The sequence below is a fragment of the Heterocephalus glaber genome, unplaced genomic scaffold (genome assembly GCF_053883595.1).
Source record: "Heterocephalus glaber isolate CG9 unplaced genomic scaffold, H.glaber_assembly_v1.0 deba00001593, whole genome shotgun sequence".
In the NCBI taxonomy this organism is placed as follows: domain Eukaryota; kingdom Metazoa; phylum Chordata; class Mammalia; order Rodentia; family Bathyergidae; genus Heterocephalus; species Heterocephalus glaber.
In genome coordinates, this window is record NW_028258368.1 from 10,103,079 (window position 1) to 10,166,491 (window position 63,413).

A 63,413-nucleotide genomic window follows, 5' to 3' on the forward strand; every position below is an offset into this window, starting at 1 on the left:
TTGGATTGTTTTCTCAAGGTCTATGAAGTATGCTGCTGGGATCTCAATTGGAATTGCATTAAATCTATATAGCAGTTTTGGAAGTATGGCCATTTTCACTATATTAATCCTTCCTACCCAGGAACAGGGGATGTCTGTCCATTTTCTGATATCATCTTCAATCTGTTTTCAGAGTGCCATAGTTTTCAGAGAAGAGGTCTTTGATTTCTTTTGTTAGGATGATTCCTAGGTATTTCAGTGCTTTGGATGCTATTGTAAAAGGAATCATTTGCACTATTTCTCTCTCAGTGAGTCTGTCATTGGTGTAGAGGAAAGCTATTGATTTTTGTGTGTTGACCTTGTAACCAGCTACTTGACTGAATTTGGTTATTAAGTCTAGAAGACTTTTGGTGGAGTTCTTGGGGTCTTCTATATAGAGTATCATGTCATCTGCAAATAATGACAATTTGACTTCTTCATTTCCTATCTTTATTCCTTTTATTTCTTTCTCTTGTCTAATTGTCGTGGCTAATGTTTCCAGAACTATATTGAACAAGAGTGGTGATAGTGGACATCCTTGTCTTGTTCCTGATTTTAGTGTGAAGGATTTCAGTTTTTGACCATTTAGTATGATACTGGCTGTTGGTTTTTCATAGATGGCTTCTATCAGTTTGAGGTAGAGACCATCTATTCCAAGTTTTTGTAGGGTTTTTATCATAAATGCATGTTGGATTTTGTCAAATGCTTTTTCTGTGTCTATGGAGATAATCATATGGTTTTTGTCCTTGGCTCTATTGATATAGTGTATTACATTGATTGATTTTCGTATATTGAACCATCCCTTCATCCCTGGGATGAATGCCACTTGATCAGGGTGTATGATCTTCTTGATGATCTTCTGCATTCTGTTTGCCAGTATCTTATTAAGGATTTTTGCATCTATGTTCATTAGTGAGATTGGCCTATAGTTCTCTTTTTCAGTTGGGTCTTTCTCTGCTTTGGGGATCAAGGTGATGCTTGCTTCCAGGAATGAATTTGGGAGTATTGTTTCCCTTTCAATTTCACTGAAGAGTTTAAACAGCAGCGGCAGCAGTTCCTCTCTAAATGTCTTGTAGAATTCAGCAGTGAAGCCATCAGGGCCCGGGCTTTTCTTAGGTGATAAGTTTTTAATTACGTTTTCAATTTCATTGGTTGATATTGGGTTGTTCAGAATTTTTAGGCCTTCTTCATTCAACTTTGGTAATTCATATGTATTTAGGAATCTGTCCTTTTCTTCTGTGTTGTCCATCTTATTGGCGTATAGGTTCTGGAAGTAGGTATTGATGATCATCTGGATTTCTGCTGGGTCTGTTGTCATTTCACCCTTTTCATTCCTAATTGCATGGATTTGGGCCTTTTCTTTCCTTTTTCTGACAAGCTTGACTAAAGGTTTATCAATTTTGTTGATTCTTTCAAAGAACCAACTCTTGGCTTCATTGATTTTTTGTATTGTTGTCTTAGTCTCCATTGCATTGATTTCTCCTCTGATCTTTATAATTTCCTCCCTTGTATGAGCTTTGGGGTTGTCCTGCTCTTCTTTTTCTAGAAGCTTGAGGTTCAGCATCAGGTTGTTTAATTGGGCTCGTTCTGTTTTCCTAATATGCGTATTCACTGCTATGAATTTGCCTCGTAAGACTGCTTTCATTGTGTCCCACAGATTCCGATATGTTGTATTGTCATTGTCATTTAACTGAAGGAACTGTCTGATTTCTTCTTTAATTTCCTCTGTGACCCATTGGTTATTCAGAAGTGTGTTGTTCAATTTCCACGTGTTTATGAAATTTTTTGAGTTTCTTTTGCTATGGATCTCCAATTTCATCACACTATGGTCTGATAATATACAGGGGATAACTTCAATTCCTTTGCACTTACTTAAACATGTTCTATCTGTGAGTATGTGGTCTATTTTGGAGAATGACCCATGTGCAGCTGAGAAGAATGTGTATTCTGATTTTGTGGGGTGGAAGACTCTGTAAACATCTGTTAAGTTCATTTGTTCAAGAGTTCAATTGAGTTCTAGTATTTCATTACTTATTTTTTGTCTAGTTGATCTATCTATTTGTGACAGTGGGGTGTTGAGGTCCCCCACTACAATTGTATTAGTGGATATATGGCTTTTCATGTCTGTTAGTATTTGTTTTATATAGTTGGGTGCACTAGTGTTTGGTGCATAGATATTTATGATTGTCATCTCTTCCTCTTGGATTCTTCCCTTTACAAGGATGTAGTGTCCTTCTTCATCTCTCTTAATTAGTGTTGGTTTGAAATCTACTGCAAAGAGGATAGCTACTCCTGCTTTTTTTTCGGGTTCCTGTCGCATGCAGTATTGTTTTCCACCCTTTAATTTTCAGGCTATGAGTTTCCTTTTGAATGAAGTGTGTTTCTTGTATGCAGCATATTGTTGGATGTTGCTTCTTGACCCATTCTACCAGTCTATTTCTTTTGATTGGTGAATTGAGACCATTAACGTTGATGGTTATAACTGAAACGTATTGACTTGTCATTGCCATGACTTTTTTTTTGTTGGGTTCTCCCCCTTTCCATTTAATTTCTTGTCATGCCAGATGGGTTCATTCTGCTTTGCTTCCTGGGGTTGTGATCCTCAATGTCTGTTCCTAGGCTATTGTGTAAAATTCTTTGGAGTGCTGGTTTGGTATTCACAAAGTTCCTAAGGTGCTCTTTGTCATGAAAGTATCTTATTTCTCCATCCATTTTGAAAGATAGTTTTGCAGGGTACATCAATCTGGGTTGGGGGCTGTTTTCTTTTAGGGCTTGGAATATGTCCCTCCAAGCTCTTCTTGCCTTGATGGTTTGTGTTGAGAAGTCTGCTGTGATTCTGATGGGCTTTCCTTTCTATGTGATTTGTTTCTTTTCTCTGACTGCTTGGAGAACTTTGTTCTTCTGTTGTGTTTCGGGAATCTTAACAATTATATGCCTATGTGTAGATTTTTTTTGATCAAGGCTACTTGGAGTCCTATATGCCTCACTTATCTGTATGTCAAGCTCTTTTCCCCTGCTTGGGAAGTTTTCTGCCATTATTTCTGTGAAGAGATTTTTTATGTCATCTCCACTCTCTCCTGTTTCTTCATTGAGCCCAATCAGTCTTATGTTATTCTTCTTTGCATCGTCTAGCAGCTGCTGGATTGATTTCTCATGTTCCCTTATAATTTTGAAGCAATTTTTCTTTTCCTGGTCACTAATTGCAATCTTATCTTCTCTATCTGAAATTCTGTCCTCACATTGGCTCATTCTGCTGTGTAGACTTTCAATGGAGTTTTTCATGCCCTGGAAATCTATTTGCATCTGTTTTATGGACTCCATTTGTTTCTTATGTTGGGATTTCATCATGTTCCTCAGCTCCTCTCTAGATTTATTAATCATGCCTTGCACTACGGGCACAATTTCTCCTGTTATCTGAGAAATTATTTCTGATTTCATTTTTTCCAGATCCCCTTTTGTTGCCAGTTCAGTGGGTCCAGGTGGTTGAGTATCAGAGGGTTCCATCTCATTTCCCTTTGGGGTTGCTGTAGGTGATCTGTAAGTCAGTTTTGAGACTTATTTATGTTTTCTCATTTCGACTGGGGCGGGAGGCTGTTAGCGCCTGCATGGATTACCTCCTCTGAGCTGGGTGAGGTGGGACAGGGGCCGGGAGCAGCGGTAGGGATGGTGACCCAAAAGCCCTTTCCTGTGGGCTGGGAGCAGCCAGAGGGATGGTGGCCGGGAAACCCCTTCCTCTGGACCAGGAGCAGTGGGATGGTGGCTCAGAAGCCCCTCCCTCTGGGCCGGGAACAGCAGGACTCAGTACCTTGGTCTCGTGGTCTGGTGTCCTCTGAGTCTTTGTAGTGTGGATCCAGGCGGCTGCCTGTCTGCAGTGGGGTGATTTTGTGTCTTGCGCGTGACTCAGGACCTGGGTAGTTCGTGCACAGACCTTCCTGTCTGCAGCGGTCTGATTTGGCATGTTCTGTGTGACTCAGGACCTGGGTAGTTCATGCACAGACCTGCCTGTCTGCAGCGGGCTGATTCGGCGTCTTCCACATGACTCAGGACCTTGGTCTAAATGATGACTCTTGGGGGTGGATCTTCCAATGCTGAACCAACACTGCCATCCCTATAACAAAACCACTTTCTACATCCTGCCACATCTGACTTCTAATATTTTGTTTTGTTAAACAAATTTCTATCTATGTTCATACTTTTTTCTTCCATTATCTTTATCCAGTTTTAGGATTAGCACAATGTTGAGCTCCTAAAATGAGGGGAGAAGTGTTCCTTCTTTGTTCTGCTTTGTTTGATATAATTTATCAGTTAAAATGTTTATGAGCCTGCTGTTGTCATATAGGTAGGTTTTCAAGCTACGAATATACTTTAATAGCTGCTATTCCAATTTTATATTTCCTCCACAGTTAGTGTCATTAATTTGTCTTCCAAGGTACTTCTTAGAAGTTGTCAAATTTATTTCAAAACAGATTTTTGTAATATGCTTTCTATATCCTTTTAAATTCTGTAAAATCTGTGGTAATGTCTTCCTTGATCTTAATATTGTAATTTAAAAAAATGTATAACTGATATTGTGTAACAGGAAGAAAAGGTCTAAAAGAACAGGGGAATTGGGAGGGGTAGGGGAAGGGAAAAAAGGGAAAGAAAAAATATGAGAAGAGGAATAAAATGGAAACAAGGTCTTTGCAAATAGGGAAGGGTGGAGGGGGTGAAGGGAGGGCAAGAGAAGGGGAAAAAAAAATAAGAACCAAGAGACTCATGTAATGGTACAAGATCCCAATGATGAATGTAACTGTATTTTATACTTAAAATGTACCAATAAAGTTAATGGGAAAAATCAATCAATCAATAAATGCGAAAATAGAATATCAGATGTAGAAGACAGATTTGCAGTTAGCGATTATCAAATGAAAGACCTTAAGGGCCAGGGATTTAGCTCAGTGGCACTGTGCCTGCCTTGTAACCACAAGTTCCTGAGTTTGATCCCCAGTACTGGGGGGAAAAAAAGACCCTAAAATTAGCAAGGGACCATGAAAAATCAATCCAATCCAACAGATGCTAGATGATGCAAAGAAGAATAATATAAGATTAATCAGAATCAATAAAAAATCAGAAGGTAGCACAAAGGACATAAAAAATATCCTGTTCACAGAAGTAACAGGAGAAATCCTCCTAAGCATGGAAAAAGAAATTTGACATACATGCCCTGCCAGGGTCCTGAGTCACAGAGAACACGCTGAATCAGCCCACTGCAGACAGGCAGGTCTGTGCACACCCTACCAAGGTCCTGAGTCATGCAGAAGACGCCAAATCACCCTGCTGCAGACAGGCAGGACTGCCCATGCCCTACCGAGGTCCTGAGTCACACAGAACATGCCAAATCAGACCGCTGCAGACAGGAAGGTCTGTGCACGAACTACCCAGGTCCTGAGTCACGCGCAAGACACAAAATCACCCCACTGCAGACAGGCAGCCGCCTGGATCCACACTACAAAGACTCAGAGGACACCAGACCACGAGACCAAGGTACTGAGTCCTGCTGTTCCCGGCCCAGAGGGAGGGGCTTCTGAGCCACCATCCCACTGCTCCTGGTCCAGAGGAAGGGGTTTCCCGGCCACCATCCCTCTGGCTGCTCCCAGCCCACAGGAAAGGGCTTTTGGGTCACCATCCCTACCGCTGCTCCCGGCCCCTGTCCCACCTCACCCAGCTCAGAGGAGGTAATCCATGCAGGCGCTAACAGCCTCCCGCCCCAGTCGAAATGAGAAAACATAAATAAGTCTCAAAACTGACTTACAGATCACCTACAGCAACCCCAAAGGGAAATGAGATGGAACCCTCTGATACTCAACCACCTGGACCCACTGAACTGGCAACAAAAGGGGATCTGGAAAAAATGAAATCAGAAATAATTTCTCAGATAACAGGAGAAATTGTGCCCGTAGTGCAAGGCATGATTAATAAATCTAGAGAGGAGCTGAGGAACATGATGAAATCCCAACATAAGAAACAAATGGAGTCCATAAAACAGATGCAAATAGATTTCCAGGGCATGAAAAACTCCATTGAAAGTCTACACAGCAGAATGAGCCAATGTGAGGACAGAATTTCAGATAGAGAAGATAAGATTGCAATTAGTGACCAGGAAAAGAAAAATTGCTTCAAAATTATAAGGGAACATGAGAAATCAATCCAGCAGCTGCTAGACGATGCAAAGAAGAATAACATAAGACTGATTGGGCTCAATGAAGAAACAGGAGAGAGTGGAGATGACATAAAAAATCTCTTCACAGAAATAATGGCAGAAAACTTCCCAAGCAGGGGAAAAGAGCTTGACATACAGATAAGTGAGGCATATAGGACTCCAAGTAGCCTTGATCAAAAAAAATCTACACATAGGCATATAATTGTTAAGATTCCCGAAACACAACAGAAGAACAAAGTTCTCCAAGCAGTCAGAGAAAAGAAACAAATCACATAGAAAGGAAAGCCCATCAGAATCACAGCAGACTTCTCAACACAAACCATCAAGGCAAGAAGAGCTTGGAGGGACATATTCCAAGCCCTAAAAGAAAACAGCCCCCAACCCAGATTGATGTACCCTGCAAAACTATCTTTCAAAATGGATGGAGAAATAAGATACTTTCATGACAAAGAGCACCTTAGGAACTTTGTGAATACCAAACCAGCACTCCAAAGAATTTTACACAATAGCCTAGGAACAGACATTGAGGATCACAACCCCAGGAAGCAAAGCAGAATGAACCCATCTGGCATGACAAGAAATTAAATGGAAAGGGGGAGAACCCAACAAAAAAAAAGTCATGGCAATGACAAGTCAATACGTTTCAGTTATAACCATCAACGTTAATGGTCTCAATTCACCAATCAAAAGAAATAGACTGGTAGAATGGGTCAAGAAGCAACATCCAACAATATGCTGCATACAAGAAACACACTTCATTCAAAAGGAAACTCATAGCCTGAAAATTAAAGGGTGGAAAACAATACTGCATGCGACAGGAACCCGAAAAAAAAGCAGGAGTAGCTATCCTCTTTGCAGTAGATTTCAAACCAACACTAATTAAGAGAGATGAAGAAGGACACTACATCCTTGTAAAGGGAAGAATCCAAGAGGAAGAGATGACAATCATAAATATCTATGCACCAAACACTAGTGCACCCAACTATATAAAACAAATACTAACAGACATGAAAAGCCATATATCCACTAATACAATTGTAGTGGGGGACCTCAACACCCCACTGTCACAAATAGATAGATCAACTAGACAAAAAATAAGTAATGAAATACTAGAACTCAATTGAACTCTTGAACAAATGAACTTAACAGATGTTTACAGAGTCTTCCACCCCACAAAATCAGAATACACATTCTTCTCAGCTGCACATGGGTCATTCTCCAAAATAGACCACATACTCACAGATAGAACATGTTTAAGTAAGTGCAAAGGAATTGAAGTTATCCCCTGTATATTATCAGACCATAGTGTGATGAAATTGGAGATCCATAGCAAAAGAAACTCAAAAAATTTCATAAACACGTGGAAATTGAACAACACACTTCTGAATAACCAATGGGTCACAGAGGAAATTAAAGAAGAAATCAGACAGTTCCTTCAGTTAAATGACAATGACAATACAACATATCGGAATCTGTGGGACACAATGAAAGCAGTCTTACGAGGCAAATTCATAGCAGTGAATACGCATATTAGGAAAACAGAACGAGCCCAATTAAACAACCTGATGCTGAACCTCAAGCTTCTAGAAAAAGAAGAGCAGGACAACCCCAAAGCTCATACAAGGGAGGAAATTATAAAGATCAGAGGAGAAATCAATGCAATGGAGACTAAGACAACAATACAAAAAATCAATGAAGCCAAGAGTTGGTTCTTTGAAAGAATCAACAAAATTGATAAACCTTTAGTCAAGCTTGTCAGAAAAAGGAAAGAAAAGGCCCAAATCCATGCAATTAGGAATGAAAAGGGTGAAATGACAACAGACCCAGCAGAAATCCAGATGATCATCAATACCTACTTCCAGAACCTATACGCCAATAAGATGGACAACACAGAAGAAAAGGACAGATTCCTAAATACATATGAATTACCAAAGTTGAATGAAGAAGGCCTAAAAATTCTGAACAACCCAATATCAACCAATGAAATTGAAAACGTAATTAAAAACTTATCACCTAAGAAAAGCCCGGGCCCTGATGGCTTCACTGCTGAATTCTACAAGACATTTAGAGAGGAACTGCTGCCGCTGCTGTTTAAACTCTTCAGTGAAATTGAAAGGGAAACAATACTCCCAAATTCATTCCTGGAAGCAAGCATCACCTTGATCCCCAAAGCAGAGAAAGACCCAACTGAAAAAGAGAACTATAGGCCAATCTCACTAATGAACATAGATGCAAAAATCCTTAATAAGATACTGGCAAACAGAATGCAGAAGATCATCAAGAAGATCATACACCCTGATCAAGTGGCATTCATCCCAGGGATGAAGGGATGGTTCAATATACGAAAATCAATCAATGTAATACACTATATCAATAGAGCCAAGGACAAAAACCATATGATTATCTCCATAGACACAGAAAAAGCATTTGACAAAATCCAACATGCATTTATGATAAAAACCCTACAAAAACTTGGAATAGATGGTCTCTACCTCAAACTGATAGAAGCCATCTATGAAAAACCAACAGCCAGTATCATACTAAATGGTCAAAAACTGAAATCCTTCACACTAAAATCAGGAACAAGACAAGGATGTCCACTATCACCACTCTTGTTCAATATAGTTCTGGAAACATTAGCCACGACAATTAGACAAGAGAAAGAAATAAAAGGAATAAAGATAGGAAATGAAGAAGTCAAATTGTCATTATTTGCAGATGACATGATACTCTATATAGAAGACCCCAAGAACTCCACCAAAAGTCTTCTAGACTTAAACACCAAATTTAGTAAAGTAGCTGGATTCAAGGTCAACACAGAAAAGTCAATACCTTTTCTGTACACGAACAACAGACTCACTGAGAAATAGGGCAAACAAATCGTTTCACAATAGCATCCAAAAAACTGCAATACCTGGGAATCAACCTAACAAAAGAAATCAAAGACACCTTCTCTGAAAACTATACCACTCTGAAAGGAGAGACTGAAGATGATACCAGAAACTGGAAAGACATCCCTTGTTCCTGGGTAGGAAGGATCAACATAGTGAAAATGGTCATACTTCCAAAACTGCTATATAGATTCAATGCAATCCCAATTGAAATCCCAGCAGTATACTTCACAGACCTTGAGAAAACAATCCAAAAATTCATTTGGAACAAGAAGAGACCCAGAATAGCAAGAGGAATTCTAGGTAACAGAGACATGGCAGGGGGTATTACAACCCCCAAATTGAATCTATACTACAAAGCTACTGTGATAAGAACAGCATGACACTGGCAAAGAAACAGACCTGAGGACCAGTGGAACAGATTAGAAGATGCAGAAACAACTCCAGACACACTCAGCCACCTCATCTTCGACAAAGGAGCCAACCACCCTCACTGGAGGAAAGATAGCCTCTTTAATAAATGGTGCTGGAAACACTGGGTTTCAACTTGCCAAAGATTAAAAGTAGACCTATATCTCTCACCATGCACCAAACTAAAATTGAAATGGATTAAAAATCTAAATATTAAAACAGAAAAACTGAACCGGCTGGAACAGAGGTTAGGAAGACATTGGGGTAGGAAAAGATTTTATGAACAAAACCTCAGTTGCCCATGAACTAGCACAATCAACAAGTGGGTTCTCTTCTTTCTAAAAAGCTTCTGCACAGCAAGAGAACCCACCAACAGAGTGAAGAAACAACCCAATGTGGGAAAAATTTTTCACCTGCTGTTCCTCAGACAATGGTCTACTATCTAGAATCTATAAAAAAACTTTTTAAAAATCAGACCTCCCAAATTTAGAGACCAAATCTAAAAATGGGCATCTGAAATGAACAGACATTTCTCAAAGAAGTAGGATTAGCAAATAAACACATGAAAAAATGTTCAACATCACTGGTCATTCAAGAAATGAAATGAAAACAACGCTGAGATTACACCTCATCCTAGAAAGAATGGCTGCTATCATGAAATCAACCAATAACAAATGCTGGCGGGGCTGTGGGGAAAGAGGAACCCTGCTCCACTGCTGGTGAGAGTGTAGACTGGTGTAACCACTGTGGAAATCAGCATGAAGATACCTCAAAGAACTAGGACTGGAAGTCCCATTTGACCCAGCTATTCCCATGCTGGGTATCTTCCCCCCAAAATTAAAAGAACCATACCATAGTGATATATCTGTACCCATGTTCATACCAGCAGTTTGTAATAGCTAAAATATGGAAAAAGCCCAAATGCCTATCAACTGGAGACTGGGTAAAGAAAATGTGTTTTTTAAAAAAAATAAAATGGAGTACTAATCAGCCATACAAAATGAAAAATTAGAGACATTTGTAGCTAAATGGATGCACATTGAGGTAATACTCTTAAGTGAAATAAATAGAACACACATGTGTAAATACTGAATAGTTTCTCAAGTGTGAGAAACTTAAAGTGTAAATAAGGACTAAAAGGTATAATAGACAAATGTGAAATAGGAAGAAAATCTCCAAAGGGGAAGGGGAAGTGGGAGGAGTAGGGGAAAGTAAAGAAGGGAATGGAATTAATAAGAGAAAATGAAAAAATGGAAACAAAGTCTTTGTAAATAGGAAGGAATGGAGGGGTTGAAGGGAGGGCAGGGGAAGGGGGAAAAATAAGAACCAAGAGAGATTATGTAAAGGTACAAATTTCCAATGATGAATGTCATCATATTGTATACCTAAAATGTACCAATAAAATATGAAAATTTTTAAAAATAATGATGATCAATGGAACACAATAGACGATGCAAAAACAATTCCAAATACACCTACCTATCTTGTCTTTGACAGAGGGGTCAAACATCTTCACTGTAAGAAAGACAGGCTCTTTAATAAATGGTGCTGGGAAAACTGGCTTTCTACATGTCAAAGATTAAACCTAGACCCATATTTCTCATCCTTCACTAGACTAAAATCAAAATGGATCAAAGATGTAAATATTAAACAATAATCTGCTGAAAAATAGCAGAGGTAGAACTCTTCAAGATATAGATGTAGGCAAAGAGTTTATGAATAAAACCCTGGTCACACAGAAAATATTACAAACAATCAACAACTGGGATCACATATTAAAATGATGCTTTTGTATAGCAAAAGAAACCATCAACAGTGTGAACAGAACCCAAAGCATGGGGAAAGAAAATGTTTACCAGTTATTCCTCAAAGGATTGATATCTAGAATATATAAAGAACTCAAAAAAAATCAGATCCCCCAAATTTAAAGACTCAATTCCAAAATGGGCATCTGAAATGAACAGACATTTCTCAGACAAAGAAGTAAAAGCAGCAAATAAATACATGAAAAAATGTTCAGCATCACTGGTCATTTGAGAGATGCAGATGAAAACAACACTGAGATTCCACCTCATCCCAGAAAGAATGGCTGCTATCAAGAAATCAACCAGTAACAAATGCTGGCAAGGCTGTGAGAAAAAAAGGAACCCTTCTCCACTGTTGGTGGGAGTGTAGATTGGTACAATCAATAGGGAAATCAGTACAGAGATTCCTCAAAAAACCAAAACTAGAGGTTCCATTTGACCCAGCTATTTCCCTTCTAGGTATCTTCCTGGAAGAGTTCAAAGCATCGTATCACAGTGACATATGCACACCCATGTTTACAGCAGTACAAGCTGTAATTGTTAAATCCTGGAAACAGCACAGATGCCCATCAATGGATGAATGCATAAAGAAAATGTGGTTTTTGGACAATAGAATACTAACTACTCTGCCATAAAGGATAAACGAGACATTTTGAGATAAATGGATGCACCTTGAGAACATAATTTTAAGTGAAATCGATTGTTTCTCATGTGAGAAACTCAAAGGATAAATGAGGACCAAAATGGATGATATTCAAAAGTAGGAAGAATATGTTCAAATGGGAAGGGGAACAAGGAATAGGGGAGCAGGAAGAGAAAGAAGGGACTAAGTGAAAAGAAAAAAAGGAAGGAAAACAATAGAAACAAAGTTTTGTGAAGGGAAAACGGAAGGATTGAAGGGAGGGGAGGGGAATGGGAAAAAATCTGTAAAGGTTCAAATTCCCTATAATGAATGTAATCATTATGTATGTCAGATGCGTAGTAATAAAATTTTTTTTTAAATCTATAAATCTCACAATTAGGTCTGCTTTAGTCTTTAGTCTTCTGTCTCCCCAGATATGCTTGTCCTACAATAGGTGAACTGGCAGTGTGGACTGTCAGGAAAGTAAGAGACTGAGCACTGGCACAGAACCAAAGGGCGCCCTTCCCAATGCCCGATGCAGGAGTGGAGTCCATCTGGGCTGGGTGCATGCTTCTCCAGCAGAGTGAAGCTTCTCTTCCCTATCCTAACCAAAAGGGGGTCCACTGACCTCAAGGGCACTGTTTCTCTCAAGTGCCACTGTCCACCCAAGCCAGGGAGAGGGCACGTCTTTCTGTGGGAAGGTCTCCACATAGCCTTTGGTGGATGAGCTTCTACTGAGCCAGACCCAGCCCTGCCACCCACATCTGCAGACCTGAAGCTGAGGGCACCTCTAGGTTTAAGGTAGGGATAGCTGTCTCAAAACTGTATGACACTGTCTGTGAACGTCAGCTGTAGAACCTACACTCCCCTGCCCTCTGCTAGTGCTTACAAAGTCTTTTCACAACCCATATTTTTTGTTTCTATAAAGGGACAAATGCTGTTATAGGTATACAGCAAATGCTGTTATAGGTATACAGCATTTATAAGCTCTCATGGAGCTTACAAATAACAAAGAAATAAATGAGGACCATTCAGAGTGACGAGAGATGAAAACAAAAGGGTAAACATGACAATGTGTGTAATGGAGGGGTAGCTCCCTTAGTCTAGAACCTTCTCTGAAAATGACAGCCAGACTAATAAGCCTTATGCAATTCTGGGGAAGGACACTACACACAAGGAGGGGCAAACACAGCATCTGGAGACAGATTGAGATCTGGAGGCCTGCAGCACAGCCTGTCCTACTCAGCTCCAGCAGAATGACCAAGAGAGGTAGTGGAGGGTCAGCCACAGTGAGGTAGGAACCCAGAGCCACATGGCACAATAGCTGCTGCTGTCATATACTGTAATACCTCAAGGGTATGGGAGAAAATAAGCAAGAAAAGGATATATGCTTTTTATTCACATGTAGTTCTAATGCAATAAAATGAAAGGCTTAGTCTTTTTTAAAACTCCAATATAAAATACAGGTTACAATGAAAAGTATTTCATGAGTTAATATTCTTTTTTAAGAAAAAGAAAACTAACCACACACAAAACTTGTCACTTCATATCTTAAGGTTTAAAAGGTTAATATCTAAGTAAGGACTACAATGGAAACAAAACTTCTTCACAATTGAATTTTAAGTTATTCTCAATTATTCAGTAAGATGTATGTAATGCTGATGACAAAGTTGCAAATTTGGTATTTTTCTCCCCACTGATCCAAAAAGATCAGTCTCTGGTTAACAGAAAATGACAAATTTCAGTTGCTGCCGTTTCAAAGTTTTCCACAAATTTAAAAAGCCACATCCTGCTATGCCCTCACTCAACTTCACTGAAATGCAGTTTCTATCAAATGTTAAAAACAAAGAACACAGTTGATCCAGACTCTAAAGGGACAGAATTAGAATACTTTAAAAGTGGGAACAGTGTAGAAGCACAGATCACATTTTCACACAGTGCTCTTTACTGCTGGCTTGAGATGGGAAAAGCCAATGGTGACAGATCTGGGCCACACAGTGAGGGCACAAGTACCTGGGGGCTTCCAGGCTGCCTGGCCCATTTTCTGCCCTACTTCCTCTTGGGGCTTATAGCTCAGTTTCACTTAGCCAGATTCTAATGTCAGATAGCCTTAATTCTTACTCAATTTTCATTTCCTCTACATTTTAGGGCCCAAAAATATTTCTGTAATTCTTAGGTCACATATGAAATAGAAAACTGGCATTATGCAAACCAGTTTGTTCATTTATTGAGACCCACGAATTACATCTAATTTTGCTTTTTTTATTAATGGTAACTTTAACAAAAAACTCAATTGAAATTAAAAAGTATAAAAATTAACATAAGCATAACTTTACAAATATTTATATGAATATACATGTATCATTTTCAATTGGTTCTCCTATTAAAGACAGCATTACAAATGTCAGCGACCTACATCACAGTAGCACAATGAATGAGACTGCTGAAAATTCTAATATGGTCTGTTTTTAAAGGGTTACAATGAAGTTATGTACAGTATATAAAGCTTGTTAGATTGAATTTGTACGGTCTTAGGCCATTACTACCATTTCATTCCAATTTGGATTTAAATATAATCACAGATCTGAAATAAAAGCATTACTTAATGGTTTCAGATGCATTTTGGTACTTAATATTTCAAGGCATCTTTACAAATAATAAATTATGTGAAGAGAGCTTGTGACTAAAGCTGCTTACAACAGAATAGGAGTGACCATAAATATTAAGTGTTATTGGCAATTCTATGAACTACAAGTCTTAATTAGGTTTAGATCTCTTTAAATCAAGCAAAAGCAGCACACACAGAGTACTTTAATATAAACTTAATGGTTTAACAAACCTCCCAAATGGAAGGAAATACAAAATAAAATTGACACAACAGATTTAACTTATATCACAAACTTACAAGGTTATTTTGCTATGTGCAGAACTACCCTGTACCAAAATACACTAAGTGAGCTTCTGCTTCTTGGACACCATGTCATGAAATGCTTTTCTCCACCAGTTCCTTCCACCATGCTGCTTCTGCCTGGAGCCAGCTGAATCATGCAAGGTCTGAGACTAATGAAAGTAGCTAGCTGTGGTGCACAATATGGGTGCACCTGTACACTGGCAAGCCTGTCAACTAAGGACAAAGATCCACTCAGACCTGTCGCGAGGCTGGGAGGAGGTCTTCACAGAACAAGGCCAATACCTCTCAATCCTGTCAATGAAAGGTACATACTTCACGTGAACTTGGCTGGCTTGGTTTTCCTATTTTTACAAGGAGCAGCCTTTGGATTTGACTAGGGATTATTAATGGAGGAAAAACAGCTATTTTGCCTTTCTCGGATTTTACAGAGAAATGCTGTTCATTGAAGACGTGGTTGGCATAGCTGCATTTTATTCATGGCTTATTATAAATGCACAGTAACCCAAATAGCATTGAAATCTGTGACCCTAACGCTGGAGGTCAGATGATCATATGTCCACTCTGTGATCAAGTATGTGGTTACTGGAGACTAAATACCACCTGTTTGGCTTCAAAGTTTCCCATTTACCTGATAATGAGTCAAGAGTGTCCTTTCAAATATTCAGTCTACATTCAGAGAGAACAGATGATCAAGAAATCTTACAATTTGGCAACACACCCAGGTTTTCACATTGGTTTTGGAGTTTTGGAAAAAGTAATTATCCAGAATGGGGTAAGAGTAGAATCTGGAAGACACTGAGAAGCAGCAGCAACACCAGCTGAGATCCGAGTTTGAAGCCATTTGTAAACACAGGAAAATGAATGCAGTGACCGAGGAGATGGAACCTTACATGCTTTTATGTAGTCATATTCCATGGTACTTCTTAGCAGGATCCACAGTGACATTATGGACGGTTCTTGTCACCAGTATGGCAGCTATAATCATGTACCACTTGTCAGTCTTTGCTACATTTGCAAAGGAAATGTCATGGAAAGTGAAGCACCTTTACAGGAGGTCAAAATGATCTTTACTCCCCAGTTAGCTACACAGGATCATGCTTGAACTTTACTGTCATCTTGATCCTGAATTTCTTTTATGAAAAGACAGCTGCGTGGATTATAGCTACATGGAATTTTCTCAAACTTAACAGAAATATGAGAGCAGTCTTACTTTGAAAACATTCTTGTTTAAGTTTGTAAAATTTTAATTCTCTTGTTTCTATGTAGCCTTCTTTAAAGGGAAGTTTATGGGCTAATCTGGAAAATATGTTTCCAGAGAAGTGAAGAGAGGGATCCTAGAGGCTAATAGAACCGACAATCCAGTTGACCATCATGATGGGGAAGTAGATTTTCACAAACATTAAGGAAGCTATTTATCCCTTGGTTTTTAATTGGTGAAGATGTCAAAAGTCTCAGACCAATGCTCAGTCACTGAGAGCACAATCACAACCTTGTAAGTTTTGGACAACCTGGGTTATTCTATGACTACTTAGAAATAGTTTGGATTTGTCATACTATTTGTGGCTCTTTTCCTTTGCTCCTCTTTTTGCTCTCTTAAATAATGTAAAGATCCAGGTAGATGCCTGTCAACTTGCTACTCAGTGCAGGAGACCTGCAGCTGCTAAAGCTCATAGCACAGGTGTTTGGCAAGACAGTCTTTCTGGAATGGTTGACCATTCTGTTGTAACTAATGCTTTTACTATTACATTTACATCAGACATCATTCCCTGTTTATTACTATGCCTACTCAACAAATACCACACAGCTTTTGAATGGATGTGTCAATAACAGCTTATCAATATTCCTAACAGTAGATTTTCCAAACCACACTATACCTTTGGATCATCACTTGCAGGTACAAAGATTACAGAAATCCTCCTGGAGATGAGAATAAATACATTTATAATATGCAATTCTGGGAAGTCCTTGCCCTCAAGATGGCATTCATCATAATTATGGAACACACTGTGTTTCTTGTCATATTTTTGTTGGCCTGGATGATACCTGATGTTCCAAAAGATGTTATGGACAGACTCAGATGAGAAAAGTTAATGACTATGAGGATTCTCCATGATTTTGAACTCAATAAATTAAAAGAGAACTTGGGACTTAATCCTAATGAATTTGCCAAGCAAGCTGTGATTAAAGAAAACAAAATACAGCTGGCTAGATCAACACTGTAATCAGCATAATGACCAAGCAGTTGGTTGCTGTCTCACTGTTTCCTCTAATGTGAAGGACAGGAACCAGAAGCCATGTGTTAATTTACTTTTTTTTTTTTTGGTACCAGGGATCAAACTTGGGTCCTTGCACTTGTGAGGCAGGCAGCAGAACCACTGAGCTAAATCCCCGGCCCTAGCTTTTTTTAAAAAAAACTCAAAGTTTTATATATTTTTAAGAAGCCAATTTTGTGGTGTTGGAAGAATACCACTTGTCTGCGTCATCCTCTATGTCCTACCCAGGTACTGTTTCCTGGGATCTTATAATGACTGCTGAAAGCCCACGTGGAATCAGAATATGGGAAGTCATAGCATGCTACAGTTTAGAAGGAAACACTGGACTTGGACTGTCCCCTCCCTTTCCAGGGCATCTGGACATTTTTATGCTCTTTTATTGCGTTACTTTTATCTCCTTCCCATCAAGAAAAATGTCACAAAAAGGAAGCAAAGAGGCCTTCTGAGTCATATAAATCCTGACATTTTAAAATATTCAAATGAAAAACAAAAATCACAATGCAAGAAAACGTACATATTAAAGAATATGGAGTGAATATCATAAAAAAAATACACTAAGTAGGTAGGCTTTGCTGTCAGATGGCTGAAGCTATGGTTCTCAAAGATCATGTATATCAGCAGCAGCACACATGCAGGGATGTGCAAATCTACATCTTCACTGACACCTTTCATGCTTTTTAAACACTGTTTTAGAACCAAATCCAGGGCCTCTACCACTGAGCTAAATTCCCAACCAAACCTTTCATGACCTTAACACTGATGTTTTCATGGATTTCCTCCCTGTACTAAACTTGAGTTAGATAATCAATTTACACAGAGAAATGTATAGCTAAACCAAATTAAGAATATTAAATCTTCCACACATTGACTCACATAGGACACATTTTGTTTAGTAAACAGAAAGTTATTTTTTTAAAAATCTGCAGTCTTTTTGCAATGCAAGGCACCGATAGGGTGCAGCAAAGATTGATTGTCCAAAAAAAAAACAAACCCAAAGTGGAGTTGAGGAGTCCTTTGTTAATTAGAATACTTTCTCTTCAGGTCTATGCGACATCTTCCAGATAATCCGCAACATCACTGAGCTGGGAAACAGTGAGGTCTTGTGTGAGGTCATCAAGCTTTATGGTTCAAAAGAAAGAAAAGAATTAGTGTCAGAATGCAAGTAGAGTCTGAAGTAATTTTTAAAATTTATTGCTACTTGTATAATTTAAATATTTTATTTATATAGTTCTTTATATTAGTTCTTATTTAAAATTAATAAGACAGGTGGAAAAACTGAAGTGCTGAGAAGTGATTTGCTCAAAAGCCTAAAGCTAGTAAATCAGTGCAGCCTTCTGAGTTCAATGCCTTATCTGATTATACTCTCAAATATTACATGTGAAAACTGAAAATAAAGCAAACAACTTCCTAGACATTTCAATTTAATCTAAGAGACTGAAATCTGTGGGAAACTATAAATAAGTTCCCTTATTTGAGCACAATTCCAACATGTGATTCTGTTCACAGAAAGTATCTCTCTGTGGATCAACTCTCTAAAACCCTAATTTACTGACATTAAATTTTATTGAATTAATTAAAATGTGCAATATTTCATTTGAAAGCTATTTATTATGTTTTATACGATGCTATAAAATATCAGATTCATAATATGAAACTGAAAGCGTGGCAAGATATTCTTCCACATCAGAGGGATGTGTCCACTGAAGCTAGTATGGTTGGTCTCATGTAGGCTGCTGTGAAACAGATGGGCAGATAAAACAGCCCATGAAGTTGCAGGCTCAGCCTTGGGCCCACCAGTGTTACAGACATGAGTGATTGCTATTTCTGTTTACACTACACAAAACTAGAAAGTTAACTTGTATTAGCCAAAATATTTCACTCCTGTAAACTTCTTAAGCTGATGATAGAGAAAGCAAATAGATAAGTAAGCATAATGGGGCCAAAAAACATTGCTACTAAAGGGGAAAACCAAGTGTTAAGACATAGGCTCCCAAATACAGAAAATATACAGGAAGGTCCCACTGATGGATGAGGAAAAACAAAGCCCAACCTTTTCTGCCTCTCCTAGATCCATCCTTGAGTAAACTGGACACTTCATCCTGTCTGGACCATGAGACATAGGAACACCCACTTGCATCATCTATGGCTGTTTTCTCATTAAAATGGCAAAGTTGACTTTTCCATAACAAAAAAATTCAATAGCAAAAAAAGCCTATTTAAAAATGGGCTACAAACTTAAATACACACTCTCAAAAGAAAACATGCAAATGACCAAGAGGGATATGAAAAATGCTCAATATTAATAATCATCACGGAAATGCAAATCAAAACCATAATGAGGTATCACCTCACTCCAGTAACATGGGGTATTATCCAAAAGACATAAAATAATAAGTGCTGGCCAACATGTGGGGAAAGGGAGCCCTTGTACACTGGTGATGGGAATATAAATTAGTAGAGCCATTATGGAAAGCACTATGGAGGTTCTCCACCCAAATTAACAACAGAATAAGCATATGATACAACAATCTCCCTCCTGGGTACATATCCAAAAGAAATGAAAATCAGAATGTCAAAGAGACATCTGCACTCCCTCCTTCATTGCAGCAATATTCACAACAGCCAAGAAACAGAAACAACCTAGATGATACTAGATGATAAATGGGTAAATGTGAAATATATAAAAATGCAATACTATTCAGCCATTAAAAAGAAAAAGAATGAAATCCTGTCATGTGTAACAAGACAGAAAGAACCTGAGATCACTATGTTAAGCAAAATGAACCAGGCACAGAAAGACAAGTATCTTATGACTTCACTCATACGTAGAACTGAAAAAAGTTGCTCTAAGTTGAGAGTAGAATAGTGGTTATCAGAGGCTGGAAGAGCAGTGGGAAAGGGAGATTTGAAAAGAGGCTGGTCAAAAGATACTAAGTTACAGTTAGATGCCAGAAAGAAGTTCTGTTGGGCCACTACTGCATAGAAGGGTAAGTACAAAGAAGGATAACATTCTGTGTGTTTCAAAAGCTACAAGAAAGGAGTCTGAATGTTTCTACCATAAAGAAATGATAAGTTTAACCTGATTTAAATATTATGCAATGTATACACGTATCAAAACATCACATGGCACCACATAATGTTTTAAGTATCAGCTAAAAATAAATTTAAATTAAAAAGAAAAAGGACTACTGTTAACAACCAAAAACTTCCAAAGGAAAAGAGCCTAATTTAAAATCGTTATGAAGAAGGGAAAATGCATAAACAAAGGTTAACTAGAAACAAATGGCTCTTTAATATAAAGGCTTTCATATTTCATTAATTTTAGAATTAGAACTACAAGTAGTCATTTTGGTTCAAAACTATAAAAATAGAATTTTCATGTCACAAAATAAAAATATATAAAGACATGTTTTGAGCCGTAAAAAGGAAATAGTAGATCTCTGTGATAGAAGCTTAACACAAATAAGCAGCGAAGAGCTCTTCCAAAATCTCCGAAAAGCTTCAAAAAAGTGTCATTGAGAATGTGCTTGCTGTGGATTCACTAGAACCTGAGCACACATTCCTGCTGTGCCTTGGGAGAGCAGGCCCTTTCCCTTAGCATCCATCTGTGCCTTTGGGCCTCCTTCTGGCTCCTGTGCACATTCCCCTCCTCAGGGCCTTTGCTCCTGTTCATTCTCTGTCATTCTGGGCTTAAAGCCAGCTTCCAAGAACCCTGTTCTTCCCACCATGTTGCATCTCTTCACACAGTGCCTCCAGGGGAGCCCTGACATGAGAGGTACACTCCCTTTGTCGTCAGCCCTGTGTTCACCATGTTGCTCCCGCAACACACATCCAGATCAGTCATCTTTCAAAATCCAGCTCTAATGTTCCATCTCTGAGTTTTCACAGCCCATGAAGATAGACATTTTACAGTATTTATCACTTCCTATCTTGAGGTTTTATACATTATGTATGCAACTTTTCTCCGATCCTATGTGAACTTAAGGAAAGCAGTCTATTACTTGATTTATGGCTACAAGTAAGATTTATAGCTACCATTTACTGAATGCCTATTCTGCTAAGTACTGAGCTGTATGCATTACACACTAATCTAATGCTCACAATGACCACTCACTTGCAAAAGATATGAAACAGTTAAGACCCAAAAAGTTAAATAACTTGTCCAAATTTGCAAGTGAAACAGCAGCTCCAGGATTCAAATCTAGATCTACAGGACTTGCAACCTTGGCTACTCCACAGTCCTAACTTTCTCATAGCCCATGTTCCTAGCATCATGCTTTCTAAATAGTGCTAGTATGTGCATAACAGATACAGGTTTGGAGCACCCTAGCTAAAGGCTCCACTACAGCAAAGAATATAAATATCTTTTATTCCTCAGGTGCCCACTATTCCACAGAATCTTTTAAAAATGCCACCTTGGGGGCCAGGGATTTAGCTCAGTGGTTCTGCTGCCTGCCTCACAAGTGCAAGGTCCCAAGTTCAATCCCCCGTACCAAAAAAAAAAACCCAATAAAAATGCCACCTAATGAAGTACAACTGTCAGATGTCTACTCCACGTAAAGGCTGCTAATATATGGCACAATTATATGAAGTTACACTTACAGATGAGAATTCCTAGAGAGTACAAATGTGCCAGACCCAGTGTTTACAATCTCCTCTTCTACCCACTCCAACTCACAAACCATGGCTCAACAGTTATTTATTCCAATGTCCTCTACCTCACATTCTTATCCCCATTTTGAAATATGGAGAGTACCAAAAGGTTAACAGCTGACCTCTACGTTAACTCCCTCAACAAAATCCCTGAATACTCTAGTTTCTCTGGTATAACTTTAAAGCAACATTTTTAGGCCTCTTATGGATGACACAGGGTGAAAAGGTAAAAGAATGACAGATTACTTAAGTCTATGTATCAGTAAAGATACTTTACATACTATTACTTAGCCTTCAAAATAATCTTATTAGATAGGTATTAGTATTTCCATCTAATGAATAAAGAAGCTGGATGAAAGGTTAAAACTTGCCTAAGAAAATATAATACTTAAAATAATAAGAAAGCAAACCCAGACTGCTGACTCCTATTGTGTTGCTTCACTGGAAAATGTGATCTCTCTAAAGGTTCTCTCCCAATGTGACAATCACAATACCTGTTTAAGTCCAACCCTGACATATGGACCCTGACGTGAAAGGCAGGCCACATGAGCTGTGGATGGCTGCTTATGTGGACAGAGTCATGATACTGGGATGTCACGGGTCATCATCGAAGTGTGCTTTCTTCTCTGTGGTATGAAAAGGTCAAAGGTGGACCTCAAATATGGACTCTTGATTTTAAACCCTAACTAACTCCCAGTGTGCTGACTGCCTGCTATAGCTCCAGCTGGGCCCTTTCCTGCTTGTTCAAGTGTCACTGCAATCCTTGAGATGGCCACATGTTCTATGCAACTTCTGCCTACAACACCTGGGCAGGCAAACTGGACTCCAGTCCAGATTGAGGTCTTCCTAAGACAGCAGCAAGACCAGTGTCTCTGTAATATTATGTCAGAGGAACTCAGGTACCGACATAAGTGACAACTAAAACAATTTTACATATTCAGTAAAGACTTTCTTCACAGATTGGGACCAACCAGGTCCCAATCTGTCATGAGTTTTTACCTGTTTTTCTACTACTTAGTATAAATTTCAAAAGCCTCACAGGAAATCAACAAATGGGCCTTTTATGAGAAATGTGTAACACCATACTTTGTCGCTGTTATTGATGTCATCTACTCCCACTGAAAGATCTTCTTCAATCTCTTCACCAATACTTAGCTCACTTTTTTCTGAGTGATGGGTGGCACTAATTACAAGGGGAAAAAAGAAATGAGACCTCTGAAAACAGTAACTACTGTTCTTTAAATTTTCAGGTCTTTTGAGTAAAATACATTAAATATCATCAACTTCATATCATCTCACTTGATCCTTAAAATAACTTAGCAAGGGCAGCAGCAATAATTGAGTCAATCTAGCAGATCAGAAACTAGGGTTCAATGGTAACTTTGAATAGAACAGCAATAAACAGACCAAAATTTCTAAAATTTCCACGTCATACTATCTTTCCAAACAACTATATAACAAATCAACCCCCTTCCAAAAGAAAATACAAATTTCCAATTGGAAATAAAATTCTCAGACATGTAATTTAAAATTTCTAATCATACCCACAACAAATATTATTTCCACACTAGTAGGCAACTCATAGATTATTTTCATGTATACAAGAAAGTTACCTAAAACAAAACATTAAGAAATATCATCTGCATCAGAAAAATAATTGCAGGGGGTAATATTTTTTTAATGCAGACAATCCCACCTCAAAAATGAATTAAAAACCGCACTCATGATATGGCAACTGACTTACTCTAAAGGACTTCTGAATCAACTCCTCAATATTTATACAACAGACTATATCCTCTTTGTGAGTGTCAAATGAAGAACAAGCTCTAAAACATATAATTTTGGATTATCTTTTATTCACCTTAATCAACACAACAGAATCAAATACACTAAAGTAATCCTTAACGTAATTTTGTTACACTTGTCTATATACAATAATTATTTACAAATATACGTTTATATGTTTTCCCAGCAATTGTCTTACCTATTAAAGTCATCAACATAGTCTTCTTCTCCAGTCCCTGGTAAGTTTAAGAAAATACATGTTAAGATTTACATAAAATATTTCATGATTTATCTATAAATACACATGTCCTGCCAAAACATTACTTTCTTGCACTGTATCATTAAAAGAAAAGCACCAAAGACCAAAAATATTTTTACCATAGAATATGAAGGCAAATGACCAAAGCTGTTATAAGTGATTATACCACATCCTAAAATGTGGTTAATACCTTGTCTTTATTCCAGGTTCTTAGGAGCATTTCTTCACAGGGCACACTCACCATTACTCTGTCCTTTGCCCTAATGGAGTGCAGCAGCACCAATTCATTATCAACTCCTTGTTACTTTATTCTGAGCTATCACAACCCATTTCCACACCCAGGGACTCTGGCCCTCTAACTTGCAAAACATGTCTTTCTCCCCTAGTAGAGTTTGAACTCCCCAAAACAGGTCTGTTCTGATTGCTGCTAGCACCATCCCTGCCACAGTGACCCTGGACACATGTAAACTGCCCAAACACCTGCTGAGTGAAGAGCAGTAGTGAACAATAGTGCTCAGTATAGGATCATGGAGTCACTTCACTTAACATTTGATTCTCAATGATAATCACTTTAAAAACTAGAAATTTACTTACCTAATCCAAGTGATCTGATTTTATCACTGACCAATTTCAGATCTTTCAAAACTGTACTTCCCGTTTTATCTGTGAACAGAAAAAAATATCAGCATTAAAGTAACTTTTAGAACACTCTCTAAGCCACTTTACGAATGTACAATATTATGACCTAAAACTAAGAAAAACTGAAAACTGTCATCATCAGATGCTTAAATTATACACTAGATCCTTTTTTTAAACCACAAACAATATTATTCTTCCCCCCCCCATTAAGTTTATTGGTACATTTTAGGTATAAAATAGTTACATTCATCATTGGGATCTTGCACCATTACATGACTCTCTTGGTTCTTTTTTTTTTTCCCCTTCCCTTGTCCTCCCTTCACCCCCTACACCCTTCCCTATTTGCAAAGACCTTGTTTCCATTTTTTTTCCTCTTCTCATATTTTTCCTTTCCCTTTTTTCCCTTCCCCTCCTCCTGCCAATTCCCCTGCTCTTTTAGACCTTTTCTTCCTGTTACACAATATCAGTTATACATTTTGTAAATTACAGTATTAAGATCTAGGAGACATTACCACAGATTTTACAGAATTTAAAAGGATATAGAAAGCATATTACAGAAATCTTTTTTGAAATAAATTTGACAACTTCTAAGAAGTACCTTGGAAGACAAATTAATGACACTAACTGTGGAGGAAATATAAAACTTGAATAGCACCTATTAAAGAAAGTATATTCCTAGCTTGAAAACCTACCTATATGACAACAGCAGGCTCATAAACATTTTAACTGATAAATTATATCAAACAATTAAAGCAGAACAAAGAAGGAACACTTCTCTTCTCATTTTAGGAACTCAACATTGTGCTAATCCTAAAACTGGATAAAGATAATAGAAGAAAAAAGTATGAACATAGATAGAAATTTGTTTAACAAAACAAACTATTGGAAGTCAGATCTAGCAGAATGTAGAAAGTGGTTTTGTTATAGGGATGGCAGTGTTGGTTCAGCATTGGAAGATCCACCCCCAAAAGTCATCATTTTAACAGAGGAAAGGAAAAAGCCATACGATCCTGTCACTAGTTGGAGAAAAAGTATTGGACTAAATTCTACAGCTGTTCATGGTAAAAGCTATCAGGAGACTAGAAGTAGAACAGAAACTTCTTAACAGATTAAAGACATGTACTCCATACTTCCAGCGACAACACCTTGTATAAATGGAGAAGATACAATGTTTTCTCCTTAAGGTGGGGAACAAGGGCAGATATGTTTACTCTTTATCTGTCCATTAAACTTTGAAACCTAGTCCCCATCAAAATAGTCTGGCAATAAAATGACACAACTAGGATAGGATTGGCACAGCAGAAGCAAAATCTTTATATGCAGATGAAATGATCATCTACAGAGAAAATACTAAAAAATCTCTAGGAGCCCCTAGAACTTGTACTTGAATTTAGCAGGATTAGAAAACACAAGGTATATATAAAAAATTCAGGTCTGTGTATACTTGCTATAAATGAAGAACTGGATATTGAAATTTAAAAGTTATGTAGGAGTACAAAGGGCTTAGAAAACTTAAAAACAAAAACAAAAACACTGTTGGAAAACATTTAGTACCTAATTTTAAGACTTCTTCTAAAGCTACAGTAATCAAGGCAGTGTTGGTGTAAGGAAAGACATATAGATCATTGGAATAAAATAGAGAATCTAGAAGTTGAACCACACGTATATGGTCCACTGAGTTTTGAAAGATCATTTAACATTAGCATTTTATAGAATATAAACTCAATTCAAGAGCTGAGGAAGAGACAGTGTTTTCAGCAAACGGCACTTAAACACCTGGTATCTGTATATAAAAAATTAACCTCAACCCTTTTTTTCCATACATGAAAATAACTTGAAGGGATCTATGAACCTAAATAAGAAAGCCTAAAAGTATAAAACTTTCAGAAGAAATTATAAGGGAAAATATTTATGAATTCAGGGTAGGCAAGAACTATCTAGGATACAAAAAACATGTTGTATAAAAGAAAAAAATTGATAATTGAGATTCCATCAAAATTTAGAACTTTAAATGACATCGTTAAAATGAAAAGTAGTCCTTAAACAGACCATATTTACAATGCATATAACCCATGACCAGAATATATAAAGAATTCTTACAGCTCATTAATAGACAATCCAATTAAAATGTAGACATAAAATGATAAATAGCCAGTATAGTATAAGCAATGTTGTGCAGCTGTAGAATCAGAAAAATACTAATCAGTACAATAATAAGATTGAATTATACACTCATTAGGGAGATGAAGTTAAAAGTTTTAAAAGCCTTGTCATGACTTTTTCTTTTTGTTGGATTCTCCGCCTTTGCATTTAATTTGTCACACCCAATGGATTCATTCTGCTGGGTTTCCTGGGGTTGTGATCCTCATTGTCTTTTCCTAGGGTATTGTCTAAAATTGTTTGGAGTGCCGGTTTGGTATTCATGAAGTTCCTGAGGTGTTCTTTATCATGAAAGTATCTTATTTCTCCATCAATTTTGAAAGAGAGTTTTGCAGGGTACATCAATCTGGGTTGGAGGCTGTTTTCCTTTAGGGTTTGAAATACATCACTCCAAGCTCTTCTTGCCTTGAGGGTTTGCATTGAGAAGTCTGCTGTGATTCTGATGGGCTTTTCTTTGTATGTGATTTGTTTCTTTTCTCTCACTGCTTGTAGAATTTTGTTCTTCTGTTGGATTTCTGGAATCCTAACTATTATATGCCTATGTGTAGATTTTTTTTTATCAAGGCTAGCTGGAGTCCTATATGCCTCATTTATCTGTATGTCAAGTTCTTTTCCCCTCCTTGGGAAGTTTTCTGCCATCACTTCTGTGAACAGATTTTTTATGTCCTCTGCACTCTCTCCTCCTTCTTCATTGACTCCAATCAGTCTTATGTTATTCTTCTTTGCATCCTCTAGCAGCTGCTGGATTGATTTCTCGTGTTCCCTTACAATTTTAAAGCAATTTTTCTTTTCCTCCTCACTAACTGCAATCTTATCTTTATATGTGAAATTCTATCCTCACATTGGTTCATTCTGCTGTGCAGACTTTCGATGGAGTTTTTAATCTCTTGGAAATCTGTTTGTATCTGTTTTATGGATTCCATTTGTTTCCTATGTTGGGATTCCATCATGTTCCTCAGATCCTCTATTTTTTTATCTGTGTCCTCTCTAGATTTATTAATCATGTCTTGCACCATAAGCAAAATCTTTGCTGTTATCTAAGTAATTATTTCTGATTTCATTTTTCCCAGATCCTCTTTTGTTGCCAGTTCAGAGTCCAGGTGGTTGAGTATCAGATTATTCCATCTCATTTTCCTTTCGGGTTGCTGTAGGTGATCTGGAAGTCTGTTTTTGAGGCTTGTTTATGTGTTTTCTCATTTCCACGGGGGGGGGGGGGGGAGTTGCTTCTGGAGACCATGTGGTTCACCTTTTGTGCCCCAGGAGCTTGGGATGGCAGCGGGGGAGCCTCCTTCCGGGTTCTGAGACCGGCTCAGCTTCTCTGCCCTAGGAGCTTGGGATGGCGGTGGGGGAGCTTCCTTCCGGGTGCTGGGACCGGCTCACCTTCTCTGCCCTAGAAGCCTGGAATGGCAGCGGGGGAGTTTCCTTCCGGGTGATGGGACCGGCTCACCTTCTCTGCCCTAGGAGCCACTATTCTTTATTAAAACACAACCATCAAATTAAATTTTTGCCCAACTATAGGACCTTCTATAAGTAGCCCCAAAAGGCATGAATTCACAGAATACAGTTAATTGTTTTTCACAAATTTTATTTTTCTTTTAAACTTCTATACTTTGTTTCAACTTAATCACTAATTTCATTTATCGAACTGATCTCTTCCCTGGTTTTACTTCTTTAGTCCTCAGTTCTCAATGCCCTCTGTAACTCATCATTCTCTAATTAGTAATTTGGCCACAATATCCTGGATTCCTTCCTTGAGGGTGGCAATAACCATGGAAAGAAAGGATGTGTGCCATCTGAAGGAACACACAGCTGGCTTATGAAATCTGTAGGATGGGAACATACAATCTTTTGTGTGTTCTAGAAAGTCCCACAATTGTGCCTCTCAATACATACAACAGGAAAATGTTAGAAAGTACCACAAAATTAGACAAAACCTATATTGCAAATTCCTAGAGAAGCTAATTAAAAAAAGTTTCAAAAGAGGTACTCTTATACTCCAGGCGTTCTGCTATCTAAATGTCATGCTTACTATGATATGGAATACAGAATCTTTTATGTATCTATATGTTTAGGGCTATGCCCTTTAATTCTTGGAACTGTCACCATGTGTGAGATGAGGAATGAGAAGGCAAACGGTACAGCTGCTTAGCTACTGCATCTTGCTATCAACTTCTATCTCTGCTACATGCACAAAGATACAACAGATGCAAGTCCCTAAAGGTAAAATGTTTTATTTAATATTACAATAATTTTTTTAAATTTTATTTTATTGGTACATTTTAGGTATGTAATATAATGACATTCATCACTGGAAATTTGCACCTTTACATAATCTCTCTTGGTTCTTATTTTTTTCCCCTTCCCTGCCCTACCCTTCAACCCCTCTGTCCTTCCTTATTTACAAAGACTTTGTTTCCACTTTTTCATTTTCTCATATTAATTCCATTCCCTTCTTTCCTTTCCCCTACCCCTCCCAATTATCCTTCCCCTTTGCCTCTTCTCTTCCTATTTCACATTATCCCATTATACCTTTTAGTCCTTATTTACACTTTCAGTTTCTCATACTTGAGAAACTATTTGGTAATTGCACATGTGTGTCCTATTTATTTCACTTAAGAGTATCGCCTCAATGTGCATCCACTTAGCTATAAATGTCTCTAATTTCTCATTTTTTACGGCTGAGTAATACTACATTATATTTAAAAAACCACATTTTCTTTATCCAATCTCCAGCTGATGGGTATCTGGACTGCATTTAAGTTTTAGCTATTACAAATTGAGCTGCTATGAACATGGGTGCACATATATCACTATGGTATGATTCTTTTAATTCTTTGGGGAAGATCCCCAGCAGGGGAATAGCTGGGTCAAACGGGACTTCCAGTCCTACTTCTTTGAGATATCTTCATGCTGATTTCCACAGTGGTTGCACCAGTCTACACTCCCACAGGCAGTGGAGCAGGGTTCCTCTTTGCCTACAGCCCTACCAGCATTTCTTATTGGTTGATTTCATGACAGCAGCCATTCTTTCTGGTCTGAGGTGGAATCTCAACGTTTCACTTGCAGCTCTCAAACGACCAGTGATGTTGAACATTTTTTCATGTGTTTATTTGCTATTTCTATTTCCTTGTTTGAGAAATGTCTGTTCATTTCAGATGCTCATTTTTTGATCAGATCTTTTCATTTGGGAGGTCTGATTTTTTTTAAGTTCTTTATAGATTCTAGATAGTAGATCTTTGTCTGAGGAACAGCAGGTGAAAATTTTTTCCCACACTGTGGGTTGTCTCTTCACACTGCTAGTGGTTTCTCTTGCTGTGCAGAAGCTTTTTAGTAAGACGAGATCCCACTTGTTGACTGATTGTGATAGTTTATGGGCAGCTGAGCTTCTGTTCATAAAATCTTTTCCTACACCAATGTCTTCAAAAGTTCTACCTAACCTCTGTTCTAGGCAGTTCAGCACTTCTGTTTTAATATTTAGATCTTTAATCCATTTCAATTTTAGTTTAGTGCATGGTGAGAGACATAGGTCTACTTTTAATCTTTGGCAAGTTGAAACCCAATTTCTCCAGCACCATTTATTAAAGAGGCTATCTTTCCTCCAGTGAGGGTGGTTGGCTCCTTTGTCGAAGATGAGGTGGCTGAGTGTGTCTGGAGTTGTTTCGGCATCTTCTAATCTGTTCCATTGGTCCTCAGGTCTGTTTCTTTGCCAGTACCATGCTGTACCTTTGTAGTATTGTTTCAAGTTGGGGGTTGTAATACCCGTTGCCATGTCTCTGTTGCCTAGAACTGCTTTTGCTATTCTGGGTCTCTTCTTGTTCCAAATGAATTTTTGGATTGTTTTCTTAGGGTCCATGAAGTATGCTCCTGGGATTTCAATTGGGATTGCATTAAATCTATATAGAAGTTTTGGCAGTATGGCCATTTTCAGTATGTTGATTCTTCTTACCCAGGAACAAATGATGTCTTTCCATTTTCTGATATCATCTTCAATCTCTCCTTTCAGAGTGCTATAGTTTACAGAGAAGAAGTCTTTGATTTCTTTTGTTGGGTTGATTCCTAGGTATTTCAGTTTTTTGGATGCTATTGTGAAAGGAACTGTCTGCCCTATTTCTCTCTCAGTGGGTCTGCTGTTCGTGTAGAGGAAAGCTATTGATTTTTGTGTGTTGACCCTGTATCCACCTACTTTACTGGATTTGGTTATTAAGTCTAGAAGACTTTTGGTGGAGTTCTTGGGGTCTTCTATATAGAGTATCATGTCATCTGCAAATAATGACCATTTGACATCTTCATTTCCTATCCTTATTCCTTTTCTTTCTCTTGTCTAATTTTTGTGGCTGTTTCCAAAACTATATTGAACAGGAGTGGTGATAAGTGGACATCCTTGTTTTGTTCCTGATTTTAGTGTGAAGGATTTCAGTTTTTGAATATTTCGTATGATACTGGCTGTTGGTTTTTCATAGATGGCTTTTATCAGATTGAGGTAGAGTCCAACTATTCCAATTTTTGGTAGGGTTTTTATCGTACTATGTGTTGGATTTTGTGAAATGCTTTCTCTGCATCTATTGAGAGGGCCATATGGTTTTTGTCCTTGGCTCTATTGATACAGTGTATTACATTGATTTCCATATGTTGAACCATCCCTGCATCCCTGGGATGAATCCCACTTGGTCAGGGTGTATAATCTTCTTGATGATCTTCTGCATTCTATTTGCCAGTATCTTATTAAGGATTTTTGCATCTATGTTCATTAGTGAGATTGGCCTATAGTTCTCTTTTACAGTTGGGTCTTTGCTTTGGGGATCAAGGTGATGCTTGATTCTAGGAATGAATTCAGGAGTATTGCTTCCCTTTCATTTTCACTGAAGGGTTTAAACAGTAATGGCAGCAGTTCCTCTCTAAATGTCTTGTAGAATTCAGCACTGAAACCATCAGGACCTGGGGTTTTCTTAGTTGGTAAGGTTTTAATTACATTTTTAATTTCATTGATTGATGTTGGGTTGTTTAGAATTTTTAGGTATTCTTTGTTCAACTTTGGTAATTCACACACGTCTAGGAACCTGGCCATTTCTGTGTTTTCCATTTTATTGGTGTATAGGTTCTCGAAGTAGGTGTTGATGATTCTCTGCATTGCAATTTCATCCTTTTCATTCTTAATTGTATGGATTTGCCTTTTCTTTCCTTTTTCTGATAAGGTTGGCTAACGGTTTGTCAATTTTGTTGATTCTTTCAAAAAACCAACTGTTGGCTTCATTGACTTTTTTGTATCATTCTCTTAGTCTCTATTGCATTGATTTCTGCTCTGATCTTTATAATTTCCTCCCTTGTATGAGCTTTGGGGTTGTCCTGCTCTTCTTTTTCTAGAAGCTTGAGGTTCAACATCAGGTTGTTTAATTGGGCTCGCTCTGTTTTCCTAATATGAGTAGTCACTGCTATGAATGTCCCTCGTAAGAGTGCTTTCATTGTGTCCCATAGATTCTGATAGGTTGTACTGTCATCGTCATTTAATTGAAGGAACTGTCTGATTTCTTCTTTAATTTCCTCTGTGACCCACTGGTTATTCAGAAGTGTGCTACTCAATTTCCATGTGTTTATGAAATTTTTGCAGTTTCTTTTGCTGTTGATCTCCAATTTCATCACACTATGCTCTGATAATATACAGGGGATAACTTTAATTCCTTTGCACTTAGTTAAATATGTTCTGTGAGCAAGTATGTGGTCCATTTTGGAGAACAACCCATATACAGCTGAAAAGAATGTGTATTCTGATTTTGTGGGGTGGAAGACTCTGTAAACTTCTGTTAAGTTCATTTATGCAAGGGTTTGATTGAGTTCTAGTACTTCATTACTTATTTTTTGTCTAGTTGATCTATCTATTTGTAACAGTGGGGTATTGAGGTCCCCCACTACTATTATATTGGTGCTTATTTGATTTTTCATGTCTGTTAGTATTTGTTTTATATAGTGGGCACACTAGTGTTTGGTGCATAGGTATTTATGATTGTCATCTCTTCCTCTTGGATGGTTCCCTTTACAAGGATGCAGTGTCCTTCTTTGTCTCTCTTAATCAGTGTTGGTTTGAAATCCATTTGATCTTCAAAGAGGATAGGTACTCCTGCTTTTTGTCAGGTTCCTGTCACATGGATTATTGTTTTCCACCCTTTTAACATTCAGTCTCTGAGTTTGTTTTTGAATTAAGTGTCTTTCTTGTATGCAGCATATCATTGGATCTTGCTTCTTGACACATTCTGCCAGTCTATTTCTTTTGATTGGTGAATTTAGACCATTAACATTGATGGTTATAACTGAAATGTATTGACTATCATTGTCGTGACTTTTTCTTTTTGTTGGATTCTCCTCCTTTGTGTTTAATTTCTTGTCATGCCTGACAGATTCATTCTGCTTTGCTTCCTGGGTTTGTGATCCTCATTGTTTTTTCCTAGGGTATTGTCTAAAATTTTTTGGAGTGCCGGTTTGGTATTCATGAAGTTCCTAAGGTGCTCTTTGTCATGAAAGTATCTTATTTCTCCATCAATTTTCAAAGATAGTTTTGCAGGGTACATCAATCTGGGTTGGAGGCTGTTTTTCTTCAGGGCTTGGAATACATCACTCCAAGCTCTTCTTGCCTTGAGGGTTTGCATTGAGAAGTCTGCTGTGATTCTGATGGTCTTTCCTTTGTATGTGATTTGTTTCTTTTCTCTAACTGCTTGTAGAACTTTGTTCTTCTGTTGGGTTTCTGGAATCTTAACAATTATATGCGTATGTGGAGATTTTTTTTTGATTAAGGCTATTTGGAGTCCTATATGCCTCACTTATTTGTATGTCAAGTTCTTTTCCCCTGCTGGGGAAGTTTTTTGCCATTACTTCTGTGAACAGTTTTTTTATGTCATCTGCACTCTCTCCTGTTTCTTCATTAACTCCAATCAGTCTTATGTTATTCTTCTTTCCATAGTCTAGCAGCTGCTGGATTGATTTCTCGTGGTCCCTTACAATATTCAAGCAATTTTCCTTTTCCTGGTCACTAATTGCTCTTGTCTTCTATATCTGAAATTCTGTCCTCACATTGGTTCATTCTGCTGCGCAGACTTTCAATGGAGTTTTTAATCTCTTGGAAATCTGTTTGCATCTGTTTTATGGATTCCATTTGTTTCCTATGTTGGGATTCCATCATGTTCGTCAGCTCCTCTCTAGATTTATTAATCATGTCTTACACTATGAGCACAATCTCTGGTGTTATCTGAAAAATTATTTCTGATTTCATTTTTTCCTGATCCTCTTTTGTTGCCAATTCAGGGAGTCCAGGTGGTTAAGCATCAGGGTGTTCCATCTCTTTTCCCTTTGGGGTTGCTGTAGGTGATCTGGAAAGCTGTTTTTGAGACTTGTTTATGTGTCTTCTCATTTCGACTGGGGGTTTGGGGGTGGGGGTGGGGGTGGTGCTGGTACCTGCGCTGGGAGCGGTGGTATAGCGGCCTAGAATCCACCTCTCTTTAATTTTGTTGGGTTTTTTTGGTACCTGGGATTGAACTTGGGACCTTGTGCTTGCGAGGCAGGTGGCAGACGCACTGAGCTAAATCTGTGGCCCAATATTACAATCATTACCATGGTATCGTAGAACAAATTTTTTAAAAATTAACTGAATTTAAACCTGAATCAAGTCATTTTATTTATTTATTTATTTATTTATTTATTTATTGGTACCGGAGATTGAACTCGGGGACTTGCACTTGCGCAGCAGGCAGTGAAACCACTGAGCTAAAGTCCTGGCCCCTGAATCATGTCATTTTAAACGTTCAAAAAGAGTTAGTTGAAAAATTAAAGATGTTCCTTGACTTATAGGGAGCTTACATCCAATAAACCAATCATAACTTGAAAGCATTATAGATAAAAAATGCATTTAATAACCCTAAGCTACTAAATATCACAGCTTAGCAACACAGCACCCTGTAGAGTATCATTTGTTCCCTTCCTGACCCTATGGCTGACCAGGAGCTGTGCTTCTCTCTGCTACAGCATCACAAGAGATCATGCATACTGCTAGCCAGGGAGAAAAATCAAAGCTCAAAATATGGTTTCTATCAAGTGCATATCAAAAATGCATAAAGTTGAAAACTCTTAAGTCAAACCATCGTAAGTTGGGCACTACATGTATAATAAATATATCTATAGATAATAAAAATCAGCTAAAAAGTCAATATCCTAAAAGTTTTCTTATGGCACAGGAAAAGGCAAAATATAAAACAACAGAGAATATGACATTAAAAAGAAATTTAAAATATAAAATATTAACAAGAAATATCTGAACAATAAAATTAGATTATTTTTATCATTTCCCTGAACAAAAAAAAAGTAAGAATCATCTACTACTTAGAGAAAAATACCACGAATACTTAAGCTGCCATTTTCAGGCCACTTACTCTCAGGATCTTTTAATGAGGGGGCTCCTGCCAGAGAGGTGAGTCCACTCTTTAAGGGGGGAGCATCTGAAAGTGAGGCCAGACTTCCTGCTTGCTTCCTAGGTTCACTTCTCCTAACAGGAAGCAAGTGACAATTACATGGTAATCTTAGATTCTGGCACTAAAGGTTTTATTCTGTTATTAGAACAAAAGCAATTTAAAATACTTTATATGCATACAGTGGCCAGAAACAAAGAATACATTTTATAGATTCAAAATAAAAAAATATACCCATAAGTAATGCAGATTATTGATTATCACAAATCCATGCAGCAAAGTTTGTCAATAAATCAATTTACCTCTTTTTCGACTGTTTCATATCTTACTAGTTAAGTTGACCTTGCTTAACATACTCCTTGTCTATGACTTCTTTGAGAAGCCCTTATTCAAGACCCCAAAACACAATCAAGAGACAATATAGGAGTCAACTAGCAAATAAGCACTACCTCTCAGACACACTTGTAAGTACTGTTTAGAAAACCACAAAGCCTGTTCAACTCATGAGCACTAGCCTCAAGGAGATGGTTAAACACTCCCCTACAACCCTATACACTCGTCGGTTCATTCACTCCTTACTTTCTTTTTTGCAGTACTAGTGATTGAACCTGAGACCTTCTCACTGAGCTACATCCCTAGCCCTTTTCTGTTCTTTTTTTTTTTTTGAGACTGTCTCACTAAGTTGCCCAAGCTGGGCTCAAACTTGGAATCATCCTACTTCACCTCCCAGCAGGCTGGGATTACAGGAATGTGCCACCATGCCTAACTTCTCTTTCCTTTTTCTACAAAAATTTTACCTTCTCTACCTCAAATCTCCATTGCTCCCCCGCCATCCTCACTCACAGGAAACTCATACAAGTGAACTGGGTACAACCATCTGGCCCACTCCCGCCTACAAATGTACCCAGCTCTCCATTCTTCTGGCAAGGACAACTCCCCTGGGCAGAGAATTCCACCAGGCCAGGAATCTATCCTTACTCCTTACTTTTTCTCATCTTTGAAACCAGAGTGTTCTTATCAGCAACACACATGTTATTTCTTCCACTCTCACAGGTTTTTGGGCCCATAACCCACTCTTTCAGCCACTACCTCAATTCTCTGTACCTCTGCATAACTCATCAGAAAATCATTTATTATAGACAATCCTTACCTCTCACTCCTTCCTAAATCCACTCTAATCCTTTAACTGCTCCCACTCCATTCCAGCAAAACTGTCAAGGTCATTAGTGACCTCAATGTGGCTAAATCCAGCGGCTTACTTTCAGCAGATGTTAAGGTAGCTGCTCCCTCTTGCCACTTCCTGCAAGGACATGCCATCTCCTGTTTCTGTCTCCCTCCTCCTTCCTGCTCAGCTCAAGGTGCTGCAGGGCCCATTTTCATGACCTCCTTGTCTCCCGTCTGTAATGTTACTGATAACTGATAAATCTTTTATTCATATCTCCAGCCCAGACCACTCTCTTTAAATTCCAGACTTCCAGATCCAACAGCCTAATGCTCATCCCACCAAGTTTTCTCACACATAACATGTCACAGCTCTACGCTTTCACACTACCCTAGTCTTCCCACTCTTCACCTTAATCTCTCAGTTATTCAGTCAAAGAACCATCAGAAAATCCTTTTAAATCTAACCTGAAGATATTTCAAAACACCACCTATTTCTCATCACTGCCACCACTATCTCTCTGAATAAGTCTAAGAGCCTTCCTACCTAGAAACCCTGCATTCACCTTGCTCACCAGCCAGGGACCCTTCTGTGTCATATGCTGGATACAGAAGATCCCCATGGCTTCTGGTTTCAGCCCCTCATCTCTGGGTTCATCTCATACAAGCCCCCTCCCTCTTTCTTTCTTGCTGTCCTCTGGCCCGTAAGATACATTCACATTTGCTGTCTCCTCTTTGGAGAGCCCTAAAAACCCAGACACAATGTGGATTACTGTTGCCGCTGGTGCTCTTAGCTCAGCACCCTCCCCAATGAAGTGGCACAAGTGAAGCCTTCCCGGACATGCTTCTGAAATACACACCCCTACAAGCTCCTGCTCCATGTTAGGGTCCTGCTTCCAGCTCCAACACACTGTTACTGTCATTCTCATTGACTTTCTGACTTCATCCTGAAGTGAGCTTCCTGATGGCAGTTTTGCCCTTCAGTCACTGTGGCATTCTGTCCCCAAAATAGTCCCTGGCACATAGCAGGCAGACACTATAGACTTTATCTCATGAAATCAGCCATACCAGGATTATTTAAAAACTTGGAACTGTTTTACAACCTAACAGGCTTTAATGACACAAAATCAGACTTACAGATTCAATAATACAGAACCATTAGGTCTTTACATTTTACATATAAAATAAAAACAGAAATTATATTTTTTAACTTCTAGTCTGTTTATCCAAGAACAATCTACTCACCAACCATAAGTTTTTTCTGGTTTAGGAATGGGATCATCAAAGAAAGAATCTCCTTCCATATCATCTTCATCTGGACAAAGGCCAGCTTTTTCACTGACATCTAAAGTGGGGGTGCTTAAAAAAGATCCAATTTTTGTTTCATGCGTTAGTGAGTGCAGGCTGCTTTTGCTCTTTGGTTCTGATGAAGAGATAGCTGTATCACTTTGACTAGCCTCACTGTTGGCCTTCTGGAAAGAGGGAGAGAGAATAGAGCTTGGTGAGAAAACTTTTAAGATGTTTTAAATAACAAAGAAGTTGAGTGAACACAGGCAAATTTGTGTGTGGGGGTGTACATCACCTTGGAACACTATGAACTGAATCGTAACCCCATGATTTACCACTCTAATCCTCAGGCTTCCTAGCATGGCCAACTTTAGAAGGGAAAATATGTTAAAGAAATATGTTTACATTTCCTTCCTCTGTCCTTAAATAGAAATATCTTTACTATGCCTATCCTACCTATAAACAGCTTTCTCTATTATAAACAACTGCTCCATTTCCTCCCATATGTGTGCCATTGCTCCTTAAAATATGTTAAATCAATACATTTCCAATATCCAAATACAATTAAAAGACAAAAGGCAGAATGTGTCACATGAGAGCACCAATCACTATTCATCAGAAACAAATAGCAGTTTTCCATTCAGTACCAAATACAACAGCCACTGAGGTGAAATATACGGCCTTCAAATGCACATCTTTCTAATGTAAAATATGCTGGTTATAATGGTCTTAATTCAGACTTGCAGAACATCTCACCAACCTGCACCTCACTCAGTGTCCATAGGCAGGTATTTATATCTCTCTGCATGTCTTCAACCAAGGTAAAAAATTTTCAAGCATTCTTACTCATGCCCTAGCGAAACATGGTGAGGTATGTACAAAATAGCACACTGTATTTTCTTGTTTCTAGTTAGTCCTAACCATCAGAGCCTAATTTTATTTTTGTTTGGTCAGCTGTCTCTTTTGCTTTTAGACATGTCTATATCAATAGGAACAACAGAAAATTGCTAGTGAAATAATAGCAGCAAACAATTACGGAGGACATTCAAATGCTTTACAGATGATGCTTTATTTAATCTTAAAAATAAGCCTGTAGCCTTGATGTTGGGTTATTTTTTCTGTGGATATGAAAAAAGAAACATAGGAATAATTTATGCTATTTGTCAAAGTCCTCAGGTAGTTAAGTGGTAAAGTCAACAAAAAGAGGTTAGCTCTCAATATTTATATAATTTTGCTATTAGGTTGAATTATACAAAATTGTGTATTATGTGGGTGAAAAGTTGCAATTTCCAAAGATTCAGACTTTCATACTAAAAGGAACAGTATTGTGTAAGACCTCTGTGATGATGCTCTAGTAAACACACTAATCTGAAATAAGGAAACAGTACAGTTTGCACTTGACTATTAACTGTACAATCTTCAATAATTTTCCTAAGCATGATTTTCCTCAAAACTTAAAACTGGGTTAGCATTTTTAGAAACAAATTATAACTAGGAGTTGAGACACAAGGGATGGGCAGCAAGGGAACAGTTAAATGTAGTATATTGAGGCAGGGTGGTAGAGTATGGGTTAGATATAATGTACAAGACACTCAGGGGACTGTTATGCTTTCCCTGTTTACAAACAGCATGTACAGGACCTGTCTGAAGATACATATCTGCATTTTTACACTACTCAGAGGCCTAGACTAGGACAGAGGCAAGGCAAAGCTATATAAATTTTAGAACCTTGCATGGAACTAACTATCTCATCCATGTACTATTAATACAGATAAATTAATGATCATAAAGACATATCTGGAAAAATATATACCAATTACCCTTTTAGATAATACAGGATATTTTCAAAGAAGTGGAAATTTTTTTAAAAAGCCTACAAACTTTCTTGAAGTTTTTCTGTATTATCAAATATGGAAAAGTATCATGAACTTATATATTTCTTAATTAGGTTCATTAAATATTACAATAACTAATTTTTATTTTTGCAAAGGCATTACAGATAAATACCCCAAAGTCTTGTGGTACAATTACAGACTGAGAGAGTCACTCTCTCCTTTGGAACATTCCTGAGAAAGCTCAAAATGGTAAGTGGCATGAAGAATCTGAATGGGAATGTAAAGCAATATCACAAGAAATAGTAGTTATTCCAGTATTCGGTCTTCTTTCATTCACATTATCAATATAACCTTAGTCCACATTATGAACTATCTACATCTATGCTTTATAACTACTATGCACCCATGATTATTTTTTGATTGGTTTTAGCAATATCCCTGCGATGGGTAGAAGGACCAGTTTTGAAAGACAAATTTCATGGAGAAAGATATTATGTTACACCAATACATATTTTTAAAAATAATTATTTTGTTCTCAATATACAGTTCTTTTATCTTTGGAATAAAAACAAGCCTTAAAAACAATTTGCTCTACAATTGCTCTCAAAATCAATTTCTAAACCACTTGGACATGTATTTTATAACTGTAGCTCATTTTTCACCAAAAAAGCCATTCCACAAATGTGTTAACAATGAACCCACTAAACTTAATTACAAATAACTTTTACTATTAGAAAAATCCATAATAAAAGCAGATAGATTTACCATCAAAACATCTCAGAGAGATTAAATCAAAAGTACTATTAAAATTTTGGAGCAGTTTCAATGGAGAAAATCTATATTCACATATGTATGTGCTAGAACTTGTTTAAAAACCTTTATCTTGGCTTAGGACAAGCCATTATTTTATACACATAAACTCCAATTACTTGGATTTCCTATCATCTAAATTTGAATAAAATGAAGTTATGATTTAAGATGAAACTAAACAGCTAATGTTACACATATTGTTCAAAACCAAGAAATACAACTCAGTGCCTTAGAATTCATTCCTTGAACAACTTCAGAGGTTGCTATGGACTGAAATTTGTCACCCAAGAGAGATTTGTTGAAGTCCTCACTCCTGGAACATCAAAGTGTGACCATACATGGGAAAAGCAGATCTATTAAAAAGTGGCTATATTGGAGTGGGGTGGGTCCTAGACCAATATGACTGGTATCCTTAGAAGAGGACTAGGGTGCAGCTCAGTATGTACTTAGCATGCCCAAAGCCCTCTGCCCTCAAAAAAAGGGGAGAAGAACAGAAACACAGAGAACCACCAAGTGAAGATGAAGGCAGAGCCTGGAGTTATCCATCCACAGTCACAGAACACCTAGGTTTACAGGCCACCCCAGACGCCAGGACAGAAAGCAAGACCCGCTTCCAAACCGTGAAATGGCAAGACTTTTGTTGTTTTAAGTCTCTCAATTTCTACTTTATTACAGTAACCCTAGGAAACTAATAGCTATTTCTAATAACTACTAAAGTTTTGTCTTTTCACAAAAGTGAGAGATCTGCACAGCACTACAAAAGCCATTCTATTCCCTTGGATAGAGCTCAAGACTAATAAGCTTTATAGTAAATCACAATCAAGTCTTAAAAGTTTTACTAAGTACTTAGTTTTCCAATAGAACACTTACATAATCAAGAATTTAATCATTTTTAAATTACTTATCAGCATCAGAGAGAAGTTTTATAGTGAAAAGCACTATTAATTTTGCAGTAGCCCAAAACTGCATTATCACAAGAATGTCTTACAGACCTGGATAAAAGAATTTTGATTTTCCAAAGTAAAGGCTAATCTGCCCTGTCCATAACAGGAAAAATATCAAAGTCAAACACATTCTTCAGGTGTGCAAAAGTATTCAAAAGCTTTGGGCATTATTTAATTCTCTTCCCCATTTAGCCTTTCCCTCACCCTGCCAAAGATAGTTTCTGATCCATGATCTACTATTGAAATATTAAGAGAAGTAATTTTCCTACAACTGTAACAAACACACATATTTAAAAAGTTTAATTAGTACCTGATGTGGTGGCACATCCCTATAATCCCAATACTCTGGGAGGCTGAGGTAGGAGAATCACAAGTTCGAGCCCAGCCTGGGCAACTTAGCAAGACTCTGTCTCAAAAAGGGCTGGGGATCCAGCTTAGGGTGAAGGCCCTAGTTTCATCCCACATAGAAAACCAAATACTGTAGAGTTTAGAACCCCCTCAAAAAAAAAAACCCATGTCAATCTCTCTAGAAACGCAGTGTTTATAGACACGCCCTCTCCCTACAGTCCATAAAAAATCTAATTTCCACAGGCATTCTGGAGCCCTGGTCTTTGGACTCCATGACAAGCCACGAGGACAGCCCTCTGCACAGCTGTCTATGCACCCTACATCCTCTGCCCTCCTCTCCACCCATCATAGCTCAAAGGATCAGCTGACAGCAGGCTAAGAGGTTGAGCCTAGAGGCTCAGGAGGCAGGGTCTTGGAGCTGGGCAGGCTGGACTACCAGTGCCAGAACATCCACCCTCCCACCAGCCCATTTACCCAGGACTGTATGGGGTGGGGTGGGGTGGGGGTAGAGGGTAGGGGATGACAATGAGGGCTGATGGGGACCCTGAGTTGACTGCCAAAGACACACACATGCATGGCCTGAAGTGCATGCATGATGGAATCACCATCACTATCAGTGATCAGCAGAAAGTTGGGCTTATTCTACAGTTTTGAAAAGTAGAAAAAACAAATTAAGAAATGTCACATTTTTAAGAATTTAAAGCAAAAAGTACCTTAATATACATTCACTGTAAATCACCTAAAAACTAAAAGGCTGACCATCATAAAAAGCAACCAATTCTAAGTATTAAAGATAAAAATTAATATCTTACTCAATTTGCGCAACTAAATGGTAGAACCTAATAAAAGTCCGTTGTAACTCTTTTATACTGATTTTTTTTTCAGACAACTAGGACAATGTTTGTAAAACAAAATAAAATAGATACTACAGATGATACTTTGGAAGTAAATGTCCATATGTATTTCTCAATTTGCTTTTTTGTTTGAGATAAGGTCTGGCTGTGTAGTTTAGGCTGGCCTTGAACTCACTGTGTAGCCCCAGGCTGGCCTCAAACTTGTGGTACCATTTAATATTTATTCTCCTTGTATTCCAAATCTTCTATCTACTCTTTGTCTTTGAACAACAACAAAAGCAAGACCTCTTAATTTTACCCAAGTTAAATTAGTTCAAACACCTTACAAATCAGTTATATAAGTTTTGTGTTTCATATATATTTTTTTCCTTACATATCTATAAATGACTTTTTATTTCTAGTACAACTACAGCTTCCTTGAAGAAACTGCTAGATTCTCTGAGTAAGCCATTAATACTTGTTCCTTCCTATATTCAAAGGTAGGAAGACACATCCACAGCCCCGGCTCAGGGCTCCAGAGCTCCAAGGCCAGCATCGCCACTATACACCCTGTCACAGCATGCCCGGTCTACATCTGCAAGTCACAAAGGTGGGGATACCACATCTTCACACAAGTTGTAAATGCCATCTACCCTATGAACATCTCCCTCTGGAGTCCTGGGGGGTACAACCTCAACTGCCACATGCAACTTGGCATCTGGATAACAACGTTAAGGATGTTAAGAATGCTGGGAACCTATGGCATGCAGATAGCAAAGCAGAAAAGCAGAGGGATGAAAAGGTAAGGGCTTATTCATCTCAGGTTGGAAACAGGCAATGATGGACATAATACAGAATTCTTACAAAAGCATTTCAGAAACAAGAACAGGAGAGTAGAGAAATAAATTTTTCAAAGTGATTAAGGAAGTAGCCTGGGCTCAGGAACACAACAGTGAAAACACAAGGGGCTCCCAACATATAGCCTAATCTCTGGGACATGGACCCCTCCAGATTCTTCCAGCACCCCATCCCCTCAAGCTAGGGAGACACGTGAAGTGCTGCCCAAGTGAAAGCTAAAGTCTGGACCCATCACACATTACCCAAAGTGAAAACCATTCTTCTTAGTATGCTTTGGTTTCATGTATAAACTTATTCAAAACGTTTCAACATCTTTAAAACCTATAATACCAGTAATATTATAAAAACACTATGAAATACGCTTTTAACTTTCAAAAACCTCAAAAAAAACTGATTAAAGAATCTAAAAGAAGTTTTAGATTCTTATTTATTGTTTTTAATGTTGTCTCACCTCTTCAGTCAGACTGTGAACTGCTTAAGTGAGGACTGTTAAATATGTCTTGCCCACGGCATTAACATAATGACTTCCACTATGTAAATGTTCCAAAAATACTTATTGGGTAATATAACATCTTCTCATCTAACAATGCATAAAGAACAGTGTGAACAAAAGGAGAATACAGTAATAGAATTCACCTTTGAAACCATGGGAACTAAAGTCAGTTAATATAGCAAATACAATATTTTAAAAGCTTTTAATTTTGGAAGTGTTCAACTTAGTGGAAAATATATAAGCCAACACAGAACTAGTGAATCTTAGAAATGAAAAGTAAATCATTTTGTCTTATTCTATGAAGATATAAAAACTGTACTGATAATGTTTTTAAGATCTCTAATAGTAAAATTTCATAAGCAGCTAATCTACTGGCTTAGTTCATTTTTGTGATGTTTAGGGGAGGAAAAAAAAGCAGCCACAGCCCTGACCACTGTGCAGGACTGGCCCTTCCAGTCTGCTGTGAGGAAGTGCCTGAGGGTCAACGAGGTGCAATGGTCTGGAGAGCAGTAGAACACAAATAAAAACGTCTGCAAGGAAACTAAGTGTAGTCTTTACCAACTGAAACTTGCCCAAAGAAGTAATTTGAGGTTCAATTTTCTTCAGATAAAAATCATAATGTTGATAACATGTACAACATCATCCTTTCAAAAGGAAAATATTTTCAAATCTTTTTCACTGTCAGTAAAACAGGAATTTTCAAAATTTAACGGAAAGCATAATTTTAGAATACAACAATATGGTTTTCACCTGGATAAAACTGACAAATTACTTTTAGTTTTATGCCAGCATGGCTTTCTCATGTTCTGATGATGGTTAGATGACAGGAACATTTCAAAAGAAAACCTAAAACTCAGGCCGGCAGGAGGCCCATGTATCGAGGAATCTGTCTTGGCACAGGCTGCTTTTCTCCTTTGCCTTCATGCATGTTACCTTGTCACCAGACTTCTGCCCGCTTGTCTTCTTCTTACCTTGTCCTTTATACCTTGGTATCTGAGCATGAGAATAAAATGACATTTTACCACAAAATATAAATCCTTAAAAGTAAACTAACTCATTACCAAACTAATAAAAATCTCCCATTAAAAGATGTATTACAAATGGAAAATCGAATTAGCATGTTCCTCCTGACATCTACTTTTCTTGTCCTTTCTTAATTCCGTTTCTAAAATGTCTGAACTCACATTAACTCCTGTTCCCAACAGGTACTAGGTCAAGTGCAGACACTCAGCCATCACCTGCTCAAGTCACAGTTTGTGAAGAAAGGCTCCCTTCACACTGTTTGGCTGAGTTCTATATGAGCTGTGATGGAGAGCCTGAGCAGCTTTGTTGAAGACTTGTTCCCAGCTTACCTGACCTGCCTTAGGAGCACACAAAGCTGGCTCCTAAAAGCTGGGCTGGACCCTACCCTTGGCCACAACTTTTCAGAGTCTCTCACACTCTCTGTGATGGGCTTGTAAGGATGATAAGGAACCACAGAGAAGGTGGAGAAAGTACTGGAATCCCAAATCCAAATCCTTAAGGTCTACATGAGAATTGCATTTAAAGTGCAAATCAAGGATTTATATTAAAATAGACCCCACTCCAGCTTAGCCAGAAAATTATCTGGGTTATTCCCAGAGGAGCCACTGCTACTACAGTTTATGGTGCACACTAAGAATCAGAGACTATACTGAAAATAACTGAAAGGTGCAGAAGTTCAGTGCCCCCTGGAGGACACATACTGTCCTCTAAGCCAGCCTTAAAGATTCTTCTAAGAATTTAGAGCAGCATTTCCTAATGGACTCGAAACACTGAAGATTCTTATCATAACTCTTAGATCTTAAAATAAATTACTTATGTAGAGAGGAAGGATATTTAAAATAGACTTTAACCCTTTTCTTGAAAATAATACCTTACACAGAAGGTTAGTGTTCCTAATTTGCTTTAAAAAAGTAATCTAGGGATCAGGGATTTAGTTCAGTGGTTTCGCCACCTGCTGTGCAAGGGTAAGGACCCGAGTTCAATCCCCAGTACCAAAAAAAAAAAAAAAAAAAAAATCTAGGGGCTGGGGATTTAGCTCAGTGGTTCCACCGTCTCCCTCGCAAGAGCAAGGACCCGAGTTCGATCCCTGGTATCAAAATAAATAAATAAATAAATAAAAAATAAAAAAGTAATCTGCTAAAAAGAGAACTTCCAAATAGAACAAGTAGTATACAAGTACTGCTAAGTATTTTGGAATATTCATTAATTTTAACCTCTAATGTCAGATATTTTCATGGAAAATACATGAGTCTTCCTTCCTTCAATAGGCTTTTTCATCAGCAATTATAGGAATTTTTAAAATTTACCCTGGCCTGCTCTGTAATCAGGGATATAACCTCCCACAGCAGCAAGAAAAAAATATTTTCAAAAAAGACTTTCCCTATTAGAATAGGTTAAATAGAAATCTCAGAAGGAAGTAATATGAACACTATAGTAATCTTTCTCTTTGGCTAGAAAAAGTATAAAATTCTTTGAAATTCTAAACTTAAAAAGGAGTATCATCAGGCCAGGGATTTAGCTCAGTGGCGCCACACCTACCTCACAAGCGCAAGGTCCTGAGTTCAATCCCCAGTACTGCAGAAAAACAGGTGTACCATCACAGAACAATTAAAAAATACTAAGACCAATCATTTAGCAGTGTTCTGTGCCTAGACACTTAAAGAGAGCTATGTGGCAGTATAATTACTAGCCTCCACAAGTTCACCTGATTTAAAAAGATATACCACCCAAGGCCCACACACAAAGCCTAATCTCTGGAATGTACTCTACAGTACCCTCTATTCCTACAGAAAAGAAATCAAAGGAGAAGTTACAGTACACAAATCTGACCCATGAAAGACTGCATGTTCGTGGCCCCCTAAAATTCATGTCAAAATCCCAACCCCTAAGGAAGTGCTACCTGTGGGAAGTGACTAGGTCCAGAGAGTGGAACTCTCATAATGGGATTAAAGCCCTTTTAAAAGAGACTCCAAGCCCTGGTGTAGTGGTACTCTAGGAGGTTCAAGTGGATGAACTGCAAGTTTGAGCCCAGCCTGGGCAACATATCCAATGAGCAAGACCCTGTCTCAAAATAAAAAAGGGCTGGGGATGTAGCTTAGTGCAAAGGCCCTGGGTTTAATCTCCACTTTGGTGATGAATGAACATCAGTGCTGCAAAGAAAAAAATTTTTAAAAGCACTCCAGGGAGCTCCCTTGCCCATTCTACCATTTGAGGACACATGGAAGGCACCATCTAGGAACCAGGAATCAGGCCCTGATCATGCCCCAAATCTGCTAATGCCTTGATGATCTTGGACTTCAGCCTTCAGAACTGTGAAAAATAAATCTACTGTTTATTAGCTACCCAGTCTGTGTTATTTTATTATAGCAGTCCGAAAGGACTATGACCTAGACTCATCCTTTTATAAGACAAATTGGTATTACCAACTCATGCTATACTCTAACCAGTCACCAGAGACAATTTTCCTGATAATCATCTCTCTATTCATTCTGCTACTATTATACATATATCCTTGATCTTAAATTCAAGAGTTTAATTCAACATTTTTCTCCTTTATGTTACAGACATGAAATCAGGTCTTACCTTTAGTAACTCATAAACATAAACACATACACACACACACACACATTTACAAATGTAATCACAGTACATTTCCTATAAATCCTATTAAAATAGCTCATTACTGTAAGAAAAAAATCATAGTTTACAATTCCAAATCTGGTCATTTATCTAAACCCCTATAGTATTCAAAACAACAATTTTACAACTTGGAACCTATAATTCTCAAAATAGGAGTTTACAAATGAAAAGTAAATATCCTTGTTAGTAGAAAACAAAAATGTTCAAAGTACCAAATGAGTCCAAATATTCTAAATTACCGATATTTAAGGGCGTATTTTTTTTTCTGCCATACAAAGTTCAAAACACCACCAATAAAACAAAAGAACCTTTAAAAATACATATTTAGAGGGAAAAAAGCCCCTTCAAGAAACTGAAGAGCACTTGTTACAAAACAACAAAAGATATAACAGGGCCGGGGATTTAGCTCAGTGGCTCCGCCACTTGCCTCGCAAGCACAAGGTTCCAAGTTCGATCCCTGGTACCAAAAGAAAAAGATGCAACAAAAAAGAGCAGAGAGGAGCAAAGCCCTGAGGTGTCTCATCCAGACATCACTTTGGGAGTAGTAAGTAATACTTAGTAAGGGGACTCACCTTACTAGAGGTTGTGTGTGTACTTGTTTTTCCTTCTGGTGACTTTGGTGGAGAATGTACATCAGAAAGACTCAGAGCACCCTAGAATCACAGTTGAAATTAAAACACATTTAAAGATAAAACATGAACATATCCATTACATTTCAATGGTATTTTAGTATTTAAAAATACTATACAATGTTGGCATTATTTTTTCATTCTAAAAATATCCTTAATATTCCTCTAATTTTGCCAAACAAATCATACTCAGATTCAGAAACTCAAAATATAAATAAAAAGCAAAATAAAAGACAGATAATAGGAAATAGTGAAATAGATTTTTTGCATAAAGAAATGGGACAAGAGATAGAAGAAGGGGGCATAAAAGAAAGGGGTAAAGATTAAAACAAGAATTAAGATGTGTTTATACATGTACCAACTTCCCACGAGAAATGTGATCATTATGTACCACAAACATGTACGAAGAAAATAAATAAATAAATAAATAAATAAATGACTCTGCAACAATGAACAGACTGAAAAGCCAAGAACCCTTAAGAAGAAATGATGCTCCTCAATAAAGATGAAGGTATGGACAAATCAGGATGCTAAAGGAGATGACAATGACTCACTGAGGAGCTCAGCAAACAAGAGAATGCTTTTAATTACCAAAAACTGGGAGCTATTCGATAAAATCAACCAAAAGTCCCACTAAAGCATGTGGGGCCCAACAACCTGATGCGTATGGTGTTTCAAAATGTCATTTTGCTAAAAAGTACCATAACTCAGTTCAGCAAGTTAATTTAATCCATAGCTAGTTTTGTTTTGTATGCTCAAAATTCACACATCATTAAAATTTATGTTTTATTTCTTTATAATGGCAGGATTCCTCTAAAAGTAATAGATACTAGTAAATGAAAGAAAAGCTAACTTTTAATGAATCTAACAGAAAACACACTGAGTCTCCAAATGGCATAAATTGGTAGCTCTAGCCCTCCATATTCTTAGCTGTGCGCTTCTATAACTGAAAGTGTGCACTTAAGCAGATACCTGAAACAGTCACAGATGTGTCCCCATCTGTAAAACAGAGTATCTTCATGTAAAGTTGATATGTACACACATAAATCAGTTAATCCATGAGGATTTTTAAAAAGAAAGGTTACTGGTTACAAGTAAGAGGAGTAAGTGCTAATCAAGAAAGCAGAAGTTTGAACATGTCTAGAAACTAAACAAAATCAACAGCTGTTTTAATCTTACTTTTAAAAAGTTGTAGGTCCAAAAAACTGTTAACTAGTTCTATCATTAACATTTCTGTATTTAACTAATAATAAAAACAATTGACAATGTTTTATAGGCCAACAATCATTCTTACATGTGCATATGAATCTCACAACACTATGTGAGGTGGGGCCTGTTACCTTCATTTTGTAAGGTTAAGCGACATGTCCAAGGCAACAGCTAGTCAGTGAGGGATTCCTGAACCCAATACTCTGAGCATCAATAAGCAAAACAGGTACACAATAGTGTTGGGATCCGTACATTTCAATTTTCATTAAAATATGTATTTATATAATCTCAATGAATTTCATCTCATCTTTAAAAACTATCTTCTTTTTATGTAAGTCTAGATGGATATGTACTAATCTGCATGGTTAAATTAAGTAAGCAATAAATAAAAAACAGAAAAAGGTAACATAGGATTATACTTACTTCCCCACTGGCAGACCCTTTCTCTTTCTGTTGACAGCGTCTAATCACTTCTAATAGTAACGGTCCACCCACAGTACCTTCTGCCTCAATGATACCTAAATCTCGGGCTAGATTCTCTCGCCCTTCAAGACCTTGAAACTAGAAAAGAAATGATATAAGTACACAAAAGTATGTCTGAAAATTAAAGAAAGTATTTTAGGAACTTAAGATATTTTTAAACTCAATGAGGCTTTCTAACAAATAATGGTCATTTTTAACTTTTTATAGAAAGTCTATTTTCAGTCTCCATTAATAGCTGCAGCATAACACTGTAACAGAGTATCTCTACAATAACACTGCTCTATTAACAAAATTCAAGTTATATAAAGCTCCAATTGGTGCCCATCCTGACAGCTCAGATGGCTCTTAAGAAAAATAAACAACTACAAATAATAACTTGTATGAAACTAACTCTAAGTTGTCAAATTTCATTAGTTTTTAACTGAACTCATTTGTGGCAAGGTTTACATAGAATTGGTGTAAAAATCATTATTCTTACTGTGCTAGTTTCAGGTTGAAAAACAGCCAAGGTAAAGTCAAGGTTAAAAAACTGAAGAAATTCTGCAACAAGACTTGCCACTAAACGACCTGTGAAGAGCAAGAGAAAGTTATGTGTGTAAATCTTTAAGAACTCTGAATTTTTTAATTAGCACTGTGAAATAAGATACAATTAATGAGAGCAAAGAGGTTTCTCAAGTTTTTAAGTTATAAATTTGTTCTCTTTGAGCAATATAGTTAAGTAATAAAAATCCCAATTTTTCTATTTTTTCATCAGTATCATCAGTCTGAAACTAACTGGAAAAGTTTAACACTTCATAGATTTCAGTGTTTCATTGATAATATTACTATATTTGATAATATTTACCACTACACAGTGAAATATTATTTTTAAATGACATATGAAAAGCACAGACTTTTAAAAAATTCCTGATTTCTCACAAAAGGTGACAAGATTTGAAAATTCAGTCACATTAAAAAAAACAAGAACAAGTGGAACATCTTACCATCTTTTGTATTTAAAAATTTTTTCAGGCTCTCATTGACTAAAGGAGTTTTGTTCTGTAAAAAACAAAATAAAATACTTTAAGTGCCATGTGTTTATCCTAAAAATAACTACAAAACGTACATTATAGTTCAATTTTCTGGCAAGGATGTAAGTTATACATTGTCATTCATAGAATTATAGTTTTATGATGCCCATTCCAAAACTGCTGATTACTATAGGACTTGCTTTGTGCTAATTTAATTTTATTTTCTCAGAGTTAATAAAACAAAGCCATATATATGAACATTCAGTTATTAATTTTTGAATGTTTTATTAAACTGCTATTAAAGTGAGACAATCTTCAAATACTCATGTAAGACAATTACATGTACTTATATAAACAACTTTCAAATACGTGAAGTTTGATAGTTTATCTTCTTAGGTTTCTACAACTTATAGGATATACACTCGCAACTGCCAGTTCATCAGTAGTATGTGAGATGATTTTATGTGCCTATAGGCCAATTTACCTTTGAAATTATAGACTGAAAATGCAGGAAAAAAAATTTTCTTGCATATCAAATCTGTGACTGTTGCTGAGAAGGAGGCTAAATAGTAGCATATGATGGACATCCTGAAGCCAACCACACCAGTTACAGGTGTAGTGGCAGCCTCATACACTGATGATGGGAATGCAAAATGGCACAGATACTTTGGAAAGCAGTTTGGTAGTATTTTTTTAAAAGTTCAAAATATCTCTAGAATGTGACTCATTAGTTCTACCTGTAGGTGTTTTCTCAAGAGGAATCTACAAGATCAAGCAAAGACTTGCAAATGAAATGTTCACAGCAGCCTTATTTATAATAATCAACAACTAGAAAAAACCCAGATATGTGCATTAATATGGAAAAGCTACACAAAGTGTCATATATTCATTCAGTGGATTGACAGAATGATTAATCCTAAACTGAGGATAAAATGGAATGACTTAATATACACTACATTAAAAATTTCAAATACAATATGCAGAATAAAAGAAATCAGGTCAAAAAAACTATATACTATATGATCCCCTACGCTTGGCTCTTAAAAATGTTCAGGATGCTAGGAGATGGAGATATGTCACCATCAGACACAAGAAAATTTTAGGGGTCAGGGTTATTTCACTATCTTGATTGTATTGATCATTTCAGTTGCATAAATGTTACAGTTTATCAAACTGCACATTTTAAATATGTTGAGTTTACTGTACATCATCTACATAATCAAGTTGCTACAATAAAAGACATAGAAGTTAAAAATCAGAATGCTTCCTGGTAAGCTAGTCTAGGGAATTTTAAGACACTGAATAATTGAAATATTCAAAGAAATTCAAAGGCCATGATCAAATATGTAAGTTGTCAACATAGGAGTCATGTAGAGAAAGGACTTGAGGCAGACAGTGAGCAGCACCAGCAAAGGGAAGATCAGAGAGATGGAAGGGGATAGGGCACTCTGGAAAATACAGGCAAAATGGGCAGCAAAACATCCTTCAGAGACCTGCCAGACACATCCAAGCAATGACTGAGCAAGTGGAAATAAGAGTTGGGCCTAGGAAATGCTCAGATTTCTTGCCTGGCTGTCCCAGAAAAGGTAGCCTATTATGCAGTTTAACATGTAAGTGTGAAACTCAGAAGGAATATATACACTGAAAATATAGGGCTGAAGTTATGGGTGATGTTAAGGTCACTAGGGAAAGAATGCACAATAGGGCACCAAGGGTTTAGGTGCAAATACAGGAAAAAGATAGTGTTAAAGAAACCAAGTAGTACATGCAAAAGGAAAAAAGAAAGAAGAGAGAATGATCTCAAAGTCAAGGAAGACTTTCAAAAAGGAAGGAGAAATTAATACCAAATGCACAATGTTAAACCAAAACAAGTAAGAACTAAAGCATACTCAGGAGATTCCTCGACTATAACAAGAGAAATTCTTTGTTATAGTCAGGGTTTGCAAGGGAATAGATTTAATACAGGACACATAATTTATAAGATTTTATAATATTCACCCAAAAAGTCAAATGCAGAGAAGTGCAATAAATCTATCCACACGCTAGAACCTGAAGAATCCAACCGAGGGCCTGGATCCCATGGCAATGTCCCACACAAGTCCAGCTAAAGGCCTAGAGCATAAGGCAATGTCCATGAATTCAGCCACAGGCCTACAGCCCAAGGTAATGTCTCATGCCAAGTCTGTATTGGGGATCTGCACTGCGAAGGCCCAAAGGCCAGAGGTGGAAGCTAGAAAGTTTGTGTCCTCAGGGTGAAGGATCTGTGTCACTAGGCTGAAAAATCTGCACTGGAGCCAGGAAGCGATGCTCAAGGCGAAGACCAGAGCTCCCCTGACGAGGACAGCAGCCATCATGGTGGGGACCTGGCCTCCTCTGACAATGAGGACAGCCAAGTTCATACCAGGAAAACTAACTATAGCAAGCTTCTCCAAGAAAATCAGCAGCATACAATCTTCCCCTCCAGTTCTCTCTCTGTTGCTGGCAATAATTCTCAGGTGAGTCTTCCATGCCCAGAACCACGCTGACTCAGTTCTGCTGGGCATTCCAAGTTGACCATTAGTTAATCCAACATAATTCCTTAGGTGTAGTAGTGGTGGATTAAGGGATGCTTGGCACATAAGAAATGGTAAACTAGGTACAAGTAGTATAAAACATACACATTTTTTCAAAACTTGGCTGTGAGAGGAAAAACAGAGTGGAAAACAATGGCAGGACATTTCTCCTTAAAAGAAATTTAAATACATTTTCATGCTCAAGAGAAGAACCAACAGAAAGGGAGAGGTCAAGGACATAGCAACTAAAAAGATGAGCGTGTATGGAAAGCAAAACCCAAAGTAATTATGCTTATACAAGACAGAGCCTCTTCTACCAAAGCAGGAAGGAAAAACATACAGGTAAGCTTTTCCTGAGGTGAACAAGACTCAGGACAGGAGAAGGAGGACAAAAAGTTAGGACCTAATGGTTTCTATTTTCCCTGTGAGGGTTAGGATTAGGTCCAGAGTGAAGGAGACATAGAGGGAGAAGACCAAAGTGAAGCTGAAGTGTGAATTGCTGGTGAAAAGTAGAGCTGCTGGGGTCCACCAACCTGTAACAGCACCAGTTCACATGGTTACCTGACTTGTCTTTAGCAGTTCCTATGCAGAAATAAGAAATGGAGTTAGCACCTGGATAAAATGAACATTAAGATTTCTTCCAAACTAAGAATGACTGTAAAGAAAAATAGCCAGGGTTTCTGAGGCATTGACAGTGGAGTCTAGTCTAGGCAGGAACAGAAAGGAACCAAGACCGACGTGTAGACAAGGAAAGAACAAAAAGCTGAAGGATTTCATGAAATTAGAGAGCAGGTACACAGGTCAAAAAAAGTGGAAGGACAAGAGACTGATGTGTAGTCACTAAGAAAGAGTTTAAAAATTGAAGAAGTGATTCTTGTTGACAAGTTACAGGATATTCAAGATGTTTGGTGGAACTTGGGGTAGAGAGAGAAAGGTAAATTAGCAACTTAAATTCAAAGGTGTGACTGGACTTTTTGACAAGAAAGAGTGATGTTTTAAAAATTACTTGAGTAGTAATATAATTTTGGGAAAAGTCGAAAACTACATAGCCCCTCCCTGGAAGGGAGTCACGATGCACATTAGCTTACTAAAGATTCTGAGTACTTGTATAGTTAATTCATTGACAATGAAACCATTTCTTCAACTCCTAAGACTCTTCAGATTTAGCATCGTCCTCAGAGTTACTGTCATATTTGAAGGTTACTCCAAAATTCAAAAAGACACAAAAAATAATAATTTTGGCTCTCATCCAATAGTAAAGCAGTATAAAGCTTAACAGTTCAAATTATCCCCGGACATACAATACTATAAATTGTATTTTGAAGTGGCTTTTAACTAATTAGAAAGTAGACACTAACGAACACGGTCACATTAAAATTTAGAGATTTCATACCTCTACTTTTTCTTGCTCCTCTAGTGCTAAAAACACAGCTGCGCGGAGTTCAGCCTTTGAAAAAGAAAGGGGGGAAAGGGCAAGAATTCTTCCAAAGCAGTTCCCAAGCCCAGAAGCGCACAGGACCCCAGCCCACTGGGCCCCCCTCACCCGCTGGCCAGGGTCGCGCGGGACCTCGGCGGACTCAGGCCTCGGCCGCGTGCCCCGGCTTCGCGCCGCCTCCCGTCCCCCCCGCCCCGACCCCCTCCGCTCGACTCACCTTGATGCGGTTCAGGGCGCCGCTGTTCTCCAGCGTCTGCACCAGCAGGTCCCGCAGCTCCGTGTCCTCCTCAGCAGCTACCGCGGCCGCCGTCGCCGCCATCTCGATTCTCCCAGACAACCGCCCAAGCCTCGCTAACAGCCAACGGCCGCAGCCGGCCTCACGCCGCGGGGGGGGGTGTACGTCAGGGGGCGGAGCCTGGAGAGATCGGGAAGCCGGGAGCTGGGTCTCGGCGGGCTGGGTGTGAGGGAGTTCGGGTGAAGCGTTGGCCTGGGCCTTCCGCGCAGAACTTAGCTCCGCGGCGCCCTCGGGGGCTTGTTAGTATCGGAATTGTTAGAAACGTCTCTGAATCGTAGACCGAATCTCTGCAGGCTCAGGCCTGCGTGGGGGCCTCCCGAGGGCGGTGGGCAGAAGTCTCTCGGTGCCTTCTACGGAGACACGCCTTCTGGAATCTACTGAGAATTGGCCGGCTTGGGGATGGGGGAAGAGGAAGTGATGTCTGTTTCTGTGTGTTTTTGTGTTCGTGCATGTGAATCTGTTTGTGTGTCTCGTGTGTATGTGTGTCTGTCTATATGTCTGTGTATCTCTGTGCCCGTGTCTCTCTGTATGTGTGCATGTCTATGTGCCTCCGTGTATGGGTACGTGTATGTGTCTGTTTATATGGGTGTGTGTATAGTGTGTAATTCTGTGTATCTCTGTATATGTGTGTGTACACACTCAGGAAGCAGGCTTATACTGTATGGAGGCCGCGGAGTGAAGGTGCATTGCGCTGTCACTGCAGTTGTCATACTGTTTGCTGTTTACTCTTGTGTGTTTGAGTCCTTTTGAAAGAATAGCTGGGAAGGGAGAGAGAATCTCAGACTCCAGCATGCATGACAAGCACTGGGGCTTTTGTAAGAAAAGAGCTTTGTCCTCCAAAGATTCCCATACTCAATGTCTGTACTACGGCTTAGGAATCTTCGTTTTTTAATGCAAGAGGTCTGCAGATTATAACTTGAGATACAAATTGTGAGGTAAAAATACCATCTATGTTGATTGTTGTCGAGTGGGAGTGTGGGAGAAACTGAGCTTTGAGTCTGGTTTTCTATCTCCAGAGAAAGGATTAAGAGATTAGATTTGAGATGCCCTTAACGATAAGTTAAATCAGATTGATACAGAGTTCACTTCCAAACATAAAATGTGACATAAGTAAAAGGGACTGGAAAGTGTTGCCCATGTTAGCAACCATAGAATCTGATATGATTGGAATCAATAGATCTGAGAAGTTTGGGAGACCTGTGAGACATGAACCTTAAAGAAAGTGGGGAGATAAAGCAGACCCGGAAGGTGGAAAACTTGACCCATTGGCAAATAAGACCAAGGTTAGTGTCAGCAGTAAAAGCAGGATTAATGAGCTGGCTAGAGACATAATGATGCATTAATTTGGGAATTGAAGAATTTGAAGCATCTGCAGAATATCTAGATTTAGATGTCCAAAAGAACTTGAAATCCATTTAATCAGCATTTTATATTGAATACCTACTGTATTTAGGACCCAAATTAGGTGGTGAAGAGACAGAGACACCATATATTCCCGCAGTTGGAGTGCTGACAATCCAGAGATTCTGACAAATAAAACTTTCGCATCTGACTGTAAAGACTCAGAATGAGGTTCTGGGAAGGTGAGGTGGAGGAACAATCAGACAGCCAAGGAAGGGCTGGGGCTGGCCTTATGGCTTGAATGTATGCACACTCAAAATCTGTATCTTGAAGCTATAGCCTCCAGAGTGACTGTATTTGAAGGTGGGGCCTAAACAAGGGTCATAAAAGTTGATTGAGGTCATAGTCCAATAAGACTGATGTCTTTATAAGAGGAAGAGGGATCAGAATTCACTATCACATGAGGACCCAGGGAGAGACTGCTGTCTGTGAGCCATGAAAAGAGCCCTCACCAGGACCCAAAAATGCAGCACATAATCTTGACCTTTCTACCAGCAGAAATACGAGACATTAAGCTTCTGTCTTTTAAGCCATCTACTCTGTGGTATTGTGTTACCGCAGCCTGAGCTGGCTAAGCCAGATGGCTTCTTGAAGGAAGTGGCATTAAACCTCTGTTGTCACAGGTGTTTTCCTGATGAAAGAGGAAGAAAGGGCCATTCAGAGTGCAGGGGCACAGGGCAGTTTGGTCTGCACAGGGGGTGGCAGGAGAAATGATCTAGCTGTAGATAAAGAAGTAAACAGATTGTGAAGGGCTTCCTCCACCAACATAATGGATTTGAATTTCATCCTAAAGGTGCAAAATGGCATGCTAACAGTTGCAAGGCAGTGTGGCATGAACACATTTAGATTTAGAAAAAGCATGGCAGAGCAAGGGGGACATAGGAAAATTTTATGTAATGACACTGGAACAAAGAATTATTCCAGCAACCCAGCAAAGACTAAGAAGAGCCTCAAATAAGTTACAGAAATGACCATGGAAAGAAGAAGGTGTAGGGGCCAGGGATTTAGCTCAGTAGTTTTGCCGCCTGCTGCATAAGCGCAAGGACCCAAGTTCGATCCCCGGTACCAAAAGAAAGAAAAAAAAAGAAGGTGTATTTGAGAAATAGGAATAATGCAGTAATGAGGGTCCTTTTAAAGGAGATATATACATATACACATTCACCCATATATAGACGTGTGTATCCGTTCACACACATAAGAGAGGAGGAGGGGCAGAGAGAGGGAGAAAGAAATTAATTATAAAGAATTGGCTCATGAGACCATCACAACAATCCAAGATTGGCAGGGTAAGCTGGCAGTTGGAGATCCAGGACAGCCAATGTAGTAATTCCTATAAAAAGAAAAGCCAGGGAGAGTCAGTATTTCAGGGTGAGTCTGAAAGCAAAAAAAAAAAAAAAAAAAAAAAAAAAGAGCTGATGTCTCAATCTAAAGGCTAGAAATAGGAAGGGTTCCCTCTTACTGGGAAAAGTCCAGTTTTTTATTTTATTGAAACCTTCAACTGATTGGATGAAGCCCACCCACATGAAAGTAAGCTGCTTACTCAAGTCTGCCAATTCTATAATACTCAGACACACCCAAAATAATGTTTAACCAAATATCTGGGACCCGGTGGCCCAGTCAAATTGACACATAGATCTAGGTGTCACAAATATGTTCCAGTAACTTACACCCTTTAAACAACTATAATCTAGGAAGAACTGAGGAGAATAGAACAGGAAAAGTGCCTTCTGACTGTCCACCTGCATTTTCTTGGAAGAAGTTGTCATTGTTTCTATAATTTTAAAAATTAAAAATGTATCTCAAGTCATAGAGATGGTACTTTGGTTCATATTCAATAACACTTTCTCACTTAGGACAGCCATCCTATTCTTTTTTTTTCTTTTGGTACTGGGAATTGAACTCAGGACCTTGCACTTGCAAGGCAGGAAGTGGAACCACTGAGCTAAATCCCCACCGCAGCCATCTATTCTTGAAGGATTGGGCCAGTAGAGAATGAATAAGATTCTCCCTGGCTTATGAGTTTCCTTTACTGTTTTATAGATTACATAAAAGACATAACATGTGGAGAAAAGAAATGAACTCCACATTTCCTCTGTTATTGCTTAGCTCATTATCTTAACAAGGATTTATTGATGCCAGGTTGTATGTAGTGGTTAAAAATCATAGCCTTTTGAGCCACATTGCATGGGTTTGAATTCACTTACTTGGTTATGTTGACCATAGCAAGTTACTTAACTATTTGTATCTTAATTTCCCATTTATAAATGAGGATAAAAATCATTTGTGTGTGTGTGTGTGTGTGTGTGTGTGTGTGTGTGTATGAATGAATGTGTAGTTAGATTGGGAAATAGTATTTAATGACTGGATCCCAGAAAGCACAATAAAAGTATTAACTGTTATTAGTTGTTTTGAATATACACCCTAATCTTATTTTCTCCATGATGCTGAACAAACTGATTTTTTTTTGACATGTTACATATGAGACCTAAAGCTCAGGAAAGGTAGTATGTCCACAGTCACACAGCTAAGATTAACCACTCAGGTCTATTTGATTCCCAACTCATGCTCTTTCTATATTTATTTTCTTCCAGTGTTTATAGAATGTACTTGATGTAGTTCTTTTTCTGTTCCTATAACTGAATGCTATAGACTGGGTAATTTATAAAAAATGAGGTTTGTTCAGCTCCTGGTCCTAGAGGCTGGGAGTCTACTGTCAAGTTGCTAGCTTCTGGTGAGGGCCTTCTTGCTGCGGCACAACATGGCAGCAAGCATGCTTGTTCAAAGGGTTCTTCTTTTTATAAAACACTAATGCCACTACAGGGCATCATCCTTACAACCTCATCTAATTCTACTGACCACCCAAAGACCCCACCTCCAAATATTGTGAGCATATGAAGTTGGGATTGTTTTTTAACACATGCTCTTTTAAGAGACACGTTGAACAAAATTAAGTAAAATAACAGAAATAATTGAATAAAGGAAATGTAGAATGCAAGAGACAATAAAGATCACTCCATCTTTCCAAGACATGTTCAAAGTCAAAGCCACAAGGGGGCAGTGTTCAACAAGCGGAGCTGGTCACCTAACTGCTTTTCCTCATCTGCTAAGAAGTTGCTTTCCCACTGCCTATTTGCCTAACGGTAGGAGACATATTCACAGAGGTATCCACCTTCCCTCTATATTTCAATCACTGGAGTGAACACTAGACCTTCCTTATCCTGGGAGGGCACCAGGGGGATGTACTAACTAGCTCTTGTCTCCTACTCATTCCTTGCCCAGTTTGCTGCCATAGAGACCCAAAGTGCCTTTTCTTTGTTCTGTCCCTGCTCTCATACTTACTGTTCTTATCAAGAGGCTGTATAGGCCAACTCCCCCGCACCCCCCCCAACCCCTTAACCCCCCCCCACACACACACACACATTCACCACTGGATGCTCCCTGGGCCTGCTCCACACTCTTGGTAGTGAATATATTTGGTTTTCTCTTCTTTGCCTGTCTCTTACCAGGCTAGTTTACAGCACCTTGACCACAGAATCTAAGATGGGAAGAGAGAAAACACGTTTGCCTCCCTTACAATGTAGAATTGGATAGCCTGTCTGTTGAATTCATGGCTTTAAATTAAGTGGGATTTGGGTTGTTTTGTTTTTTGCAGTGCTGGGGCTTAAAACCAGGGCTCTCACATACTAAGCAAGTGATCTACCACTGAGCTACTCCCACACTTCTACGTGTTCTTAAATGCTATTGTAAGAGGCATAGCAAAGTTGAACTCTAAAAGTTAGTTTTTTCTTTAAGTGATAAGAGGCTTCTCTAAACTTCCTCCAGCTGAGGAAATGATCAACACTTCCTCCTCTCCTTAGCCCAAATGAAGTGACAAATATGCTGATTCTAGCCCCAGAAGGTCAGGGCCCCATCTCCTTTGCAGAGGAAAGGGACCTATGGAACTAAAGATGGCTGGGAGCAAAGCAAGCCTGGAGATGCACATTGTCTGATAGTATTCTCCCTCCTCTCTGTCTTTGCTATTAAAACTCCTACACACCTGTGTACAGGGAGATGCTGAGCCCAGAAAAATGAGGCCCCCCATGGAGCTAGCTTTGCATAAAGCTCTTTCCTTTTCTTTTTTTTTTTCAGTACTGGGGATCAAACTTGGGACCTTGTGCTTGCAAGACAGGCGCCAGAACCACGGAGCTAAATCCCAGGCCCTAAGCTTTTTCCTTTTCACTGAAATAAATGGCCTCCTTTGATTTGGTGAGCAGTGAGCAAATAGACCTAAGCAGCTAATAACACTAAGAACAATATGAAAGTGGGTTTCTTCCACTCTACTCTTTCTCTGAGCAACTTGTTATTTATTTCACACTGCCTAGCCGTCTTTATGAATTTAATTATCTTGTTGCTAAGTGTATGTCTATGCAAAATTGATTGGTTCAAAAACCATAACCATGGTAACAAAGCAGTATCTGGTATACACACATTCTCAGTGTTCCCACAGCTATGTACAGCTACTTAAAGAACTATAATTTTTTAAATTACTTTGAATTGTTGCTAACCCACCATTTTAACCAATTACTAAAGTATTTTTGACATTTAAGCAGAACCTGGCCAATCTATCCTGGTTGAGATGGATTAATTGAAAGAATAAATGTCAGTACTATTTAATTTACATTTTAATGTTTTGGGTGCTGGGGATTGAACCCAGAGCCATGCAAGCACATACTTTTAACACTGTTATGCTTTATATCCAGATGTCCCCCAAAAACCTTATGCAGTCAGAGGAGGGGCTTTTTCAGAGGTGGCTGGATTTAGAATGTGTGACACTGGAATTGATTCATGGTGCAATGCTAGGATCAAAGGCACTTGGATTAACGGTGTGAGTGAGCCCTAAGTAGTCTGGATAAGATAAAAGGGGCCAAAAGATGCTGTTAAGATCCCTTATTGCTTTTGCTGTCTCTGCCCTTGGGCCAGCCAACTATGGACTGAAACCTCTACAAACTGTGAGCAAAATAAACCTTTCCTCCTTTAACTTTGAGAAAAGTAACTAAGATAAACACTAAGCTACTCCCCTACCCCCACATGCCAGTACTACTTTAATTTCCAAATAATGTAAATTCATCTTCTAGAATGTATGTGAAATAAAATATTGGACTAGTTTACTGATGAATCTTAAAAATGCAAAAGAAGATTAAAATGTACACCCTGTAAATTTAGGATATGCCCGTTGAAAAAAATCTCATTCTCTTAAAATTTCCTTCACATATATGTGTAGGTGAGACTATAAAAATATACTCTCCCCCATCAAACTTTTCCCTAATTTGAGCTTTTGGCAGCCATCCTCCAAAATGGCTCCAATGATAACATCTCCTAGAACCGATATCTTTGTGAGATCTTCCCCATACATACACTGAATAAGGATGGCTTGTGTAACCAATAAGATGTGGAGGATATAATGAAGTTAGAGTAGACCCTTTGTGCTAGGTCAGAAAGTGTGGCTCCACCTTGCTCTGGATCGCTCATTCTAGATAAGACAAGTGAGAACATAAGATGAGGCTATGAAGTCTCCTGCCAGTGTGCGTTACAGAGCCAGACCCTGTCTCAAAAAAACAAAAAGTAATAATAATAATGGTAATACCTGATCCACAAAAACCTGTCAGATGATAAAATTGTTGTCATATGCCATTACATTTTGGAGTAATTTAAGGTATGACAGTAGATAACAGAGCATCCATTGATACTTCTTTTCATGAATCAGTTACTAACATGATGCTTAAAGAAGGGTGACGTGTTGTGGTTTTGGTTTTTTGACTCTTAACATCCTTAACAACTCTTAAATGCTAACATTTGTTAGCATTCTGCTCTAAGGAAGACCTTTCTCTTACTTTATTTGTCTATGTCAGTATGGCTCACAGATTTTATCCAATAAATTATAAACTATTATTCCTGTTATCTCTTTTACTGCTCAGATTGCCTCGAATTTGAGGGGTAGGGGTTCTTCTGACTCCTTTGTCCTTTGACATATGCCCATAATTCATTTAATATGTCCTTCCTTTGTGGCACACGATGCTCTGGGTTTATTTTATTTTCCTAACCCAGCCCTGGAACCAGCCATTTCTCCAAGGATCTCTATTCCCTTTTAGTAGAGAGTAGTATTTGGCAACCAAATTTACTCTGTAATTCCAGCACTCTGGGAAGCAGAGGCAGGAGGATCACAAGTTCAAGCCTAGTCCGAGCAGTTTAGGGATTTAGTGAGATCCTGTCTCAAAATAAAAAGGGGGTACATTTGGGGATGTATCTCAGTGCAAAGGCTGTAGGCTTACTCCCCAAGACAACAAAGAGAGAAAGAGAGAGAGAGAGAGAGACAGACAGAGAGAGAGAGAGAGAGAGAGAGAGAGAGAGAGACCAAAGTTATGCTGTCTATTATTCTAAATGTTTTAAAGTGTTGCTTTTCATATTTAAAGTTTTAACCTCTCTGGAATTTATTTTTGTGTATGGAATGAGGGAGGGAATCAAATTTTATTTTTTTCACAAGTATAATCAAATTATCCCAGCATTATTTATATTAATATCCCTTCTCTCCTCACACATCTGCAATGCTTTCACTAACATAAATGATAGCTCCATATATATTAGTTTCTTTGTTTAATTTGTATGCTTATCTACAACTGCACTAAGATCACACAGTTAGATTAATATTCATCATTGTGGATACAGATAGGTAGGTAGATACAGATAGGTAGGTAGATGTGGATATAGACAGGTAGGTATGGAGATAGAAATATACAAAAGATAGATGTGTTCCATTAAAATGTCAGAAATAACGATCTCCCCAATAGAAGTAAATAGTCCTCGTTTTCATATTATTTTCTTGACATGCCATTTCCCATGGTATAGGCACACCAAAGGTTTTTTGAAAAGTGCCAATTGTATCTCTGAGGCAGAATATGTAGAAAATGAGGCTGGAACATTTCATCAGAGAGCAAGGAAGCTATCCAAAGACTTCAGAGGTCATGCTAACAGGACACAGATGTCAACCTGAAGAGGTTGCCACTGGCCAGAAATGGGATAATTTCTTGAATGTTCAAATCCCTCACTCAAGTATCTAT

At 38.2% G+C, this 63,413-nt stretch overlaps 1 protein-coding gene and 1 pseudogene across 3 annotated transcripts; one reads left to right on the forward strand and one right to left on the reverse strand.

The window, feature by feature from the left end:
• Nucleotides 1–14,192: 14,192 nt before the first annotated feature.
• Cep43 (centrosomal protein 43) lies at nt 14,193–55,024 on the reverse strand. 3 transcript variants are annotated; one of them, XM_021238027.2, is made up of 14 exons: nt 54,841–55,024; nt 54,582–54,635; nt 50,610–50,664; nt 50,105–50,193; nt 49,567–49,704; nt 47,878–47,958; nt 46,205–46,240; nt 44,576–44,635; nt 37,480–37,706; nt 35,038–35,150; nt 24,422–24,490; nt 23,768–23,804; nt 22,870–22,966; nt 14,193–18,248 (listed from the first exon to the last, which is right to left on the reverse strand). In XM_021238027.2, the coding sequence occupies exons 1-14, from the start codon at nt 54,940–54,942 to the stop codon at nt 18,174–18,176; spliced, it is 1,233 nt and encodes a 410-aa protein (XP_021093686.1). In that variant the 5' UTR covers nt 54,943–55,024; the 3' UTR covers nt 14,193–18,173. The 3 variants fall into 3 exon arrangements, with proteins under 3 accessions (XP_021093686.1, XP_004856981.1, XP_004856982.1); XM_004856924.4 differs by lacking the exon at nt 46,205–46,240; XM_004856925.4 differs by lacking the exons at nt 44,576–44,635; nt 46,205–46,240.
• Nucleotides 15,492–17,079, forward strand: LOC147823340 (anoctamin-5 pseudogene; annotated as a pseudogene).
• Nucleotides 55,025–63,413: the final 8,389 nt, after the last annotated feature.

What these genes read in the sequence shown, in the direction of transcription:
- Cep43 (XM_021238027.2), bottom strand. Translation starts at nt 54,942, where the DNA reads ATGGCGGCGACGGCGGCCGCGGTAGCTGCTGAGGAGGACACGGAGCTG. An exon ending in TATGTTGATGACTTTAATAG is followed by an intron (nt 22,967 to 23,767) that starts GTAAGACAATTG and finishes CCTTGTAATTAG; the next exon opens with TGCCACCCATCACTCAGAAA. An exon ending in ACATCAATAACAGCGACAAA is followed by an intron (nt 18,249 to 22,869) that starts GTATGGTGTTAC and finishes TGAACCATAAAG; the next exon opens with CTTGATGACCTCACACAAGA.